This window comes from Nicotiana tomentosiformis, chromosome 8 (assembly GCF_000390325.3).
Source record: "Nicotiana tomentosiformis chromosome 8, ASM39032v3, whole genome shotgun sequence".
NCBI classification, from domain to species: Eukaryota; Viridiplantae; Streptophyta; class Magnoliopsida; order Solanales; family Solanaceae; genus Nicotiana; species Nicotiana tomentosiformis.
In genome coordinates, this window is record NC_090819.1 from 36,175,698 (window position 1) to 36,247,786 (window position 72,089).

Consider the following 72,089-nt stretch of genomic DNA (forward strand, 5'->3'; position numbering starts at 1 on the left):
GTTATGAGTTATTGTTGGCTATTGGTGTTGGACTCTGACCGTTGTCCAAGATCGTCACTGCTTTTAGCCTAAGGTTAGGTTTGTTACTTATTGAGTACATGGGGTTAGTTGTACTTATACTACACCTCTACACCTTGCGTGTAGATTTTAGATGCTGATATTGCTGTGTATGACGGGAGATGGCATTAAAGATGTACCTGCATTCTGGTCATAAATGTCTCTTGTTCTTGGTAGCTTTAGAATTATTAATTTGTCCATGTATATTTCGAACAGATGATGTATTTATTTTATACCAACTTGGTAAACTCTAAATCTTAGAAGCTCGTGATTTGTACTACCAGTCCCTAGAAATTTTTTGTATAAAAGTTCAGTTATATTATCACTATTTATGTCAAACAATCTCATTTGAATTGTTTTATTGTTAACTGGCTTACTAGCGGGATGTGTTAGATGCCATCATGACTAGTTGGAGTTTTGGGTCGTGACAAGTTGGTATCAGAGCTCTAGGTTCGTATGTTCTACGAGTTATGAGCAAGTGTCTGGTAGAGTCTTGCGTATCGGTATGATGACGTCCATACTTATATTCGAATGTCTACAGGGAATTTAGGATAAACTTTCCATCGTTCTTTCTTGTGCAACATTGATTCAACTTGAAGCGTATCTCTTTGAATTCCTTTCACTCACTCGTATGCGCATGTGAGTGCTCGGTATCAGTTGTACATTGATGGCTTGTGGATTCCATGGATGAGGTGCGAGATGTGTTTTTCATGTTTTAGTGATGGGCCAGTCTGGAGGACTTGAGGCACGGTTTGGACCGCAGCTTAGGCTCGGTAGTTTCAGTTATGTGAGCATGTGCTTAAATCTCAACACATGATATATAAATAGAAACTGTGATTTAAATAATTACAACTCTCAAAACCCGGTAGAAATAAGTCACAAGCTTTTAAGATAAAATAGTAAGTATTTCTATACATCAGAGTCTAAAGGGAATAAAGAAAACAACATAATAAGGATAGAGGAGGACTCTGAGGTCTGCGGAAGCTAGCAGATATACCTTGAAGTCTCCATGTACAGTCCAACTCACTAGTAACTGGCCTGGTAGGAAGAACCTGGATCTGCACAAAAAGATGTGCAGAAGTGTAGTATGAGCACACCACAACAGTACCCAGTAAGTGCCAAGCCTAACCTCGGTAGAGTAGTGACGAAGTCAGGTCGGGCCCTACTGGAATAAAAGGAAATGAGGCAAAAAATATAATAATACAATGAAGTGACTGAGACATGAACAACGTGAAATTTCAGTAACAGCACAGCAAAAAGAGGAAAACAACATGGACGCTCCCGAGGTATCACCTTGTAACCCCAAATGTAAATGCGCAACAGGGGGATCTCCCGAGGTACCGCCTCAAAGTCCCAAAAGTAAATATGTAACAGGGAGATCTCCCGACGTACCGCCTCATAGTCCCAAAAGTAAATATACACAACAGGGGAATCTCCCGAGGTACTGCCTCGTAGTCCCAAAAGTAAATATGCACAACAGGGGGATCTCTCGAGGTACCGCCTCGTAGTTCCAAAAGTAAATATGCACAATAGTGGGATCTCTCGAGGTATTGCCTCATAGTCCCAAAAGTAAATATGCACAACAGGGGGATCTCCCGAGGTACCTCCTTGTAGTCCCAAAAGTAAATATGCAACTCATAAATTAGGAACAAGGAATTTACGGCAAGGAATCCTACAATTTAAGACCGAATACAGTAATCAAGGAAACAGTAAATTCAGATAACCATGTTGCACGAATTTCAAGTAAAGGTTAAGACACGTAGACATACGATACTAGGCTAACATAACAGCTATACATGCTAAGGCAACTCAGTTAAGGAATTCAAAAGAAATCTACTCAACAAGAATCGAAATTTCCACAATTAGACCATGTACGCACTCGTCACCTCGCGTACACGGCACTCACATATCACAAATTATTACAGCAGTACCAAATCCTAAGGGAATTTCCCCCACACACGGTTAGATAAGTCACTTACCTCAAATCTCACTCACTCAATCGATAAGGATGCCTTTCCCTCGATTTTCCGACTCCGACCGGCCCAAATCTAGCTAAAGGCAATTACATACCATGAATACAACTACAAGAAACTAGTTTAAATAATAAATCTATGAGTTTAGCAAAGAATCAAAAAATCGCCCCAAAAGGTCGACCCGGGCCCATGTCTCGGAATCGGATAAAAGTCACACAATACGAACACCCACTCGACATCGAGTTCACCCATACCAAAATTACTCAATTCCGATACAAAATTCTCGATCAAAACCTCAAAATTTGGCATAGTGATTTTCCACTCTTTTTCACAACTTTCACAACCCAAATCCATAATTAAAGGAAGAATAAAGGAAATCTTAGTGGGAATTAATCAAAAACGAGTCAAGAATCCTTACCCAAATATTTTCTCTGAAAAACCCTCAAAATTTTGTCTCAATCCGAGTTCTCTAGGTTCAAAAATGGAGAATAAAATTAAACCATCAAAATTGGCCCATTTCTGCCCAGCGAAATCGCTTCTGCGAGCCCACAACCACATATGCGGCTCCGCACATGCGGAATTTCCATCGCAGGTGCGCTTCTAACTTAGCCCAGGCATGTCCGCATATGCGGACCCAAATTTGCATGTGCGCTTCCTCTTCTGCGGCCAAGGAACGATTCTACAAACGCGCTCCTGCGGATCATGTCCGCTTCTGCGATCAACAGGCCTCCCAGGCCTTTCTACATCTACGCTCATTCCTCCGCAGAAGCGAATCTGCTTCTGCGGTCTTCCCATCGCACCTGCGACCATCGGCCATCCTCATTATTTTGCATCTACGATCGCTCGCTCGCTTCTGCGAGCTCCAACCTGCTGTCACTCTTGCGGATGTGCGATTGCACCAGAACTGGTGCCTTTAGCCATTCTCACAAGTCAATATTTGATCTGTTAACCATCCAGAATCCACCCGAGGCCCCTGGGACCTCAACCAAACATACCAACAAGTCCTAAAATACCATACGAACTTAGTCGATCCTTTAAATCACATAAATCAACGCTAAAAATACGAATTGCGCATTGATTCAAGCCTAATGAACTTTAAAACTTTAAACTTCTACATCCGATGCCGAAACCTATCAAATCAAGTCCGATTGATCTCAAATTTTGCACACGAGTCATAATTGATATTATGGACCTACTCCAACTTCCGGAATCAGAATCTGACCCCGATATCAAAAAGTCCACTCCCGGTCAAACTTTCCAAAAATCATCCAATTTTCGAACTTTCGCCAATTGACGCTAAAATGACCTACAGACCTCCAATTCAACATCCAAACATGGTTGATTCAAACTATGGTTGATTCCTACAACTTAAACTTCCATTTTAGGGACTATGTGTCTCATTTCACTCCGAAACCAAAAACAAATCCTCTCGGCAAGTTACGTAACCACAAAATGAAGTAGAGGGAGCAATAATTAGGGGTTTGGGGCTAATGATCTCAAAAAGACCGACCGGGTCATTACAATGCGAGTTCATAAAGTTATGCACGTATGCTATGTTGTTGAATACTTTCACGACCCAAAATTCACTATTGATCACGATGGAACCTAACAACGTCGCCAGGCAAGCCAATGGTACTTAATCAACTTAATTGCTCATTTTATTATCTTTGAAATCGTGAATCCCATTAAATAAGTAGAGTGATGTCTAGTACTCGTAGAAAAACCCGTGGTCTTTATTTCCAACTTCCGTATAAAAATATGAATTACAAGGTGAAATAATGATCATTACGTAAACTACAATAATGAACCTCCAGTAGAAACCCCCAAAGCCCGGTGTCACAAGTGCTTGAGCATTTACTAAGGAGTACAATAATAATACAATATTTGTCTGGAATATAAATGCGACGGGATAAATTAAATAGTACGATGGAGACTCTATGGACTGCAATGTGTAGCCCAAAATACAGCTCACATAAAGTATCCTCAATAGTTGCGCCTATGTGCCAAGATAATCACCAAATGAACATGTCAGATCCTGCACATTTGGTACAGAAGTGCAGCATGAGTATGTAAATCAACGCGTACCCAGTAAGTATCTAGTCTAACCCCAGAGAAGTAGTGATGAGGGGTCGACATCGACACTTACTAGTGATCTAATAAATCAACATCGTAAATCATAAGCAGATAAGGGTCACAACAGTAGTAGTGAGGTAAAACTGTAACTAACACAATCTTCCAAAATTTCTTTTAACAATATCAATTTCTCAATCTTGTATTCTATCTCAACAGCATAGAAATATCAAGTGTCAATAACAAACGTATAAGAGATACCTAAAATGCAAGGCATCACTAGAAGGAAAATCTCCCGAATATTCGGATGTCTAGAGATATGACGCACGATTATGCTGAGGTAGTACGGCTAAATCTCAGAAAGAGTATGGTACTGCCGAGGCGATCGGTCTGAGGGTCGAGCAGCATGAACCATAGATGCATCTATTATATTGCCGAGGCGAACGACCCGCTCCCATGAGAGTATGGTACATAATCCTGCCGAGGCGTTTGGCCCGCTCCACAAGAAATGAAAGGAATTATCAAATGACGATACACGAGCTTACGATACTGTATATGAACACAAGGTGAGTATAACCTCTGTCGTTTCTCAAATAACTTGCCAATCACTCAAGGTAATGAGGCTCGGCTTATATATATGTGTATATTTCTAAATCAAGTTCCATTATAATTTCAATTAATCAAGCTAGTAGAATGAGTTTAAATATTTCAGATATTACATGGTAAAGTCCTAATTCTACCCGGACATGAACATGATTTAGCTACGTACGGACTCTCATCACCTCGTAAGTACATAGCACCCACAACTAATAGCACATAACAATTACATCACCTAGGGGGTAGTTTCCCCCTCACAAAGTGAGACAAGAGACTTACCTCGCTCCGAAATCCCATAACCGGCTCCAACGCCACTCTAACACTCAACTCCAAGCCAAACGTTCCGAAACTAGTCAAACAATCATGGAAGCCAATGAAAATATACTCCGACATTATAATTAATTACTTCATAACACTTCCCAACTCCGCTCAAAAAGTCAATAAAGTCAACCCTCAGGCCCACGTGCCCGAATTTCGAATTTTTTTGAACATAAACATTACCCATAATATTAAGAACTCAAATATATAATTTATTCTAAATTCCATATCCAATTTCGTGGTCAAAATCCAAAATACCAAATTCTTGGTTTCTTTCAAAATCTCTCAATTTCTATTAATTTCCATGTGTTCATGAAATATAATCAAAAGTGGTTTAGAAATACTTACCCCCAAGAGGTGGATGAAATAGCTCTCCAAAATCGCCCTAAAGTCGGCTCTAAGAGAGAAAATGAGATGAAATGAGCAAATGCTGTATTGGCTAGCATATATATTCTGCCCAGTCGATTTTCCGCACCTGCAGAACTCCTTGCGCTTCTGCGGCTTCCCCCAAGATGCCAGCTTTCCGCTTCTGCGAACATCCAATCGCAGATGCGCGTCCGCTTCTGCGGAAACCACCCGCATCTACGGACTCCCCAGCTCGTGTACCGCTCCACACCTGCGCGACCATGACCGCAGCTGCGGCTCTGCAGATGCGCTACAACACCCGCACCTGCGATATTCCAGCCCCAGACCATTTCTGCTTCTGCTCTCCTCCGCCCGCATCTACGAGCCCGCAGGTGCGGTAAATTCCCCGTACCTGCGAATCCAACCAGGCTCAATCCCAAGCGCTTTTGCGACCCTTGAACCATGTCTGCGATCTCGTACCTGCGGCCATAACCTCGCATGTGCGATCACACCAGAAGCCTTAAGCTTCAGCCATTCCTTAAGTCCAAAACTAGATCCGATTCCAATTCGATTCGCACTCGAGGCCCCCGAAACCCCATCCAGCCATACCAACAAGTCCTAAAATGCGATACGAACTTAGCTGAAGCCTCAAATCACGCCAAACAATATCAAATCTATGATTCGACGATCAAACCTTTCTATAAACTTTCAAACTTTGCCGAACGTGTCTGAATTACACTTAAACATTCCGGAATGACGCCAAACTTTACGGTCAAGTCTATAAATCACGATACGAACCGATTCCAAGGCTCGAAACTCCAAACGGACATCGATAACATCAAAATCCACTTCAAACAAAACTTATGAAATTCTAGAACTTCCAAATTGCCAACTTTCCATAATAGGCACAGAAATGCTCCCGGACCACCCGATACTCAACCCGAACATACGCCCAAGTCTGAAATCATCATACAAACCTATTGGAACCTTCAAATCCTGATTTCGAGGACGTTTACTCAAAAGTCAAATCTTAGTCAACCCTTCCAACTTAAAGCTTCCGAATTTAAAATTTTTCTTTCCAAGTCAACTCCGAACTTCCCAAAATTCAATCTCGACCACACGTACAAGTCATAATACCTGAAGTGAAACTAATCAAGGCCTCAAATCGTTGATCGACACGCTAGAGCTAAAAATGACCGATCGGGTCGTTACAAATACATTCATAATGTGATTGATATACATTCAACTAGTTAAATTAGACATACATAAAATAAAAACATGTCATCTTTCAAAAAATAAAATAGATAATTTTGTCTTTGTCTTACAATTGTATGAGCATCTTTTTGAATCATTTTATATGTAAATTGTTCTTTAATTGACACATCTTAAGTAGGAAATTGTAGTTAGACTATCATACCATTCTTTGCGAAACTTAGGTCGTGTAGTCATTCGGGTTCGGCTCACATAATTGTGTTTCGAGACCATGACTCTAAAAATGGTCTTTAACTACTCATCCAATAATAATTTATTGTTAGCACAAATATTTTTCTTGTATTGATACAATAATTGTTTATGTCATAAGTATTTTGATATAGCTTTTTCTATACCATATTCATTGATTATTCATCAAATCAATTCTTTTAGTTTATCTATTATATACTAAGATTTCGCAAACGTTGTTCTTTTTTACTTTTACCAATCATTTAAAGTAAATTTCTATTTTTATATTTTAGCTTTTCACTTAAATACTTAATCTTTGTGCATAAAGCATATTTTTCCAAAGTATATATTTAATTAATATTCAATTAGTCAATTTATGAATATTCCACTTATCCTTTATATGTTCCCTTATATCTTTATTTATTTAGAAACTTCTTATATATGTTCATTCATTTTAAAACAAATTCTTTCATACTTTATTTACTAGATTAAAAGTATAAAATATAGTGTTCGTACGTCCTTTAACCTTGTCTTGCATTGTGTCTTATCCTTCATTAAATTTTTTTACTTTAGTCAAATCATATATTGTTCCCTTCTTATCTAATCCATTCTTTTAAAAATTGCATTCTTCACATCTTGTGCACCAATTTCAAAAAATAAAAGTAATTTCATACATTTTGTTATATACCTTTTACTACACATGCACATAAATATAAACGTATTTCATTATTCATTTATCATAATTAATTATCCTTTAGTTAATTTATTTTCATAATTTTCTTGTAAATATTAATCAACTCTATTCTTACCCTATTTATTACATAAAAAAACTATTCAAAAGTAATTTCTTTTTCCACTCTTGATCAATCATTTTGTAGACACGTTTTCTTACAATAGTGGATAACTTGAACCCTTACTTATAATCTCAACGGTTTTGTAGACCATAATCAAACGTACATGTCACGACCCTAATTCTCTCCGTAGGATGTCGTGATGACACCTAGTTTATAAGACTAGGTAAGCTTAACATTCATGCAGAAATAACTGAAATAATGATTAAAGTCTCAATAACTCAATAACTAATAAAAGGAAACTCCACAGCTCTCCCCAAAATCTGGTGAATACAAGTCACAAGCTCTACAAGATGGTACTGTACATCCCTATACATCTGTGTCTATAGAAGGATAAGAAATGAAATAAACTAGATAGAGGGTGACTCCGAGGCCTACGGACGCCGGCATGTATACCTTGAATTTTCCGAAACTAAGATCTCCTCGCTAGTCCCTACACTCGTAGGAGGTACATGGATCTGCACAAAAGGATGTGCATAAGCGTAGCATGAGTACACCACAACGGTACCAGTAAGTGCCAAGCCTAACCTCGATAGAGTAGTGACGAGGTCAGGTCAAGGCTCTACTGGAATAAATAAGAATCTGAACAAGTGTATAACAGTGAAATAATGATAACAATGGAAATGAGACAATAAAAAAATACACTGAGATTAGCTACACTGAACTAAGGCAAATAATGCACAACGGAAGAAAAAAAATAAGGATTGTTATGACACGGAACAAAGCAACAAACACAAGTGAAGTAATGGGAAAGTATCAACAAGGATCACTACCGAGGTACCGCCTCATAGTCTCAAATCACAAAATATTTCACAATCTTTTCTTATATCACCACGGGGACCTTGCATTTAGTTTTAAAAATTATTTTTTCCAAAATACCTTCCCGCGTTTTAGCCCACCTTATCACACCGCGTTGCGTAGTTACCTTACTAGCAACACACGTATCAAACCCACCTTAAACCACCGCATGCGTTTTTACCCCAAAACCTTAAACCACCGCATGCGTATCAATATCACAACATATCATATATCGCATCTCAAGTGCCCAATTTTACAACAAGTAGCCCATGGCTCAACCACAATATGCACAAGAGTATCAACATTAACAACCGAAGGTGAATAACTCAACCACAATAGTATTTTACAACTTTACAACTTTGCCTCAATGTGAATCACGACTTTCATAACTCAATACCAATTTCAACAATAAGATATTCCAAGAATAACAACTTCAAGTAAAGAACTCAATAATTAAATAATGAATACGGAATAGAGGAAGTATCAACATTAACAACCGAAGGTGAATAACTCAACCACAATAGTATTTTACAACTTTACAACTTTGCCTCAATGTGAATCACGACTTTCATAACTCAATACCAATTTCAACAATAAGATATTCCAAGAATAACAACTTCAAGTAAAGAACTCAATAATTAAATAATGAATACGGAATAGAGGAAGTACTTCAACTAAACATGTAAAAACAATTTAACAAGTAAGGAATAAGACAACTAGAGCATGTGAAGATAGACTAATGATGATGAATATAATATATTAAGGTAACTCAATTAAGGCATGAAGGGAATTTACATATCTAAAACATGTCAATTTGCATATTTAGCCCGTGTACACACTTGTCGCCTTGCGTACACGGCTTCCACACATCACAATCATCACAAAACAATATCAATCCTAAGGGGTAATTCCCTCCTCCCCCTCCACAAAGTTAGGCAAGACACTTACCTCAAAACGCGCTAACTCAATTCACTAGTAGGCCTTTCTCTCGATTTTTCAACTCTGAATGGCTCAAATCTAGCCAAGACAACTTCATACCATAAATATAAACTATAGAAAACTATTTCGAATAATAAAGTTATGATCTTTACAAAGAAACAAAAATTCAACTCGGGCTCGCTGGTCACATTCCGTTCGACGTGTGGATATGGATCCATCCCCATAGGGTCGCTTTTTCATGTTTCTGTCTTGATGGCATATACACAAGTTGTAATAAATGATAAATTTCTTGTTTTTCTGATATGAGATCCGATGTGGTGAGTTTTGAGCATAAGATGGAAGCTTTGACCATATAAGTAAATCCTTTAATTTATGTCATATCTTGCATACTGTATGCTTTCTAAGTTGTCTTCTAACATGCTATTTGATGCCACTGTGATATGCTTTAGACTTGATAGACGTGATAGGACTATCCATGATGAGTTGATATCTCTTGATATATTCCTTTACAATATCATATATCTTTTCATCGTCTTGCTGTGTATAAATATGAATTGTACAAGTTTATTTGTTAGTAGGTATTACATGACTTGAACCTTGTCACTATTTCACCGAATTTAGTCTTGATATTTATCGAGTACACGTTACCGTGTACTCATACTATACTTTTACATATTTTGTGCAGATTCTGGCATTGGCTCGAGTGGACCTCAGGAGGGTGGCCCAGTAGCTGGTATAGGAGACTTTGAGGTGCATGATCGCCCACAGACTCTCCTTGCTTCCTTTATCATATTGATACTAACATTTAAGATATTTTTTGTAATATCGAGAGATTCCATTATATCTTATTTTAGAGCTCTTCTTTCTCCCTCCCCATTAGGTCATGGAAAAAAATAGTCAAAATTAAACTGCGGCTAATATGAAATGTATGGAATCTAGCAAGAGAACACCATTTGGTTGAAAAATCAAAGATGATAGGGATATCTGTTAAAGTTGAAAAAGGAAATTTAAGAATTATAGACAAGAAAATCTCATTATGTGGAAGTTTTGAAGACTTCCTTTACTTGTAGTCTTTTTAATGTTTCATAATTCATCTTGACAAGATTAAGAAGCTAAGTCGCTTCTGCAGACTGACTTTATAGAGGTTCTAGTTCTAGTTTTTCTCATTATTTTCAATTAATTGACTCTTGATAACATAGAATACTATTTAAGTTGTTATTTTGTGGTTTGAATTATTTTCTTGTATTTTTAGGAAATCCATAATCCCTATAGGTTTAGGAAAACCCATTGTCCTAATAGATGTGAAAAAGAAAAACCTATTGTCCTTGTCAAATTCGGAAACCTTTCTCTTATAGGTTTGAGACTATTTGAAATCTATATATAGGGGTTGTAGTTGGGAATTCTATAGATTGTATTGTGCTTTTGTTCTGATCCACATTGGAAAACTATCTCTGTTCCATTTTCAGTCTATGGAAGATTAGGATGAAATCGTCCCTGGAGTTACAAGGGTTATGGAAGGCAATTGATGAGAATTTTTCTGAAGAGATAAAAGAGACAGAGAAGGCAGACCTGAAGGAGAGGGCTTTGAGTGCGATCTTCATGAGTATTATAGATAGCGTTCTTCGAGTAATTGCTGAAGAAACTTCTGCAACAATGGCATGGAAGAAGCTGGAAGATTTGTATTCTAAGAAATCGCTGACAAACCGCCTCTACCTGAAAAAGAGGTTATACAATCTCCGTAGGAACAAAGGTACTCCTGTTAAAACTCATGATGAGTTTAATTCAATTATAATGGACCTGAAGAACGTGGATATAAAAATTGAGAGTGAGGATCAGGCCTTGATTGTGTTATGTTCTTTACCACCGTCTTATGACAATTTTGCCGGTACGATGCTATATGGGAAAGACAGTATTTCACTGAAAGATGTTAGTAATACACTAAAATCTAAAGAGTTGAAAAAGAGCTTTCCAAACTGCAGGATTGAGGGTGAGGGTCTTGTAAGTAGAGGAAGAACACAACAAACGGACTTTTACAGGAAACCGTTAACCTCCAGATCGAAGTCTAGAGCAAGGAAGCATAACTGTTATGAGTGCGGGGAGCAAGGTCACTACAAGAGAGAGTGTCCCGAGCTGAAAGAGAAAAGAGGAAAGCAGAAAGTAGATAATTCGCCAAATATTGTTAACACTGGAAATAATTCTGATGATATTGATTATATAGGGGAAGTCTGTGCCATGTGTTCTAGTCATGGGCAAAATTCTTGTGTTCTTGATTCTGATGCTACTTTCTACATGTGTCCACACAAGAATTAGTTTGCAACTTACAAGAAGATCAGTGGGACTGTCTACATGGGAGATGAAAATCTATTACCAGTAGAGGGGATTGGTAACATCAGATTTAGAATGTTCGATGGAATTATCAGAAACATTGAGTGTTGGCATGTTCCTCGGATAAAGAGAAATTTTATCTCTCTTTCGACATTGGATGATCAAGGGTATAAGTTTCACTCAGAGAATGGAATACTTAAAGTGTGTAAAGTCTCTATGGTGCTCATGAAGGGTAAACTGCATTCTAAATTGTATCATTTTTAGGCCATTGTAGTTAAAGGGGAAGCTGTTGTACCTTCTAGGAAAAGTGATTTGAATCAGATTCAGTTGTGGCACTTGCGACTTGGTCATATGAGTGATAAGGGATTGTCTTTGTTGAGTAAGCAGAATTTGCTGATTGGGTACAACAATCAACTTTTGAATTTTTGTGAGCATTGTGTGTTTGGTAAACAGGCAAGGGTAAATTTCAGCAAGAAGGCAGAGAACAAGACCAGAGACAAGTTAGATTATATACATTCAGACTTGTGGGGTCCAAATAGAGTTCCCTCCAAGAGTGATGCCAGCTATTTTATGACTTTGATTGATGATTACTCAAGGATAGTGTGGGTATATTTTCTGAAAATAAAAGATGAGGCATTTTCGATATTTGTTAAATGGAAGACGATGGTTGAGAGACAGGCGGAAAGAAAAGTTAAGCGTCTTCGAACTAACAATGGGTTAGAATTTTGCAATTCTGAGTTCGATAATTTCGGCAGCAGCGAGGGCATAGTGAGAACGTGTGAATAGAATGCTTTGTGATAGGGCATGGAGAATGCTTTCAAACTCATGTGCTAGCAAAGATTTTTGGACTGAAGCAATTAATACATCTTGTTATTTGGTCAACAGATCTCCATCCACATCTATTGAGTTCAAAACTCCTTTTGAGGTATGGTCCGGTTTGCCTCCTGATTATTCAAATTTAAGGATATTTGGTTATGTTGCTTATGCTCATGTGAGGGATGGAAAACTTGAGCTGAGGGCAAAGAAGTGCATATTTCTAGGGTATGCAAATGAAGTGAAAGGTTATAGGTTGTGATGTACAGAATAAAAGACTCCAGGGCTAATTATCAGTAGAGATGTGACATTTAATGAATCTGCCTCACTGAACGGTCAGAGGGAGAAGGCAATTACAGAAATAGATCAGGGTGTTAGTGACCGCATAGAGCTAGAAATTGAATCTCTAATAGCTTAGCCCTGTAGTTCTAAAGTATAGGAAGTGGAGGAGGTGCAAAATATTGATCACGATGACAACGTTGATACACATGCGCAACAACAAACATATAGCATTGCAACAGGCAGAGAGAAAAGAGTGATCAACCGACCACAAAGGTTTGCAAACGTAGTTGATGGGAATCTTCTTGGATATACTTTGGCAATTGCAGAGACCGTTGATGCGTTTGAGTGTTATAGCTATCCAGAAGTTATTCAGAGTACAAAATCAAATCGACAGATTACTGCTATGGCTAAAGAGATTGAGTCTCTTAATAAGTTTAGGCGTTCCCTAGACTTGGTTGATGTGTGTGGCAATAGGTAGAGCCCTTGCGAGGGCTGAGGGCAATGTAGGGAGATGTTGTTCCTTTTGATGAAGAGAATTCAAGCCAAGGGGAAGATTTATTATTTTGTGGCTTGAATTATTTCCTTATATTTTTAGGAAACCCATAATCCCTATAGGTTTAGGAAAACCCATTGTCCTAATAGATTTGGGAAAGGAAAATCTTTTATCCTTGTCAAATTAAGATCTATATATAGGGGTTGTAGTTGGGGATTTTATAGATTGTATTGTGTTTTTCTTCTCATTCATAGTGAAAAACTTTCTCTACTTCTGCCCCGAGAATTAGGCTTAGCCGAACCTCGTTAAATTTTTGTGTTGATTTTTTCTTCTCTATTTGCTTTACGTGTAATTGTGTGCTAGTTAACCCACGATTTTGTGCAACATAAATTATTAATTAAGTCAAGCTTATAGCATTTTAAATAAGACTTGATTCAGCAGTAGTACCTATCCCACCATCATAATATGTACAAAGACATGATGGAGAAATGTTCAAAATAAAGTTAGAAAATACATACAACTTGCTGCTGCTGATAAGCACTCACATTAAGATATTTGAACTGTTTTTTATTTTGGGGGGGGGGGGGGGGGTGATAAGTACTAGAGGAAAACAGCTAAAACGTGAATCAAATGGATGGATTGATGTATAATTTATTTTATGAGCAATTGTTTTTCAATTTCCTTTTTGTCATATTGATAATGAAGCTCAACTAGAACTCTTACCTAACACATTTTGATGTCCTTATTCTGAAAGTGCTTACAGCTTGATTTCATCATCTGCTATACTCTGTTTATTCAAGGGTCTTTTTCTAAGTTGCAGCGTCTTATCTTTTCGAAAAAAATGGATTTGATTTTTCTCTTGTTGTGGCATGTTGCCCTATTAAAAGAAACCTTTTTACCTACATGATTTTGCATACTTCCACTTTTGTTTTTAAATAGGACTCCCTCTATTTCAATTTAGGTGATGTAGTTTGATTCGGTACGGAGTTTAAGAAGAAAAAAAAATAATTAAAACTTGTGGTATTAAATATTTATGGGGTAAAAACTTTGTGGGGTCATGACATTTGTGTGGTTATAAAAGCTTCTAATTAAGGGTAAATGTGTAAAATAAAAAGTTTAAAGTTGAATTATTTCTAAATTTAGAAACATGTCCTTTATTTTGGAACAAACTAAAAAGAAAAGTACCCCATTTAATTTTAAATGAAGAGAGTACTTGTTTAGCCTGAAGATATATTCTTAGATTTATAATTTCTATATATTTACATGAAATTAATTAGCTAAAGATAATTATAAGTAATCGTTTGTAAAAGCAAAATTATTAACCTAAAACATAAGGAAGATTATCTGTTGCAATATGCGTAAACCACTATTAATTTATTTAAGTTAAATCCTCATGATTATCTGCATAGCAACTTGCCTTATTTCTCATCATCTATCTTCAACTTGCCACACTAATTTGACTTCATTTCGTTTCGAGTAGAAGAAGGTTTTGCCCATTAACAAGTTCAAAACTCAAGTGTTTCTTCTTCTTTTTGTTAGAAGAAGTCCTATATTTGGATTTAACTTATTTACATTGATATTACAATTTTTTACATAATTAGTATATTTTAATCTGTTATAAATAATAATATGTCTTAACACTTTGAGTTACTAATCTCATTTTTTAAAAGCAATTATTGGTCATTATATTATATCTTTTAATAGTAAGTGGAAAATCTTTCCTGTTGTGATATGTTGTTAGTAAATTAATCTAGTTAATTAGGATCTACTCTTTTTTATCTCTTTATATGAGAGATTTGGTTTCTCTTGTTTAAATCTTTTACTTTTGTTAAACTTTTAATTTATCGAGGTTTTTTAAAATCATCTTTTCTCTTTACTAAAGGAAAAGGAACGTCTAATACGAAAAGATGAGGAAGTTTCTACTTGGCATTTAGCAAGTTTGTGATGGTATTACTAAGCTGCCTACAGCCTACAAAGGTTGCTATCTAGTAATATATATATATATATATATATATATATATATATATATATATATAAAGTAAATAACTTAATATCCAATAATAATATAGATTTAAGTACATTACACCAAATTTAATTTTATTTAAGTGCATTACACCAAATGTTTTCTATTTGAGGAAGAACCCGCTGATATACAGACACGGTCTTAAATTTACATCAATATTTAAGTCGTTTTCCTCTCCGTTAAAAAATATTACCTTTTTTTCCCTAATAACGATTTATATATATTATATTACTGCATAAAATAGTACCTTTAAATCAAACCTAACACCAAGCCTAAACCAATCTTTCATGTTGATTAATGTGCAGATTACAAAAATATCCATTGTTTATATATGTTTTAAATGAAGAAAAAAAAACGACCAGAAGCAAAATAACACCAAAACTCAATTAGGACGAAATGGTAATTAAACCTTAAAGCGCTAAACAAAATCCTTGTCAGTCATTTCCATTTTCTACCTCTTCATTGCTTTTTCTGTTTTTTCCCCCCTTTTTATTCCACCTCTTCACTGATCCTTCTTCTTTTTGGATTTAAGTCATATGGCAGCGCACTTTCTCTATACTATCCGCTACTGTTAGTTATAGTAGATTAGTCAATATTTTTACGAGGTTAAAGTTTATGATTACAATGAGACAGACATAAATTATCTTTTAAATGACCTAAGTAAGTAGATGTTTTTTAAAACTCAAAAAAGTATTGCTACGGTCATTGGCCGTTGAAATGCATGGAATCTAACAAAAAACATCATTTGGTTGAAAAATAATATCAAAGATTTCTGCACATTAATAAGGTAAAGTTGAAAAAGGCAATGTAGACAAGAAAATCTCATCGTGGAAGTTTTATATACTTTTTTTCTTACAGTACTCTTTACAGTATTTTCATGCTTCATCTTAATTAACAAGATAGTCATTTCGCAGATTGACTTGAATAATAGCTATATACATGTTCTAGTTTCCCTCTTTAATTCTAATTAATTAAGTTAATCTCGGTAGCATAATAATGTTTAAGTAATGACCAAGTCAACCTTATAAAGACTTGATTGAACTTTGAAATCCACTGATTACCTATGCCGTCATGTTGGCCAAATAAAAAGTTTAAAATGAAATTAGAAAAATCATACAAGTTGCTGCTGATAATAATAGTTGGTGCCAGGTGATAAGCACTCAGATTAACATATTTGACTCTGCTTATTATTGATAAGTACAAGGGGGAAAAGTTGAACCGCGAATCAAGTGGATGGATTCAAAGTAAAATTATTTTATGAGGATTTGCTTTTCAATTTCCATTACCCTTTTGATAATGAAAGTCGACTAGAACATCTAACCTACCCGCTGATATTTATGTCCCTAGTCAAAAGTGACAGCTTGATTTCATCATCTTCTTTTAACTTTTTCCAAGGTTTCTTTTTCAGGTTGCAGATTCTTATCTTTATGTCCCTATTCAAGGTTTATAGATAATATATACAATTATTTTTTATGTATCATGATAATATGATGTTTGGATTAAAAGATTGGTGAATAGGAAATGAAGGGAAGAAAATAGAGTGAAAGTGAGCTCCCTTCTGCTTTGAAAAGAGCAAGTGTTTCTCATTAGTGGTGGAAAGAAAAGCGAATGTGCTTATATTGAGAAAATACTTCTCTTGGTGTTAAATGAGTTGGAAAGAAAGTAAGCCTCGCGGCGTTGTTATCGCTCGGCTCCGTCTCCGTCTCCCGTCAAAGATTGATTGATTAATTTTTTTGGACAGAATTTCTTTCAATTATTTATTTAGTTAACGAAAATTCAATCCGGAATAACCCAGAACCAGCGACGCGACCCGATCCGTTTCTTTCCCGGATTATTTTAAATCTTTTTTCCCGAAATATTTCAAACGGAAAATGTTCCCACCTGTTCCAACAACCATGGCTGTTTCTGAAAAGGTTGCAAACCTTTTCAGAAATTGTACCAGAAAATAGCTATATATATGCCTTTATCATAGAATCTTTCTTTACGAAATTTTCTGATCTTCTTCTTCTTCTTCTGCACAAAATTTTCCAGTGTATTTTACAACCATTGAGTGGTTCGAAGTTCATCAGAGTTTTTGGTACCAATACACTGGTGAGTTAAATCGTTCTATCCTAGGAGGATAATATTTCAGCACCTCGGGGTACTTGAGGGGAATAATTTTCTTAAGGACACAATGTGCATTCAGTGGGCTCGATTTATTCCGAAATTATTTTCAAATATTATTTCGACATTCTGTTGTTGCTAACTTTCTGTGTCTGTTTTCTATTTTAGAAAGTTTATTGTTTCATTATTCATTATAGTAATACAAATTGGCAAACAATCTTAAGGAAATTATTTTATATATTATAATATGTATTATGTTTTTGGAGATTAAACCTGTGTGGTTTTCTACTCCTTCTGAATTTTTCTTTTCTGATTTGAAGATATTAAAATTTCATCGGAGTATTAAAATTCAGAAGCGATTTGAAGAAATAAAAACTTCATTGTTTTCTGTGAAACAGTGTATAAAAACTATGGTTTATTTATTAAACGTAATGTTTATCATTAATTACAGTACTGTTTATTGTACTATTTTTTTCCATTAATTGAACTCTTCTGATGTTGTCAGTGAGAAATGGAAAATGATAATGGAAATCCTTCTTCGACTGTTGCGACAACGGCGATAGCCTCGTCAAGCCAAACTGTTGTGCCACCGGCCGAGAAATCGGGAAAATTTTCTGGAGCCAACTTCAAAGGATGGCAGCATAGGGTATTCCTCTGGCTTACCATATTTGGTATGCAGAAATTCACCGGCGAAGAACCTCCAGTGCATGCCACGGACATGCCAGACAATGAGAAATTTATGATTGTTGAGGCGTGAAAACAAGCAGATTTTCTTTGCAAAGGCTACATCCTAAGTGCTTTGGAGGATGACTTGTACAATGTCTACGGTGCTATGAAAACTTCAAAAGAATTATGGGACGTACTTGAGAAGAAGTACAAGACTGAAGATGTATGCTTGAAAAAATTTGTGGTTGCCAAGTTTCTAGACTATAAAATGATAGACAGCAAAACTATTGGAATCCATATTCAAGAGCTTCAACTTATTTTTCACGACTTTATTGCTGAAGGTATGGTAGTGAATGAAGTATTTCAAGTGGTTGCAATGGTTGAAAAATTGCCTCATTCTTGAAGAGATTTCAAAAACTATCTTAAGCACAAATGCAAAGAAATGAAGTTGGAAGATCTTGTGATTCGTCTCAAGATCGAGGAAGACAACAACACAGCCGAGAAGAAGTCTCGTGAAAATTTAACGATTATGGGAGATAATATCATTGAAGCGACTACTCCTAAAAGTAAGAAGAGGAAGAGGTCTTTTGGACATACTATGGAGCAGAACAAGAAGAAATTCAAGGGTAACTGCTACAATTGTGGAAAAGCTGGTCACAAAGCCCCTGATTGTCGTCTCCCGAAAAACGATAAGAAAAAAAGACAGGCTAACATAGTGGAGAAGAATGATGACATCGATGATCTGTGTGCAATGCTTTCGGAATGCAACCTAGTGGAAATCCGAAGGAGTGGCGGATTGACTCTGGAGCCACTCGACATGTTTGTGCTCTCAAAGAAGCATTTACGACTTACTCTACTGCCGGTCCCGAAGAAGAACTTTCCATGGAAAATACTGCAACAACCAAGATTGAGGGTTATGGGAACATATTCCTGAAGATGACTTCCGGCAAGGTGTTAACGCTCAACAACGATCTTCATGTTCCTACTATTAGGAAGAATTTAGTTTCAACTTCTTTACTTGTTAAGAATGGATTCAAATGTATATTTGTATCTGACAAAGTTGTTGTAAGAAAGAATGAAATGTATGTTGGAAAGGGCTACCTCACAGAGGGCCTTTTCAAACTCAATGTAATGGTTATTGACAGTATTAATAAAATTTCAGCTTCTTCTTATTTATTGGAGTCAAATGATTTATGACATATTCGTTTAGGACATGTCAATTACAAAGCCTTGTGGAAGTTAATTAATTTAGAAGTATTGCTTAAATTCGAGTGTAATAAATCAAAATATCAAATATGTGTTGAATCTAAATTTGTAAAACATCTTTATAAGTCTGTTGAAAGGAATTCAAATCCTTTAGACTTAATTCATACTGACATTTGTGATATGAAGTCGACACCATCTCAAGGTGGGAAAAAGTATTTTATAACTTTTATTGACGATTATACTCGATATTGTTATGTTTATTTGCTTAATAGTAAGGATGAAACAATTAAAGCATTTAAGCAATACAAAAATGAAGTGAAGAATCAATTGAATAAAAAGATCAACATGATTAGAAGTGATAGGGGTGGAGAATATGAATCTCTATTTGCAGAAATATGTTTGGAATATGGAATTATCCATCAAACTACTGCCCCCTACACACATCAATCCAATGGAATTGCGGAAAGGAAAAATCGGACATTAAAGGAAATGATAAATTCTTTATTAATAAGTTCTGGATTACCGCAGAGTCTTGGGGGGGGGGAAGCTATCCTTACAGCTAACTGAATACTCAACAGGGTACCCCACAACAAAACGCAATATATTCCATATGAAAAATAGAAAGGAAGAAAACCAACTTGAAATATTTCAAAGTATGGGGGGTGTGGTAAAAATCGGACAAAAAATTGTGGATTGTGTTTTCATTGGATATGCTACAAAGAGTAAAGCATGTCGGTTTTTGGTTCATAAATCTGATAATCCCGAAATTTATGTTAATACGGTAATTGAATCAGATAATGCTGAATTCTTTGAAAGCATATATCTGTATAAAACTGAATGCGAGTCGTTAAGTGAAAGACCTAAATGACCACGGGAAGAACCAAAGGAAAATACTCCAAGTGAATAAGATCCAAGGTGTAGCAAACGTCAAAGAACATCTACTTCCTTTGGACCAGATTTTGTGACATTCTTGCTTGTAAATGAGACTCAAACTTTCAAAGCAGCTATGTCCTCTTCTGATTCAGCATTTTGAAAAGAGGCAGTCAATTGTGAGATTCAATCAATTTTGGATAACCATACATGGGAATTGGTTGATCTTCCTCCAGGAAATAAGCCTTTAGGTTCGAAATGGATCTTTAAACGGAAAATAAAAGCTGATGGCACTATTGACAAATATAAGGCAAGACTTATTGTCAAAGGTTATAGACAAAAGGAAGGCCTTGATTACTTTGACACTTACTCGCCAGTAACGAGGATAACATCTATTAAGGTGTTAGTGGCACTCGCGGCCGTGTATGGTCTTTAAATCCATCAAATGGATGTTAAAACAACTTTCTTAATTGGAGAATTGGAGGAAGAGATTTACATGGAACAACCTGAGGGTTTTGTGGTTCCGGTAAAGAAAAGAAAGTGTGCAAACTGGTTAAGTCGCTTTATGGACTTACACAAGCACCTAAACAATGACATGCCAAATTTGACCAAACAATGTTGGCAAGTGGGTTTAAAATCAATGAGTGTGATAAATATGTTTACATTACAAACACTCCAGGTCATGAAGTCATTGTTTATTTATATGTTGATGACTTGTTGATAACGAGCAAAAATATGGCAGATATAAATGCTACTAAGTGCATGTTGGCTAGCAAATTCGACATAAAAGACTTAGGAGTTGCTGATGTGATCTTAGGAATCAGAATTCACAAGACTCCACAAGGTCTAGCATTATCACAGTCTCACTACATTGAAAAAGTACTTGACAAGTTCAAGTATTTGGATTTCAAGATTGCCAAGACTCCAATTGACGTGAGTTATACACTTCAAAAGAATGAAGGTGAACGTGACTCACAACTGGACTATGCAAGAGTATTGGAAAGTTTGATGTATATCATGAATTGTACGCGACTAGATATAGCATGTTCTATTAGCAAACTGGGTCGGTTTACAAGTAATCCCAATCAAATACATTAGATGGCAATGAAACGAGTTTTGGGGTATCTGAAACATACCCAAAATTATGCTTTGCATTATAACAAATATCCCTCCGTGATCGAGGGATATAGTGATGCAAATTGGATCACCGGATCATTTGAAGTTAAATCCACGAGTGGATATATTTTCATAATTGGGGGTAGAGTAGTGTCTTGGAAATCATCCAAACAAACGTGCATCGCCCGTTCTACAATGGAATCTGAATTCATAGCTTTTGATAAGGCCGGCGAAGAAGTTGAATGGCTCCGAAATTTCTTAGAAGATATTTCATTTTGGCCCAAACCTTTGGCACCTATATGTATACATTGTGATAGTCAAGCGGTAATAGGCAGGGCAGGGAGCGTTATGTATAACGGAAAATCTCGTCACATACGACGGAGACATAATACCGTTAGACAACTACTCTCTAGTGGTGTTATCACGATTGAGTACGCAAAGTCAAGAGATAACGTGTCGGATCCACTTACAAAAGGCCTATCTAGAGAGGCAGTTAAAAATCATCGAAGGGAATGGGATTAAGGCATAGGACAAGTCATCATGGTGGTAACTCTACCTAGCAGACTGGAGATCCCAAGAGCTAGGTTCAAAGAGATCAAACAAAGTTATGAATGACGGTTCAATATTATAAAATAACTCAACCCATTCTCGTGATGAAGACAATGTTCAGAAATTAGGGTAAAGCATTAAGGTTTTTTGATGAGTCAATAAAGCTTAAACTTTTTAATGATTAGCTAAGTCTGGCAGGAAGTGACCAGATAATGTGTCTATAGGATTACACGTTTAGAAATCACCTATGTGAGTGTGAAGTGTAAGCCGCTTCAAGGGGAATGAAAGTAAAGGCCCATTTTCTAAGCACTCATGAAACCACGCAGTGTTCATGGCTTAAACGAATACAACCGTGAGAACCATAGATGGTTAAGGGTTGATTGTGTGACTTATGCTGTCTAGGTATACAACAAAGCTCGATGGTTGAAAGATATCAAATCTACCGATTGACCGACTATATCCGATATAAGTTCACTACGGAAAGTTCAAAGGGAAACCTACTTATCCAGATGCAACTAATCCTTGCATGTAAATCACACACTCGTCCGTGCATTCCTTTGTCTTATAGCCATTCCCCATTCATGTGGGGGATTGTTGGGATTAAAATATTGGTGAATGGAAAATGGAGGGAAGAAAGTGGAGGGAAAGTGAGCTCCCTTTTGCTTTGGAAAGAGCAAGTGTCCCCTATTGGTGGTGGAAAGAAAAATAAATGTGCTTATATTGAGAACACACTTCTATTAGTGTTAAATGGATTGGAAAGAAAGTAAGCCTCGCGCCGTCATTGTCGTCGCTGGTTCAGTTCGGCTTCGGCTTCGGATTTGGTCAAAGATCGACTGATTGATTAATTTTTTTGGACAAAATTTATTTCAATTATTTAATTAATTAACGAAAATTCAACCCGAAATAACCCATGACCAGTGACGCGACCCGATCCATTTCTTTCCCGGATTATTTTAAATCCTTTTTTCCGGAATATTTCAAATGAGAAATGTTCCCACCTATTCCAATAACCATGGCTGTTTCTGAAAGGTTGCAAACCTTTTCAGAAACAGTGCCAGAAAATGGCTATAAATATGCCTTGATCTCAGAATCTTTGTTTACGAAATTTTCTGATCTTCTTTCTCTTCTTCTGCACAAAATTTTCTAGTGTGTTTTACAACCATTGGGTGATTCGAAGTTCATCAGAGTTTTTGGTACTAATACATTGGTGAGTTAAATTGTTCTATCCTGGGAGGATAATATTCCAGCATCTCAGGTACTTGAGGGGAATACTTTCCTTAAGGACACACTGTGCATTCAGTGTGCTCGATTTATTCCGAAATTATTTTCAAATATTATTTCGACATTTTGTTGCTTCTAACTTTCTGTGTCTATTTTCTGTTTCAGAAAGTTTACTGTTTCATTATTCATTATAGTAATACAGATACAATATTAGTTTCAAAACTTATATGGTTATGTACATAGCAACTTGGCCTTCCTCGTCATCCATCTTCAGCTAAACTCATCTATTTATACTTCAAGACTATGGTTATCTAGAGAGCAACTTGCCTTTCCTCATCATCCATCTTCAGCTTGCTACTAAAGTGACTTCATGTCGTTTTGAATAGAAGAAGGTTTTTCCCAATAAGCTCAAACGCTGGTGGATCGTTTAGTATTAGGAATAACCCCAATATTTTCGGGACAAAGATACTCATCTCTCAAAATACTTTAAGAAAGCCAACATTAAAGTTGAAAATAGTTAAAAATAAAATTCAAGTTTGTTTAGTTTCAAATCAAACACGTCTTAAATATACATATATCTCAGTTTAATTCAATGAACCAAAAGAAATACTAGTAATGTATTAAATAATCCTAAAATTACCAACTGTAATATTATAATCAATGCATTGTTATTCTAATGTATAATTTTATCCGCGAAATAGACGACATTTTAGGTTTTTCCCTTTTTTTCTATTGGAAGAAGCCCAACTTTTTGTCCTCAACTTCTGTCGGTTGTAGTTGTTGTACGTGGGGTAGGGTAGGGGGTTTTAGTTGGAGGTTCACCTGATGTAGTCTCTTTTTTTTTCTTTAGCAAAAACACAGTTGCAGACACATAAATTATAGTACTAATGAGTCCATCTCCATCATATGATGGCACTTATAATTGTAAGAGGCAATTATCTTTGTTTTTGTGATATATATGCTTTTAATAAAGTAATCTAATTAGGACCTAGTTTTTTCTTAAAAACAAAAATTTCCTCCTTTCTTTTAGTTTGTGAAACTTTATGGAGTTGTTTAATCGATTTTTATAAATACCCTGGCGACATGGGGATACATAATGAATATCGAAAATTAACTTGTGGATCGTGGTAATTGGCCACTCAGAACTTAGGTTGAGGGAAAAACCTATAGATTATGGTAATGAGACATGCAGAATTAGTTCGAGAAGAAAATTATTGGGTGTGCAAACAAAGAGTACCATATCGGTAGCTGAAAAAATTAAGAACCTACGTATAATGTGTATGAATACTTTTAACGGTGAGAGGTCTTTAAGGATCGTGCAGACTTGACTCAACGCAAACACTATCACACAATGTTTAAAATATTTTTGGAATCCACCGGACAATTTAAGAAATTACATATAAGTAAAATATAAGTTGATTTCTCCTTTTTTTTTTTTCTCTAATAATTTATTTATTACTAGAAGCAATGGACCATTGGTTTGACACACATGGACGAATCTATGTATGGAATTGGGGGCGGCACGCCACCCGGTCGCTCGGATATAATCTTTTGTATATACTAATATTTTCCTTATAATATAATACATAAGTAACGGGTCACAATATGATTGTAGGTACCATGGTTGAAGTCTTGAAGTTTTAGAGAGAAGGCACAAGATCGAGTCTCGGTATTGTGGTCCAAATGTTCCTTTGTAGCCTTTTCCCATTTTCTTTCTTTTCTTTATGCTCCTTTTGTTAATTTTTCTTATTTTTTTCATCTTTGTTATTACTTTTTTGGTACAATCCATTTTTTTTATTTATATTGTATATTTGCTTTCTTTGTCTTTTTCTATAACAACAAACCCAATGTAATCTCACAAGTGTGGTATGGGGAGGGTAGTGTGTACGCAGACCTTACTTCTACCTTGTGAGGGTAGATAGGTTGTTTTCGATAGATCCTCGACTTAAGAAACACAAACAGGAAGCAACCAACAATAACAACACAAGTAAAAGCAAAGACACTATGTGTAATAACAAAGATCTAAAAGCAAGAAGTACAAGAATACTACTAATAAAACTGGTAAGAATGACACAATATGGAATAACAAAGATCTAGGAACACGAAAATGTAAGAATAGTACTAATACTACTGGTACGATTAGGAGAAACTCTCAACTACCTATCAACCTACAATCCTAATTCTCGACCTCCACACCTTCCTATCGAGGGTTATGTCCTCGGTAAGCTGAAGCAATGACTTGTCCTTCCTAATCACCTCTCCCCAATACTTCTTTGGCCTACCTCCACCCTTCCTCAGACCCGCCATGGTCAACCTCTCACACCTCCTAACCGGGGCATCAATGTCTTCTCATCACGTGCCCGAACCATCTCATCCTCGATTCCCGCAATTTGTCTTCCACAGGGGCCACTCCCACCTTTTCCCTAATAACTTGATTCTATTCTTATCCTTCCTGGTATGCCCACACATCCATCTCAACATCCTCATTTCTGCTACTCTCATCTTCTGGACATGGGATTTCTTGACTAGCCAACACTCAGCACCATATAACATAGTCGGTCTAACTAACACTCTTTAGAACTTGCTCTTAAGTGTTGGTAGCACATTCTTATCACACAAACTACCATACGTGGCCCTGCATTTCATCCACTCCGCTACAATACGATGTGTAACATCCTCGTCAATCTCCCCCTTGCCTTGGATAATAGATCCAAGGTACTTGAAATTACCTCTCTTGGGAATGACTTGTCTTTTTCTGGATCATCAAATTTTATTTGGATGTAATTTTAATTATTTTTGTCTTTTTATCCATCTAATATTATTTTATTAATTTCAGAAATTTTTTAGAGTAATGTATCAAAGGCATAATATAATACTAATCAACTATATATAGATTAAAGGGGTGCATCACATATTCGTTTATGCATAAAAAAAATCTTTTAAATTGGATTGAATAAATTTAAGATGGATTGAATTGAACCGAATTAATCCAAAATAGATCAAATTGACTGAATATACACCCTAATTCAATCTCCTTCACTAGTGATCGGTTTACTTTAAAATAGTGGCGCCGGTAACAATCAAATCCTGAATCCGCCTCTTGTGACACAATAATAATATTTTCGGAGAGTGGATTTGGAGTTTCTACCTGGCATATAACACGTTCGAAAGAGTATTACTAGGCTGGCTACATCCTATAAGAAAGCTTGCTATCTAATGATAATAAATTAATATCTGATACTGTAAATTTGAGTATTTTACACCAAGTGTAATGTTATTTTCAAGGAAGAACCGCTAACATGCAGTCGTCTACCCTTTACATCAATCAATTGAAATCGTTTTGCTTCCCAATTTAAAATACAATAGCACCTTGTTTGACTGTTTGGTAATTGACAAATGCTGCTATCTAGTCATAATAACTTAATACCTGCTAATACATATTTAAATATTTTACACCAAGAAAGGAAGATTTGCAAATAAACAATCTTATATCAATCGATTGAAATCGTTTTCCTTTCCATTAAAAAATGTATCGACTGAGATACATGTTCCATCGATTTGGAACTCATGGAAGGGACTAAATCCTAAATATTATTTATATTTGTACTTAATGTTCACTGTATACGGTTAAAACCGGGCCCATCCGATTTTACTATTTGACTGAGACCGGGAGGTTGCATCGAAAGATGGCCTCGTAACGGAACAGACTAAATCACGAGGATAAGGTACCGAGTTCAGAATCGAGGTACCGGTCGAGATCGATGCTAGTAGCGATCGAAACCAAATGAGACCGACATCGAGCAAGATCGAAGATAGCACAATAACAGAAAGGCGAGATATCCGTGACTGGTCGAGGATCATGGCGTAACTCTCGAAACGGATCAAATCAGAAACGGTTAATTAGCTAATCATGGGATTTTCTTCTGTAATTAGAATTATATCATAAGTAGAATTCCTCTACCATTTAAAGAGAGGTTCTAATCATCTGTAACACACATTGTTCGCAGATATCAAAGCAATATAATTCTCTTTCACAATTATACTATTGTTCATCAGCTTGTTATATTTTAATTGTTCTTACATCAACCAGTTCGAGGGTATCCAAACTCGAGGGCTGAGTTCCATTCTAACACTGGTTTACTTTACTTTATAGTTCATTTCTATTATTAATCTTCATATTTATCAATTGGTATTAAGTGAAATTACATATCCTTAGAACCACATTATAAGTTTAATTGTTATCCAATTTTAAGGAAAAACAGTTTGGCACCCACCATGGGGCCAAGGATAATAGTGATTGCTTAATACTGATTTCGATAACACATACTGATTTACATTTGTTCTCATAAGAATCTCTGTTTTCAGGATAAACATGTCAAACTTACAAGTAGTGCCTACACATGGTGACAACAACCTCGGATTTTACGGGGAAAATGACAATATAGCTTCCCCAGGGATCGAGGCGCCTCAGGCTGACCTCGAGGGAGCACCACTTACATATCTCGTCGATGTCAGTTCGCCTGTCGCCCTAAATGCAAATTTGGGCGTTGATCCCGAAGGTAGTGTACGCAGGGAATTCGATTAGGTGGTCGAGGTATGCAGGGCAGAGAAGATGGTGGATTTAGCCTCTAATTGATATTCGAAATATTACAGACTTAACAAGCCGCTATAGCACAACTATAAAATCAACACCGAACACCGAGTAGGATCGAACCAGAAATTGTCCATAGGACCGAGCCTGTGCCGGAAAGGTCGAACGCTAACGAATTGGGGTCTGACCCCGCCATTATGAAAATGCTCGAGGAGCTCACTAAACGGATTGAATTGAAAGAAAAGAAAATCGAGGCAAATGATAAGAAAGCAGAGACATACAACTCCCGGGTTGACCAAATACCGGGGGTACCGCCGATTCTAAAGGGTATGGATTCAAAGAAACTCGTACATAAGTCTTTCCCTCCAAGTGCAGCTCCGAAACCCATTCTGAAGAAATTTTGAATGCCAAAAATTTCTAAGTACAATGGGACCACCGACCCTAATGAACATGTCACTTCTTATACATGCGCAATAAAAAGGAATGACTTGGAAGACGATGAGATTGAATTTGTTCTACTAAAAAAATTTGGAGAAACCTTGTCTAAATGAGCAATGATATGGTACCACAATTTTCCGCCTAATTCCATCGATTCCTTTGCCATGCTTGCAGACCCCTTCGTAAAGGCACATGCCGGAGCAATAAAGGTTGCGACTAGGAAGTCGGACCTCTTCAAGGTGAAACCAAAATACAACAAAATGTTGAGGGAATTCATATCTCAGTTCCATATGGAACGCACCACCAGGCATAGACGATTGGGCTGTTAAATCCTTTACTCAAGGTTTGAATGAACGAAGTTCGATGGCATCATGACAACTAAAGCAGAATTTAATTAAATATCCAGCGGTAACCTGGGTCGATGTACATAATTCGTACCAGTCAAAGATCAGGGTCGAGGATGATCAATTGGGGACCCTTTCCGGTTCCGTTTATCCAAATAGGCCCGTCGACAAAACTCAAAGGGATATCGACAGAGAACCCCGGTCGAACAGAGATCGGTATCAACCATACAATGCAGATCGTAGAAACAACGGCCCAGGATGCAATCCCATCCGAAATGATCAAAGGAACGATCGAGGACAGAGCTCTCGAGGGCTCATGAGCAAAAGTGGCTTCGATAAACATGCCGATCCCACAGAAGCACCACGATTATCAGAATAGAACTTCAGCATCGACATATCAGGTATTGTGTCAGCCATTGGGAGAATCAAAGATACTAAATGGCCTAGACCCCTACAAACCAATCCACCCCAAAGAAACCCCAATCAAATATGCAAATACCATGGTACACTAGGTCATAGAACCAAAGACTGCAGACAACAAAAGGAGGAGGTGCCCTGTCTATTCAACGAGGGTCACCTTCGAGAATTCTTGAGCGACTGAGATAAAAACCATTTCAGAGACAGGGATGCAAACAGGAAAAACGAGCAGGAAGAACCACATCACGTGATTCACATGATAGTTGGTGGGGGTCGATATTCCACAAGGGCCCGTGTTCAAACGCACTAAAGTATCAATCACCAGGGAAAAATGAACTCGAGACTATGCGCCAGAAGGAACTTTATCATTCAATGATGAGGAAGCAGAAGGGATCTCACAAACCCACAATGATGCTTTGGTAATCTCTATCCTTATAAATAAAATTCAGGTTAAACGTGATTTAATTGATCCAGAAAGCTAGGCCAATATTATTCGATCGAGGGTCGTGGAGCAGCTCGGCCTACAAGATCAGATCGTACCCGCAACTCGGATTCTCAATGGCTTCAACATGGCGAGTGAAACAACTAAAGGTGAAATCATCCTACCAATAAATGTAGCCAGAACTATTCAAGAAATAAAGTTCCATGTGATCGAGGGCGATATGAGATACAATGCACTGCTCGGAAGACTCAAGATTCACAACATGAGGGCAGTTCCCTTAACCCTTCACCAAATGCTGAAGTTCCCAACACTGGATGGAGTAAAAATGATGTATGGGGAACATCATGCTGCCAAAGAGATATTCGCGGTCGACGAAGTAATACCGGTATCGGCTCTTTCATCAACAAAGGGATCAGAGTCCAAAGGAAAATAGGAAGCTAAATAGCAACCACAACCACCAACCTCGACTAAGTCGGAGAAGAAGAGAACGGATGAGGACGATGACTACTGGACCCCTCGATCCTTCATAATCCCTGAGGATTCTGATGCCACCAAATAGACAGTCGAAGAGTTGTAGCAAGTCATACTGATCGAGCATCTACCCGATCGGAAGGTATACTTGGGTACGGGGTTAACCCCCAAGCTCAGGGAAAAACTTTAAATTTCTTATCAATAATATGGATTGTTTTGCTTGGTCCCACCTAGATATGATAGGGATCCCGCCGGAGATCACTACACATCGACTGAGCCTGGACCCGAGGTTTTGCCCGGCAAAACAAAAGAGAAGGCCCCAGTCCGAGGTAAAACATGCATTCATCAAGGACGAGGTAGCCAAACTTCTCAAAATAGGATCCATTCGGGAAGTAAAATATCCCGAATGGTTAGCAAACGTAGTCGTAGTCCCTAAAAAGGGAAATAAACTTAGAATGTGCGTAGACTATAAAGATTTAAACAAAGCATGTCCTAAAGACTCTTTTCCTCTACTGAATATCGATCGCATAATCGATGCCACGACCGGCCACGAGATCCTTAGTTTTCTTAATGCCTACTCCGGGTACAATCAAATACAAATGAACCCGGAGGATCTGGAAAAGACTTTGTTCATCACTAAGTACGGCACCTGTTGTTATAATGTAATGCCATTTGGACTAAAAACTTCTGGTGCCACTTATCAACGCTTAGTAAATTGAATGTTTGAAGAACAAATAGGTAAATCAATGGAGGTTTATATTGACGATATGCTAGTTAAGTCCCTGCAAACAGAGGACCATTTGACACATTTATAGGAGACCTTCGATATACTAAGGAAATACTAAATGAAACTCAACCCGGAGAAATGTACATTCGGTGTCGGCTCGGGCAAGTTCCTCGGCTTTATGGTATCAAATCGAGGGACAGAAATCAACCCCTATAAGATTAAGGCAATCGAAGACATCACAGTCGTGGACAATGTTAAGGCCGTACAAAGATTAACAAGGCGCATAGCCGCCCTAGGTCGATTCATCTCGAGGTCTTCAGATATAAGTCACAAGTTCTTCTCACTGCTCAAAAAGAAGAACAATTTTGCATGGACCCCGGAATGCCAACAAGCATTGGAAGAATTAAAGCGGTGCCTCTCAAGCCCGCCACTGCTTCATACTCCGAAAGCGGACGAGCAACTCTACTTGTACTTAGGAGTCTCAAAAATCACGGTAAGTGGGGTCCTAGTTCGAGAAGAGCAAGGTACGCAATTTTCTGTTTACTATGTTAGTCAAAATTTAGGTGAGGCTGAGACCCGTTACCCATACTTAGATAAATTAGCGCTTTCCCTAATAAGCGCCTCTAGAAAATTAAAACCATATTTTCAGTGTCACCCAATCTGTGTGGTGACTACTTATCCCCTTCGCAATATTTTTCATAACCCCAAACTTTCAGGCCGATTGGCCAAATGGGTTGTCGATATCAGTGGGTACGATATCGAGTATCGACCCCGAACGACCATCAAGTCTCAAATCTTAGCGGACTTCGTGGCCGACTTCATGCCAGCCCTTGTATGCGAGGTCGAAAAGGAAATATTATTAAAGTCGGGTACATCATCGGGGGTGTGGACCCTCTTCACAGACGGCTTTTCGAACATGAAGGGGTCCGGGCTAGGCATCGTTTTGAAGCAGCCCACGGGTAATACAATTAGACAAGCTATCAAAACTTCCAAGTTAACTTACAATGAGGCCGAGTATGAGGCCATGAATGCAGGTCTCGAGCTAGCTAAAGGTTTGGGAGTAGAGGTCATCGAGGCCAAATGTGACTCCCTGCTTGTGGTAAACCAAGTCAACAGAACCTTCAAGGTTCGAGAAGATCAAATGCAGAGGTACTTGGACAAACTACAGGTGACTCTACATCGATTTAAATAATGGACCCTACATCATGTGCCTCGAGAACAAAACAGCGAGGACGATGCCCTTGCAAATTTGGGGTCATCAGTCGAAGACAACGAGATTAGCTCGGGGACTGTCGTACAACTTTCAAGGTCAGTAATCAACACCACAAGTATGACCTGGGATTGGAGGAACAAATATATCGAGTACCTAAAGAACAGGAAGCTTCCATCGGATCCTAAGGTATCGAGGATTCTACGTACGAAGGCCTCACGATTCACATTGGCCGAAGATGGAAAACTATATAGAAGAATGTTCGATGGACCATTGGCAATATGTTTGGGACCAGGAGATACTGACTACGTCCTACGAGAAATCCATGAGGGCACCTACGGAAATCATTCTGGTGCTGAATCATTGGTTCACAAAGTCATCAGAGTAGGATACTATTGGGCCGATATAGAAAATGATACAAAAGAGTTTGTTCGAAAGTGCGATAAATGTCAAAGTTATGCGCTGATGATTCACCAACCCGAAGAGCAACTCCACTCAGTCTTATCCCCATGGATATTCATGAAATGGGGAATGGATATCGTCGGCCCTCTACCATCGGCCCCAGGTAAAGATAAATTTATTTTGTTTATGACTGACTATTTCTCTAAGTGGGTTGAAGCACAGGCTTTCGAGAAAATTAGAGAGAAAGAAGTCATAGACTTCATCTGGGACCATATTATATGCCGATTCGGGATGCCTGTCAAGATCGTATGCGACAATGGAAAGCAATTCGTCGGAAGCAAAGTGACAAAGTTTCTCAAAGATCACAAAATAAAAAGGATCTTGTCGACGCCATATCATCCTAGTGGGAACGGACAGGCCAAATCGACAAACAAGACCATCATTCAAAATCTAAAGAAGAGATTGAATGACGCTAAGGGAAAATGGAGAGAAATATTGCCCGAAGTCCTTTGGGCATATCGAACAACGTCAAAATCCAGTACGGGGGCAACACCGTTCTCTTTAGTATATTGCGCCGAAGCTCTGATCCCGGTTGAAGTCGGGGAACCTAGCGTCAGGTTTCTATATGTAACGGAAGAGTCAAATCATGAGGCTATGAATACAAGCCTCGAATTGCTAGATAAAAAATGGGAAGCCGCCTTCGTTCGAATGGCCGCACAGAAACATCGGATCGAAAGGTACTACAATCGAAGAGCTAATCTTTGAAACTTTCAAATAGCGGACTTGGTTCTGAGGAAGGTCACCCTCAATACTCGAGACCCAAACGAAGGAAAACTTGGCCCGAAGTTGGAGGGACCGTATTAGGTCCTCGATATCATCGGAAAGGGATCCTAAAAACTTGGCACAATGAACGGCGAACAATTACCAAACAATTGGAACATATCACTCTTCAAACGATATTACTGCTAAGGTACGACCTTCTCTATTTTCATTTATATTTTATACTAACCATTTGCAGGTGTTTAATCGAAGACACCAAAGGATTCTTCAAACACAAAGTATTTAGTTCTGAAAGCACGCGTTGCACTCTTTTTCCCTTACACTGGTTTTTGTGCTAAATGTGTTTTTCCGGCGAGGTTTTTAACGAGGCAACCATTGTTCGTGCTAACATAGAGAAATTCAACAGTATCCGAGGCTCTTTTACAATCAACCTCGAATACTGGGGGGCATCACCCTCAGATAGTTACAAGGAAAATACTTCGTGTCGACAAGGTCTCGATAGTTAAAGGACCAAACGGTCAAATGAACTGTGTCCATGTAGATTACTCGAAGCCCTAATGACAAAACATGTACGCATGTATAATCTATTGAAAGAAGTATTTTTCCTTTTCAGATGTTCCATGCCTTAGGGAAATTTATACTTTACAATTTCATACTTATGATCTATTGTGGAAACTGGCTTAAGGGCCGATCACAACTGAAGTTCAAACAATTTACCCGATACTCGCCGTCTAAAAACTCGACATGATCGAATTACTAAACCTCGAAATCGTAAGATCTTAAAAAGGCAATCCTCGATTTTATAGGCCACGGCCACCCCACTTGGGGACTGACATTTCGAACGAGTTCGAAGTATAGCAGGGAAACAAGCCTAAGGGGCAAATCCCAAACTAAAGGTTACGGCCAAATTAACACAGTTCAGAGACATCCAAATTCCGTTATAAAATAGGCCTTCAAATATTCTCATAAACCATTTTAAAAAGGAAACCCTCGGCTTAATTACTAAGGGTCTCGATAATATCGACCCTCGAAAAACCCTAAGGGGTAGCGAATTCTTCAAACTCCCGGACAATTTTGTGCTAAGGCATAATAAAGTAAAGGATTTCGATAACACCAATCCTCGAAAAACCTAATGGGTACAAATTTATCTCGTGCTAAGGCATGACAAATTTTTGTGATTAACTTTTCAAGCAAAAAAAAGGGAAAAGCCATTCTTTTGGGGCCATATCGGCCTAATTCAAGAGCCTAAGGACCATTTATTTTTTAGTTTGAGAAATCGTCCTTACACAACTAAAACCTAAGGGTCACTCTACTTCGAGTTCGAGCAAGTACTTACTCGATTTTAAAGACTACACTGGTTCAACTTCGGTCTAGTTGCCTAAAGTCCCAAATGTGTGAGCAAAATCTCAATAAGGCATGAAGGCATGAATGAAATAGAATTTTCACGAGGCAGGAAATAGAATAAAGATAAGTCAAAGAGAAAAAATATATTTTATATAAACGAAAATATTTACAAAGATCGATTAGGGTCCCGCATAAAAAATCAAAAAAGAAAAAGCCTAAGATCCCTAATTTTCCTCAGGGGCATCTTTTTCTCCATCGAGGTCCTCCCCATTCTCGGATTCGCTCTTGCTACCATCATCATCATCATCATCATCAGAAGAGGCTAGCGCTCTAGCATCAGCTTCATGCTCTTTAGCCTTTATCTCGTCGGTAAGATCGAAACCTTGAGCATGGATCTTTTCGAGAGTTTCCCTCCGAGATTGGCATTTGGCGAGTTCAGCAATCCAATGTGCTCGAGTATGAGTGGTCTCATCAGCCTCTCTCTCTCTTGGAATTGAGCGGCTTCAGGATTGGCCCGGTAGACGGCCACAATCGCCTCTACCTCGGCCTTTGCCTTTTCAGCTTCAGATTTGACCTTTGCAAGTTCGGAAGCCAACCGAACCTCGGGTTCCTCTATTTTCTTTCCCTGAGCTGAGCTCTTCTCCTTCATGCCTCGAATCTGACTTTCGACCAATGAAAATTGGGCTCGAGCAACCTATTTTTCAGCAGCAAAGCGGTCCATACTTTCTTTCCACCCCAAGGTCTCCGCCTTTATCATGTTGACCTTCTCGCGGAACTACTTGATCCTCTCAACCTTCTGCTACAATTGTGAGATTGAAATGTTAGCCACCGTTCCCGAATTGAGCCCATGAGCTTTTAAGATTTTTATTACCTGCTCGATCAGGTCGGCTCAGCTCTGCTCTGGACTTTCAAAACGCCTCCTGATGGACCACCAAAGCCTATACGTAAAAAAGAAAGGAAATTAGACATGAAGAGAAGAAATAAACTAAGTATGATATCGATAAAGGGAGTTGAGACTCACCCGATTCAAGGCCTATTGAGCCTCATCGAGGAGACTTGATGCTTCACTCAGTTTGGTAGCATCCTCGACCCCGATAAAGTAACCACGCAAGGGGTCCTCCCCTCCATGGGCCCCGTCTACTTCGGGAGTCCTCGTATCTTGGGCCTCCCGAATTGCCTCCTCGGAAAACGCAGGGAGAATCGGTGAGTCTCCAATATTTATTGCCCCAAGTGAGCCACTTGGGGCGTTGTCCTCGCTGCGAAGGGCCTCGGAGCCGGCCCCTTCAGACATACCCGCCTTTCGCTCATCTCGGCAGGAGGCATCTTCGATCTTCGACGACTCTGGGACTTTGCCCAAGTCCTTTTCCAAGACCCCCTCAGCTCGAGGCGGAATCTCCTCAACCACCACCGACTCAGCGGCCTTTGGGGCCTCGATGGTTTTCTTTACTCAGGACACTAGTTCCGAGCCATCATCTTCATCTTCTTCTTCTTCCTACCTTAGCCGTTGAATCACATCCGCAGGTAGGGCAACTGTGCCTTTCTTCATCTTACGAACCGGATTCTTTTTAGGCTTTGGATCCTCGTAGGTTGAGGTCCTTTTCCTCTTCTTATCCTTCACCGGCTTTAGAACCGGGGTCAAAGTCTCCTCCTCACCAGAAGAGGGCCTCATGACTTCATCCTTGCCTAGGCATGTACACAAGAAAATTGAATAAGCAGAAGAAGGGCATCTTAATCAAATCCTCAAATACACAAAAAGTGGGCTTACCATGATTCTTGGCCTCCCATCGGCCCTTTGCTAAATCGGGCCATGAGCGCTCGGCGTATGTAGAGGGCGAGGCCAGGTTCCGAACCCAGCTCTCGAGGTCGGGAATCACACGGGGCATCCAAGCGACCGCTACATCATGGAAAAAAACATCAATGAGAAAAGACAAAGGAATAAATAATACATGGAAGCTAACAGTGAGACGGTACTTATGATTCATGTTCTATTTCTCAGGAAATGGCATCTTCTCGGCTGGGATTAAGCCGGAAGTCCTCACTCGAGCGAACCAGCCCATCCAGCCTCGATCCGTGTCCTTGTATATGCTCGAGACCAGCACTTTGGTAGCCCGACGTTGGAGTTTTATTAAACCGCCTCGATAGAGGCGGGGACTATACAATCTGATAAGGTGATCAAGGGTGAAAGGGAGACCCTCAACTTTGCTCACGAAGAATCGGAGCAGAATAACAATTCGCCAAAAGAAAGGATGGATGTGGCCTAGGGTTATTTGATATTGACGGCAAAAATCAATGATGACGGGGTCGAGGGGGCCCAACGTGAAAGGGTAAGTATAAACACTTTGAAACCCTTCCACATGGGTGGTGATGTCTTCTTTGGGGGTCGGGATCACCACCTCTTTTCCCTCCCGGTTGAAGTCTTTCTTTACCTGCTTAAGGTATCCTATTGTTATCGATCATATATACCTCGACATTGGCTCGCATCGACCAGGAATCGACGAGGCTTTATCGGTCTTGAAATTGGAGTTTAGCGCGCACTCCCCAGGAATGCATTCCTCAAGACGGGGTTCCACTGGCGTTTTCCCGCCGACCGGTTGAGAAGATGAAGCAGCTTCTATTTGTGGTGCCATTTTCGATGTTTTTGCCATTTTTGTGTACGTTTGAAGAAGAGGAAAATAATAGGACTTGACGTTTGAGAAAAGATTAACAACAAAACCTAAAGATTTGTAAAAGGGAAGAACTTTAGAGATGTAAAAGCTTTGGAGATTAGAAGGAAGTGAAAGTAAAGTTTGAATCAATGAGGAAGGGGTCTATTTATTGGATTCACGGCGACGGTTCAAAGGCACTAGTGGTCGACCACCAACTGACATTCATTAATGACTTGGGGGACTGTACCGACGGGATATTTCAGTCACTCCCGTCGCTTACGTCACGAGGATGATGTCATGACAGGCCGAGGTAGAAATTCGAAGGCTTAATTCGTTTCTTGTCATTTCACTCCAAAAAAGGAGGGGACTATCTATATACGGTTAATATCGGGCCCACCCGATATTACTATTTAACCGAGACTGGGAGGTTGCATCGAAGGATGGCCTCGTAACGGTACAGACTAAATCACGAAGATAAGGTACCGAGCTCAGAATCGAGGTACCTGTCGAGATCGAGACTAGTAGTGATCATAGCCAAATGAGATAGACATCGAGCAAGATCGAAGATAGCACAATAATAGAAAGGCGAGATATCTGTGACTGGTTGAGGATCATGGCGTAAATCTTGGAAAGGATCAAATCAGAAATGGTTAATTAGCTAATTATAGGATTTCCTTCTGTAATTAAAATTATACCATAAGTGGAATTCCTCTACTATTTAAAGGGGGGTTCTAATCATCTGTAACATACATTGTTCACAGATATCAAAGCAATATAATTCTCTTTCTCGTTTATACTATTGTTCATCAACTTATTATATTTTAATTATTCTTACATCAACCAGTTCGAGGGTATCCAAACTCGAGGGCTGAGTTCCATTCTAATACTGGTTTGCTTTACTTTATAGTTCATTTCTGTTATTAATCTTCATATTTATCAATTGGTATTAAGTGAAATCACGTGTCCTTAGAACCACATTATAAGACAAATATCTTGTATTAAGGGAAAACATTTACATCAACTCAATAATTATAAGACATATATCTTGTATTAGATCAAAACTATAAGATAAAATTCATCATTTGTAATGATCTGACAGATTGTTTTGAGCTCTTGCATTCCATTCGGTGGTATGAGACACTGTGTAACTTCATATAATGTAGTATAACCTGCGTATATGGTTGGTTTTGACTTTTCGCGAGGTTCAGGTTTGATTTGGAAGAGTGATCCTCAATATGGAAGCTTTATGTTGGAAGACTTGACCAATGTTTGACTGACTAAACAACCTCAGAATCGGATTTGATGGTTCCAATAGGTTCGTACGGTGATTATGGACTTAGGGTATGTTCGGATTGAATTTAGAGGTTCCTGGAAGGTTTTGGCTCTATTTGTTGAATGGTGGAAAATTGAAAGATTTGAGAGTTCATAGGTTTGACCGCACTTTGGTTTTATCGGGGTCTGGTTGGTGTTCCAAAACTTTGGCGAGGTTAATTTAGTGAATTGGAACTTGTCTACAAAGTTAGATTGTGATCCAGAATGTCTAAGTATGATTCAGACGCGTTTGGCGAAATTGGAATGTTTGAAACTTAAAAGAATGATTTGATTTTCGATTCTTGGTTTGACATTATTTGTGGTGCTTCAAGCCTTTGGATAAGTTTGGATAATGTATGATTGGACGGGGTCCCGAGGGGCTCAGGAGTGTTTTGGGTCATTGATTGAAAGACTATCTAAGTTAAGGATTTAGAGTTTGACCACGATCAACATCGGGTCAAGATAACATCTTTTCAGTATTTTGAGTGAGCGAGTAGGTTCATAGCATTTTTTATGATTGAAATGCATATATAGTTTATATTCAAAAAATTTCGAATGAGTTTCAGGTGCTAAAACTAAGATTTTGCAACTGCTGAATTTTCTGGTGCAACAATTTCGAATACCAGTTATATCCCTGAGTTCAGCCATAAATTTCAGACTTCCTTTAAAACATCAAACATTATATTTGTAACGACCCGATAGACCATTTTAAGTACGAGCTCCCCTTTTATGATTTGAGACCTTTTCACAATGCTATTTGATACTTTACGACTTGCGTGCGTAGTCAATGTTGATTTCCGAAAAGTTTAAATGTGACTTTTTTTAAAAACTTGATTTTTAAAATTGAAATGGCTAGAGTTGACCACAATCAGTATGTTTGGTAAATGACCTCGGATCGGTGTTTTGATGATTCTAGTAGGTTTGTATAATGATTTTAGACTTGTAAACATGTTTGGTTGGGGTCCCGGGTGACCCCGAGGCCGTTTCGACACTTAATGTGAAAAGTTAAAATTTTAAAGTATGAACTCTAAATATTTTTGAGTTTTAGTGTTTCATTCTTGATTTTAGACATTATTTTGATGATTTGAGCTCATGAGCAAGTAATTATTATGTTATCATACTTGTGTGAATGTAGGGATTAGAGCCCGAGGGGATAAAGTGAGTTTCAGGCTATTTTGATAAGAACTTGGATTGCTGGTGTTGCAGACCTCGCATTTGGGATGGTCTGTTCGCAAAATGCGAGCCTCGCATTTGCGAGTACTATCTCGCATTTGCGATAATGGGGAGGTGTTGGGCAGCTATTTGCGAAGCTTAGATCGCATTTGCGAGGGGGCCTGCCTTCGCATTTGGGAGTTCATTATCGCATTTGCGACTCTGGGAGTTTCTAGCCTTCGCAATTGTAAAGCTTTATAGCATTTGCGACATCAGGGGGCTCAAGGACTGTTTACATTTGCGATCAGTTGTATGCTTTTGCGAGCATCGTAATTGCGAATAAGAGTTTGCAATTGCGATATCTGCAGTTGAGTAAAAGGTTGGGATTTCGGGATTTAGCTTATTTTATTCCATCTATGAAACCTAGACTCCACATAGAGACGATTTTGGAGAGTAATTTCTTTCCAAATTCATAGGTTAGTAACTTTAACTTGTTTTTGTTCAATTTTCATTATATTTCCATAGATTTTCACTATTAAACCTAAGATTTAATAGAGTAGAAATGAGGCTTTTGGGTAAAAATTTAGGATTTTATAATTTTGAGATTTAAACATCAAATTGGGATCAGATCTTGAAATAAATTACATATTTGGACTCGAGGTGAATGTGTAATTGGAATTTGATCTTAATTTTGGATTTCGACCACGTTGGCCCAGGTTGACTTTTTGTTGACTTTTCCAAATATGTTAAAGATCGAACCTTATTTATACTAGGGTAGTTTGAAAAGCTTGTTTTGACTTATTTGAGTAATATTTGACTAGATTTGGGTGGTTTGGAAGATTTTTCTAAAGGGAAAGCCGTGTTGGATGGTTGATCTTGTTCCGGAAAGAGGTAAGTATCGTGGTTAACTTTGATTTGAAGGAATTGGTACATGATTGATCTATTTTCTACTTGATCTATGTGTGGGAAAGGAGTATATGCAAGAAGACGAGTGTATATACGTTGTCATAGGCGTTGCACCCTATTTTGCACTGGTCAAAACAAGATTCAATTTGTGGTTTCTCTGTTGTTGATGAAAGAGAGTCGCCACCTAATATATAAAGGTATACTAGGTTATCTATTTAATTACTAAAGTTATATTCTTTATTAGTCTGCTAACAGGTGAGATTATGGGTAGGAGTTCTTGTTCTTTTAAGGGAAAGGTGTTAGGCACTCCTTAAAATCTACCTGAGGTTGCTCCATAGGACTTTGACTAGATTTAGAATTAATTATTTATATTATGCCTTAACTAATGCTCTAAGGGTACGACTTACCGTATATTAGGACATAATACTTACGAAGGGAGGGTGTAGTTTAAAAGGATATGAATTTATAGAGGAAAATAATGTTAGTGCATATATGCTTGAAAAGAGCTTTTAAACGAGTATATAGGATGTTTGTATTTCAAGAAAAAATATGTAAAAGGGAAAACTAAATTAAAACACTTTGTTCCTAAAGCATGGAAGTGCATATTATTTTAATGAGATGAAGGTGCTATGAAAGTAAGCCTAAGATATACCTTGGCTTTTAGACTTGAAGAAAATCGTTAGAAAATCTTTATTTTTTGGGCAACAACACTTTAGTTTAGAAATGATTTGATTTCCCTTTTGAAGATCAAACTTGCGATTCAGTTTGGTTTTTGTTTTTTTTGAAATAGGAGATGCCGTCTCTTGCTAAACTCTTGGGATTCAAAATATTTAAGAAAATGTTAGCGAAAACATAGCATTTTAATGATACAAATAACTTATGATTAGCGAATGGGAGATTAGTTACTAACTAACAACCTTTTTAAATCCTATGTTCTTTAAGGCTTGGCTAAGATTTATATGACTTAAGATATAAAATAAAGCATTCAATCCAATATATAATTGTTGTTTACATGTGAGATAAAACAACAACAACAAGAACGTAGCAAAATGCGACAAGGCAATAAGGCTAAGACAATTAAGCAATATATAATAAAGGAGTTTAAAGGAGAGGGTTAGATTCTGATATTTGGGCCTCAAAGAGGCAGGACCAACAGTAATAGGGATGGGCGACAGCTGGCTTCGAATTTCCAAAAAACACAGCAATGCTGGACTTGGGCCTAAGTTCCTTAATAACTCAACAGGCCCAACCAAATGTACATGTAGAAAAAAAAGGTCATTAGATACATATCTTGTATACTCAATCATGCATGAAACACATAAGTAAATGATTGGAGAAAAATATAACAAACTATAAATACTCAAATACTATGAGAACTTATACTAATGTGGCGGTTATATATGGTAAATAAATTACATTGAAAAAATTTCGTTGTCATTAAATACTAAACCCAAAGAGAATAACAAGTGTCAATGAATTAAGGGCTAAGGAGAGAGTTTCACTCAAGGGCGATGCCCCCTTTGAATCCCCCGAAACTTATACAAGGTTCTCCTACAAGTGTCAATGGTGAAGACGACGACTCATTTGTACAAGGTTCTCCTATTAGTTGAGCAGGCAGTTTGCTATATACATGGCTTCCATTGATGAAGCCAACAGTCCATTTTGTACAAGGTGCTCTGATTGTTTGAGCAGGCGGTTTGCTATGTACAGGTTTTTATCGTATCAGCAGTCTGACTCCGAGGTACCTGCAAAGGATTCAAGGATTAGCCTTAGTTGTACCAGAAAAATTCAAGTAAAGGTGAAAGAGAGATAATCTTAGGCAAGTGGCAGATCTGTAATTTGCCCAGTGTGGTCTCAATGCTTCCTTGCTTCCTGCTGACCCTGCACTCAAAGAAATAGTTGGAGTGGGGAAGTTGGTTTGTGTCGACCACAATGTTGGCTTGCCCCTGCCTTAGATATGGTCGTGCCGCGAAGTTCGGTAGGTGGAACAAATTACTGTATTTATAGAAAATATTTTTAAAATACTTTGTTTTAAGGCAAATGTCGTCGTTCCGGATTATGACATGTTATGAAAATTTCTCCACATGTGAGCGTATCTTCTTGATAACTTTATCTCGTTGATGTCGATACTTCGCGATGCTTGATGATGCGGCTGCTTGCCATTGTGACTGCGTCCTAATTCAAAATAATGCATTACAAAGGATATGACCGAACCCTTTCAGGTTTCCTATATATCCAAAACGGAATCAGGTCTGAACGTAGTTCGTGGATGATAAAAATATGATAAATATGACTGAGTCCGATTTAGGCATCCAAATGGAACCATATCAAGACGTAGTTCGATTACAATAGATGCAAAATGATGAGATTATGAATGAAATGGCATAGTCTGACTCAAATTACCTACGTATCCAAATGGAATCAGGCTAGGACGTAGTTCAATTACAAAGGATGACTGAATCCGATGAGGATTGCCTACGTATTCTTTTCTAAGGAAATCAAGTCGGCGTAGTTCCTGACCAACATACAAAGTGATATTTGTTTTTTTTTCTATTACAAAAGAAAGGGGGAGAGAAACTGAACCCTACATGGGTTTCCTACGTAATCCTCCGTGGGAAGTCAGGTTGAACATAGTTCTGTTACAACAAAAACCTAATTCTATTTATCTTCAAACATAGTATTTCTTGATGCGTCTGAGTTGATAGGCTTCGTGTTGATTCTTCCGTCCATTTCTGCCAAGATTAGAGCTCCACCCGACAATGCCCGGTGAACCACGTAAGGACCTTGCCAGTTTGGTGCGAAATTTCCTTTAGCTTCCTCTTGGTGAGGAAAGATTTTCTTCAAGATCAACTGCCCCAGTGCGAACTGGCGAGGCTTCACTCTCTTGTTAAATGCACTGGCCATCCTATTCTAATATAACTGACCATGGCATACTGCATCCATTCTTTTCTCGTCAATGAGCATGAGTTGCTCCTGTCTGACCCGTATCCACTCTGCGTCATCCAATTTTCCCTCTTGAATGACCCTTAAGGATGGTATTTCGACCTATGTCTTTATCATGGTTTCAGTGCCGTATACTAACATGTACGGCGTTTCCCCAATGGATGTTCTCATGGTTGTCCGATAACCTAGTAACGCGAAAGATAGTTTCTCGTGCCATTGCCTGTGATTGTCCACTATCTTTCGTAGAAACCTCTTGATATTCTTGTTGGCTGCCTCGACTGCCTCATTCATTTATGGTATGTAGGATGTGGAATTGTGGTGGACAATTCTGAAGTTCTCGCACATTTATCTCATCAGGTCGCCATTGATGTTAGCGGCATTGTTAGTGATGATATACTCCGGTATTCTAAATCTGCAGACGATGTTGTTCCGGACAAAGTCTGCCACTACCTTCTTTGTGACGGCCTTGTAAGTAGATGCCTCGACCCATTTGGTGAAATAGTTGATAGCTACCAAGATGAAGTGATGCCCATTTGATGCGGCGGGCTCTATAGGTCCAATCACGTACATGCCCCAAGCGGCGAACAACTAGGGTAAACCCATTACGTTTATCTCATTTGGTGGAACCCAGATGAAATCCCCGTGAATCTGACACCGGTGATACTTCTGCACATAGCGGATACTGTCACTTTCCATAGTCATCCAAAAGTATCCAGCTCTCAAGATCTTCTTGGCTAATGTGAACCCATTCATGTGAGGTTTGCACGTTCCTGCATGTATTTCTTCCAATAACTTGGTTGCCTCGATAGCGTCTACACATCTCAACAAACCTAAATCTGGGGTCCTCATGTACAGGACTTCTCCGTTGAGGAAAAAGTGGTTTTGTAACCTCTTGAGGGTTCGCTTTTGACCATTAGTAGCATTCTTTGGGTATTCTCTGGTTGCAAGGAATTTCTTGATATCGTGATACCATGGTTTACCATCTGGTTCTTCATTTATATGGAAGCAATAGGCATGTTGATCCCCGATCTCTACCTCGATAGGGTCGATGTAGTTCTTGTCTGGATGCTGAATCATAGATGATAGAGTTGCAAGGGCGTCAGCGAACTCGTTGTGAATCTTGGGGACGTGCTTGAACTCAATCTTCGTGAACTTCTGGCATAACTCCTTCATGTAGTGCAAGTACAGAAGTATCTTGACACTTTTTGTGGACCATTCCCCTTGGACTTAGTGTATCAATAAATCAGAATCACCTTTGACCAAAAGTTCTTTAATGTTCATGTCGACTACCATTCTGATCCCAAGGATGCATGCTTCGTATATTATTGGTACAAGGGAATCTTATCTTTACCGATGTTGGATAGTGCTGTCCAGATTCCGAAATCAGGACTGCCCTAATTCCGACTCCATTAAAGTTTGTTGCTCCATCGAAAAACATTCTCAATCCAGGGTACGATTCTACAATATCTTCTCCAGCAAATAATACTTCTTCATCGGGAACATACTTAGTACGTGGCTCATAATCCCCATCCACCGAATTTTCTGCCAGGTGGTCGGCTAAAGCTTACCCCTTGATAGCCTTCTGAGTTATGTACACATTGTCAAATTCGCTGAGGAGAATTTTCCATTTAGCTAGATTTCCGGTATGCATCGGCTTATAGAAGATGTAATTGAGCGGGTCGAGCCGAGATATTAGGTGTGTAGTGTATGATGACATGTAATGCCTTAGTTTCTGGGCAATCCATGTTAGAGTGCCACAAGTGCGTTCTATCAAAGTATACTTGCCCTCGCATGGCGTGAACTTCTTACTTAAGTAGTAGATGGCCTGCTCCTTTCTCCTAGTTTCGTCATGTTGTCCCAACACACAATCGAAGATGTTATCCAGGACTAACAGATATAGTAACAATGGCTTCCCGGGCTCAGGGGGAACCAATACTGGTGGATTTGACAGATATTCTTTAATTTTGTCAAAGGGTTTCTGGCACTCTTTTGTCCATTTTGTGGCAGCATCCTCTTTCAGCAACTTGAAAATGGGTTCACAAATTACCGTGGACTAGGCTATGAAGCGACTGATGTAATTCAGTCTACCTAGGAAACTCATTAAATCTTTCTTGCTCTTTGGGGGTGGAAATTACTGAATGGCCTTGATTTTTGATGGATCAAATTCTATCCCCTTCCTGCTTACAATAAAGCCCAATAGTTTTCCAGCAGGGACTCCAAACGCACATTTTGCCGGGTTCAATTTCAAACTGTACCTTCACAGGCATTCGAAAATTATCCTCAAATCGTCCAAGTGCTTCGAACTCTAGACTTGATGATGACGTCATCCACATACACTTCAATCTCCTTATGAATCATGTCGTGAAAAAGGGTTGCCATGGCCATCATATAGGTGGCGCCGGTGTTCTTGAAACTGAACAACATGACTCTATAACAATAAATTCCCCGTTCCTCGTGCATCAAGATTTGGTGATACCCAGCGAAACAATCCACAAACGACTGTATTTCATGCTTCGCTCAGTTGTCGATGAGGATGTGGATATTTGGCAAAGGGAAATCGTCCTTTGGGCTAGCTTTGTTGAGATCTCGATAATCCATGCATATTCTGATCTTTATGTCTTTCTTGGGTACTGGGATGATATTTACCAACCAGCTGGGATAATTAGTGACCCTTTCCACATTCGCCTCTATCGTCTTGGTCACTTCTTCCTTTAACCTCAGACTTAAATTAGGTTTGAACTTTCTGGGTTTCAGCATGTCATCATACAACCATACGAACACATTGATGTATTGTTTGAGGAGCTCAACCAGTTTTACCTTCTGCTCGGCATTTAAATGAATGCTGATTATGGTTTCTTTCACGTCTTCTTGACTTTCAAGGTTGATCACTTATGTTTCTTCGAGGTTGGGCTTTTTCTGACTCTCCAGTTGTTCGATATCCTACGAGAGATTGTCTGGCATCATACTCTCCTCATACTTCTCGTAATCTGGGTCATTGCGCTCGATAGTTTTGTTAAATGTCACAATTGTGGAACGCGGGTTTTTTGCATTTTGATTGCTGAAAAAAAGCTAAATATAAATGAAGCGGTAAATAAAGTTGCAATATTTTGAGAAAATCATTCTTTTTATTTCATCAAAAGAGGAACGTCTAAAGCATTCAAAAGAGGCAAATGACAAAAAGGTATAGACACGGTGCAAGCCTCAATTGACCGTGTGCTTTTAAAAAAAACTTTTATAGTTCCATACTACCAAGACTCCTGGCGAACCAAAGATGGACTGCTGGTCCAATTCCACAGCTCTTCTCCTGGTTCGACATCCCTGATAATCGGTGTCTTGATGTTAGTCCCTTTATTGAATTCTTTGATCATATTCACGAACAGCTTTCCGATCCCGTCGATGATATCATCTTCTGGTATGAACAGCTTTGAAACATGCTCTATTACAAAAACCTTTTTCACGGAACTACCGGTATGAACTTTCCCCACCGGAGGCTGATATTGTATGACGACCCTTCCTTTCTTCCCTTAGGTTCAATTGGCTCTGTGATCCCGTTCGACCTAGCTCCCAAACCTGTTCTTAGCTTGTATTCATATTTTATTATCTCCGTCATATCTATCTTTGATCTATACGGCGGCCGCATTCCCAAGTTTTGTTTAGTATCTTCCATTTCGGTAGTTTTCATGATTTCCACTGCATGGAAAGCAACTCCGTCCAACCCTTAAATAAATGGAACAACATGCTCCAAATAAGTAGAGTGGACCCACTCGTCGTGGACCATAATCTCCTGATATCCCCACTCAAATTTCATGTATTGGTGTAAAGTGGATGGGACGACCCCTGCCATGTGTATCCAGGGCCTTCCCAGCAGTAAGTTGTAGGAAGAAGAGATATCCATTACTTGAAACAATATGGGAAATTTGACCGGCCCGATCTGTAAGGCCAAATAAATTTCTCTGATGGCATCCTTCTACGAACCATCAAAGGCACTTACCCTCATGTGGCTTTTCTTGACTTCCCTCAAATGGATTCCTAACTCCCGTAAAGTAGAGAGCGGACAGATGTTGACTCCTGACCCTCCATCAACTAGCACTTGGGACACCACTTTGTCCCCACATTTGACAGTGATATGAAGAGCTTTGTTGTGACTTGCGTCTTCAACAGGAAGTTCGTCTCTTCTTAAAGTGATCATACTTGCTTCGACCATTTTACTAATTGTCACAGCCAGTGCCTCACTGATGGTGTTACTTGGTACACTTACCCCACTTAGTACTTTTAACAGGCCGTCCTTATGACTGTCGGACCTCATTAACAAGTCCATGATTCATATCTGTGCTAGAGTTTTCTTCAGCTGCTCCTCTACCGAGTACTCTTTGGTCGACATTCTCTTCCAGAACTCGGCTTCTTCTGGGTCTGTTATGTTCCTTCTTTGAATTTTCTCTCTTTCGAAGTTCCCTCGATTGGCATCTTCGGGGGCGTAGCATCTCCCAGGCCTAGTCATACCATGGGTTGCGGTAGAGTCTATCATTTTGGCCTTCCCTTTCTACTGGTACGTCCATGGGATGGTTTTGTATTCCCGACTCTCTTCGTCCCATGTAGCAATGACATATTATTACTGATAAGTTTGAACTGTCACTGTAGGTCTTACCTGTACTGTAATCATTGGAGCCCTTTGAGGAGGGATCTTGGCGGTTTTTGCATTTTTTATAGTGATAATTGTTCCCTTTAGGTCATATTCTTCGTCCAATGTGATCATATTGACCCCCTGATTTTGGTGATTCTAGCAGCGGATTGCAATTCATAATGGACGGCGTCAGAGTGCACTGAATGGATCCGCTCTTGATTAGTGTTTAAATCTCATTTTCCAGCTTAAAATAATCTTCAGTATCATGCCCATGTACATTGGAATGGTACATGCACCTTTTAGTTGCATCAAAATACTTGGAGGGATATTCAGAAACCCTTCCTTCCATCGGATGTATCAATCCTGCTCTTCTCAATCTCTTGAACAATTAGGCCAGAGGCTCAGCAATCGGGGTATAATTTCTAGGACCCCTCTCTTCAAAATTGGGATGAGGGCGTGGTGCATAAGCGGGTCAGTTTTAGTGAGTAGTGGTTTGGACATGAGCATATGGTCGTTGCAGGTTCGGTTGTTATTGACTCGAGGAGGGTTGTATTGTGGTTGAGGATGATAATATGGATGGGTGTTATAGACTGGAGCATAAGTGGGTAGTGGTGAATGATTGTTTGGGGAATAGGAAGTCTTTCATGATGTGGGCTGGGTTGATAGTAAGGGACGACTGCTGAGACCTCCTCTTTCTTCTTCTTTCGGCTACCGATTGACCCTGATTGGATGGCCTTGTTGGCCGCTTGCAGTGCTGCCATGGATTTTACTTTACCAGGTTTTATACCCTTTTCTAATAAATCTCCCATCTTGACCAGCTCGAGGAATTTCTGTCCTATCATTCCTAGCATTTTTTCAAAGTATATCCCTTCCTGGGCTCTGATGAAATACTTGGTTAATTCACTGTCATCCAACGGAGGTTGTGCCCTGGCGGCCTCTGACCTCCACCGACGTGCATATTCTTGGAATGACTCAGATGGTGTTTTCTGCAGGTTCACCAGTGCGAACCTATTGGGAGTAATCTCTGTATTGAATCGAAAACTATTCATGAAGTCCCTTGCCATATCTTGCCAAGTTCTCCAATTTTGCAGATCCTCTCAAGTATACCAGGTAAGTGCTTCTCCCGTCAGGCTCATTATAAATAACTTTATTCTCAGCTTCTCATTCCTCCCTACTCAGACTAACTTATCATAATATGCCCTCAAATACGCATGGGGATCACCCGTCCCATTGAAGATATTGAACTCTGGAGGCTTATACCTTGCTGACGGATGAATACACAGATCTTCGTAGTCCAAACTTTTACTTACTCGGGCAACATGGAGGTTCTTCATTTGTTTTCTCAAGATTTGCGGATGCTCATATACTGATTCTTCTTCCTTACGCCTGGCTTCACTCTCCATCTCGGCATATTGGTTAATCTCATAAGGCACTCTGACCATGACAGGCGCTGTAAAGGTAGGTTCAGAAATGGCATATACAGGGGGAACATATCGCTCATGAGCAGTGGTATCTGCCACATGTATGTGCTGGTTTGGGTGAGTGGTAAAAGTGACTCCGTCATGAGGAGGGGTCTGAGTTGTATTGGTGGTGATAGGTGGGTTTTGTGGTGTCTGAACATACTGTGGTACGTAGAGAGTGTGGATAGGGGGATTTGGTGGGTTTGCGGTGGTTACTGGAGGTATGACTTGAGTGGTAAGAACTAAAGTTGGGGTGTTGTTGTTTTGACGTGATGTGAAAGGAAAATGGTTAGGAATTGAATCCATAGAAGGAAAACGAGTTAGTTGAGGAAGCTTTGTCACATCTAGATGTGCTAGTTCCCTGATATGATGTACTTCCTCCCTTAGACACTTTATTTCCTGGGCCATCCTTGCCACATGTTCATCATTCCTGGTATTGTCCTTCTCCCCCGATCGCCCCGGGCTGTCAGCTATGACCAGAGCATGTTCTGTCGGGTTTTTTGTAGCTGACATCTTTCCCTTTGATCTTAGATTGTACGGTAGTTCCACCAGTTTCGGGTTAAAATAAACTAACTTTCCTTTTCTCTTGGGGGGAATAATAAAGCAAAAGAAAAATAAGAAGAAAGAAAAAAAAAGAAACAGGAGTCAGTTTCTTTATTTATACAAGCGTGAAATCACACAGAGATATTAATTCACGCATTAAGGCTAGCGTGTTTTCTAGAATTCATGGGGACCTCTCATTATCGGAGGTAGGCCTAAATCTTAGGTGTTTGACAAATATTTAGACTTGGCACATTCAGATCCGAAGCAAGTTTATTTTCATTGATAATTTGGACTGAGATAAGAGGGAACAAAGATTACATCAGTGTTTCATAGAACTGTATGAACTTGGTCAAATTTCTCTTTTGGAAAGAAAAAGAAAACCGGGGATATGGTACAAAGTGGGAAAGAAGGGGAAATCAAACAACTCTAGTAATGATCTCCGGAGTCATTTACCATCTCCTCTTCTTCTTCTTCTTCTGGTTCTTCCTCCGGATTTTCCTCCGGGTCTTCTTCAAACTCCTCCTCATCATCGTTGAACTCCGACCCCTCCTCTGGATCTTCTTCTGGCTCTCTACTATACTCTATTTGGATGCACTCCACTACCCGGTCATCATCTTCAGCAGGTGGAAACATGTGATCGATGGATCCTAGGACCACTTGATGGTGCATTGAAGTAGTCACAAGGTAATGTGGCAGGATCTCATAGTAAATTTGCAAAGCAGCTACTGCGTCCTCTAGCCAGGCTATACCCTCTCTGTTGGGCCGGACTAGCTCATCTTCCTCGTTAATCCAGACATAATACTCAGTGCACCATGAGTTTTGACCCATTGACATTGTGACCATGTTGTTCCACTCTTCTTGGAGCCTAATTATCCTTGGGATCGGAATCTGTCCATTGTACTCATCCTCGTATAGCGTTGTCCCTGTCCACATAGGCACATCATGGATCATCCTGAACTTTCTGAGAACCGGCAGGGATGAGTATGGTTAAATTCCCTCAAGTCCGATTAACTCAATGAAGTATTTTTTAGGAGTCCTTAAGATTGCTCTTCCACCTAACCATGATAGCTTCCAGTTGATCCAGTCACCACTCAGATTGGTCAGCATTTCCCTTCACTCTTCTTGCCCATGTGGGGAGACCCAATGTCACATCCTCTCGTTGTGGTTGCGGATCATGTTGCTAACGACCACAAAGTAGTAAATGGTGGCCTCTCGCTGGAAGAAATGTTTGGTAGCCCAGATCTGAAGTAGCAAGTTACAACCTTTATAGAAATCATACCCTCGTGCACATATGGACAAAGTAGCTTGAAGGTTGCCACAGAAAGTCGCCAGAAGCACGGGTAATAAGTTGATGTTGATCCGACCCCTTCTTTGCGGGAAGACTAATAATCCCAACAGTGCCAATGAGAAGGTGATAGGCCTGAGACTCTCCCACATTTCTTGGTCAGATTGAAACTCTCCCAAATACCACTCATAGCTTTCACGGTGTCCAAACTTGTCGAACAGCTAGTCGAGGCTCACCCATCCGTCCTCGATATTTCTCAAACCCCAACTGTTGGCCAGGCCTAAAGTTTCCTAGAGCAGATAACTGGGCATAGTAACTGGTAGTATTAGCTTCCTTCCATTGAACGGCAGCTCCGTGAAACTAGTAACTTCTTCCAATGTCGGTACTAACTCACAGTCGGCAAACTTGAACACCACCTTAGCCAGATCCCAAAACTCTATCAACATGCGAGTGAGCACTCTGTCTTCTCGGATGTTCAGCAAATCGATTAGTGCCCCCAAATGTGTCCGAATATCATCTCCGTGTTCCCTGCAAATGTTCTTCCACCACTGCTTCAACTTGTGTGGCGCTCCCATCACCATGTTAATCTCAGGGATGTTTTGGTTGATTTTCATTTTCTGAGGAAGGTAAAAGAAAGGTGTTTGGTAAGTGTTTCTTCGGATCTTTAAGTGCCTTATTAGGTTTTGTTTGTCTTTCCACAGAAGTCATGTCGTTGGGTGCATGACCCGTTGACATTATAGTCGCTTTCCTAATTGTGTGTCGATGCCAAGGACCGACTCGCTTAAGGTTTATGCAGTATGACCTATTCTTGCAAGAGTAGAGTGTTTCCTACTTTTGAATTGGATTGAAGGCTGCTAGAAGTTATGTCAGTTGACCTGACAAAACCATTCTCTGAAACTAGAGAGTTTTGAAAAGAAGGTTCGGAGGGGTGTAAAAGACAACCCTCGCGTGCCATTGTGTGTGATAGTGTACGACCAAGACTCGATAGGAATAAATGTGATGACAATGATATTAAAGCAATAACAGATAACAGTGTGGCAACAATAAGTATGATAATAAGCATAAGGAGCAAATAAAGCAGGTAACCACGTAATTGTAATTTTATCTACAATTAAGGCAACATACAAATAAATCTAAATACCAAATTTAGTCTTAGTCTGCTAAGGCCAGAACATAAGTGTGAAGTCCTCAGCAGAGTCCCCATATTGTTGCACCCTACTTTGCACTGGTCAAAATAAGATTCAACTTGTGGATCCTCTTTGTTGATGAAAGAGAGTTGCCACCTAATATTTAAAGGTATACTAGGGTACCTATTTAATTACTAAAGTCATATTCTTTATTAGTCTGCTAACGGGTGAGATTACGGGTAAGGGTTCTTGTTCTTCTAAGGAAAAGGTGTTAGGCACCCCTTAAAATCTACCTGAGGTAGCTCCATAGGACTTAGACTAGATTTAGAATTAATTATTTATATTATGCCTTAACTAATCCTCTAAGGGTACGACTTACCGTATATTAGGTCAAAATACTTACGAAGGGAGGGTGTAGTTTAAAAAGGTATGAATTTATAGAGAAAAATAATGTTAGTGCATATATGCTTGAAAAGAGCTTTTAATAGAGTGTATAGGATGTTTGTATTCCAGGAAAAAATATATAAAAGTGAAAACTAAAATAAAACACTTTGTTCCTAAAGCATGGAAGTGTATATTATTCTAATGAGATGAAGGTGCTCTGAAAATAAGCCTAAGATATACCTTGGCTTTTACACTTGATGAAAACCGTTTGAAAATCTTTATTTTTGGGTGACAACACCTTATTTTCGAAATGATTTGATTTCCCTTTTGAAGATCAAACTTGCGATTCAGTTTGGTCTTCCTTTTTTTGAAAGAGGAGCTATCGTCTCTTGCTAAGCTTTTGGGCTTCAAAATGTTTAAGAAAAAGTTAGCGAAAACATAGCAGTTTAATGATACAAACAACTTATGATTAGCAAATAGGAGATTAGTTACTAACTAATACCCTTTTTAAATCCTATGTTCTTTAAGGCTTGCCTAAGTTTTATATGACTTAAGATATAAAGTGAAGCATTTAATCCAAAATATAATTGTTGTATACCTGTGAGATAAAACAACAACTAGAATGTAGCAAAATGCGACAAGATAGTAAGGCTAAAGCAATGAAGCAGTAAATAATGAAGAAGTTTAAAGGAGAGGATTGGATTCTGATATTTGGGCCTCAAAAAGGTAGGACCAACAGTAATAGGGACGGGCGACAGCTGGCTTCGAATTTCCAAAAAACACAGCAATGTTGGACTTGGGCCTAAGTTCCTTAAGAACTCAACATGCCCAAACAAATGTACATGTAGAAAAAAAAGGTCATTAGATACATATCTTGTATACTCAATCATGCATGAAACACATAAGTAAATGATTGGAGCAAAATATAACAAACTATAAATACTCAAATACTATGAGAACTTATACTAATGTGGCGGTTATATATGGTAAATAAATTACATTGAAAATATTTCGTTGTCATTAAACACTAAACCCAAAGAGAATAACAAGTCTTAATGAATTAAGGGCTAAGGTGAGAGTTTCACTCAAGGTCGATGCCCCTTTTGAATCCCCCGACACTTCAAAGTTCCCAAGGGTCTCAAGGCCCAGGTCAATATTTGTGCGGGGCAGAGCAGTCCAACCTAGAGTTAAACTCTACTTCCAAATACCCCTAACCACTACGACTCATTTTTCCCCATATGTTTAAATGCCAATGATGCTCTTTCAATGTAAACCAACTACCATAATACTCCCTATCACATAGGTATACTTCTTTCTTGACAGAATAATATAAGGACATAGAAATAGTTTCACTTTTTATAACTATATTTTCAATACTAAGTGAATGAAACACACATTAGTCAAGTGTGAAGGTTAGGAGCACCATAATGTTACTACTAAAGAACCAAACAGTTGGGATCACTTCTTAAGGATAGATAAAGAGCACACAGTTCACATATGCAGCAACCCAGACATAAAGATGCCTCTGTCCTAGCAGACTGATCACAGATTGGTTAGCTCAGGTCTTGCCACTACCACATACATAGGTTAGCAATACTACTTGGAACTCTTTAAAGCATCGACAAAGGTTCAGAAAAATAGTCATAGTTAGCAACCTCTACATGTGCTTTTAAAGATACCGGAATATAATTAGAACTCTTAGCATGACTACAGGTTTATAGATTCAAACATGGAATTCCTAAAGGTGCTTAATAGGATCACAAATTACCAATCTTACTTTATTTTGGAATTGATGGCAGAACCATATCTTCATAAGAGAATTAACCTTATGTTGAAATAGGTAAACTATTATGTCCAAGCAGTAGCAATAAGAAATTTCTCTTAGGATTTACAGACCAGGTTCAGTTCAGATAACAGGGAAAGAGGGGACTGAGTGTAGTTTCAAAACAATGTACAGGAATATGAAATCATGTAGACAAACAGAGGTACACGTAGAATTTTCATTCACCTACACGTAGATACTCCAAATAAGCTTAGTATCTTACAATAAACAGGGAGAGTTTCACTTATTATGAGACCAAGTCAATAATGTCATAAAGGGAGTTAAAGACAAGGAAGATATTGTACCAAACAGGTTTAACTCAGCCGTACAGACTAAGATTAACATATAAACATAATGTATTTATCCTCAGCTTGTAAAACGGTTATCATTCAACTATAGCAAACATGGCTATAACCTATTTTATGAAAGATAAGTTGATCATAATAGAAAAATATGCAGAAGGGTTACTGATGTGCATAAAGGTTCACCTTAATGAGACTATTTCATATAGAGAGTCGTAGAGATGCATCTAACAATTATACACACACATAAGACTGTCGTAGTAATGACTCAGAATCTGCTCTTAGAGTTAGCAAACAATTATATAAAGAAGGAGATCATTTAAATACTTAAACTTTACATGCTTCAGCTAAATGATGAGGGGTTGAACTATGAGCTTTCAGGTTTGTTCTAGTTGGAATTATCAAACAAAAATCTCGACTACAGAACAATAGAATGCAGAAAATGGTGTGATAGGGATAGAGATCACAGCAGAATCATTAAATGAAAATCTGAAGTCTAGGCAAACACGAGAAGTCATTGAGGCATATTAAGAAAACTTAATCATGTAAACTATCTGGATTCAGAATAGAAGTCAGTAAGGTCACATAATAACTTAATCAATACCAATTAGAGATACTCAAAAGTATGACAAATGACCACAAATTAAAAGCACATCATCATGAACTGAAAATAACATCTATACACTAATAAAAGAGAGAAACATGTCCATCATATTCGAGTAAGACAGTCAAAAGAGAAAGGGTAGAGGTGCACTGACCTTTTCTAGGGCAGCAGACCAAACATGGATTCTTTCTTAGCCATATAGGATCAAGAGCTCAAACTTCGACCAGTGTAAGCCTCGGAATCAAAAAGAAATTAGAAGCGAGTTAGAAAAAACCCTAGCTTGATTTTTTTACTACTCAAAACTAAAATTGATATTTTTTCTATGTTTTTAAGTGATTTTGTGGTGTGTCTCTTGTTCTAGGTGAGAGCATTGAAGGCTCCTTTATAGTGGCATTAAATGCCTCTAGGGTTTAAAAAAATTCAAATATGATAGTGGAAGATGACGATGAGCTAAAGATGTGAGCAAACTGAGTGAAATCAGAGAAGAGTAGAGGTGAAAACAATGAGGATTTTTTACCTGAGAAGAGAGAGATTGATCGTTGAAGGCAGAAGACCATCGGTCAAGACTTAGAACCTAGAGCTCACTGCATTTTATCTCTGGGTAAATAATCCTCATAATGAATCCTCTGAAAAACTCCATGCATGCTCCGATTTGATGGAGCAAGAGAGGATTTAAGCGATATGAAGTTACATCTTCAAGCTAGGGCTTCAGATTTGAGGGGCTTTGAATTTAATGACGGGAATAGAGAAGATCGGCTAGATTCGTGGATGTAGGGGCAAAGGGGATGATTTGAAGACCAAATTTGTGATCTTTCACGAATTAGTGCAAGGACTGTGATTGATTAGGGTTGATGGGGTTTGAGAGACGGAAGAGAGAAAAGGGAAACTAGGGAGGTTGTTTTGGGAAAGAATGAGCTAAGGTTGGGGTGTCTCCAGGTTAAGAATGGGAGATGGAACGGGAGCCATTGGATCATTGTGATCAACGACTCTGATATTGTCATGCCCCAAACCTGGGGAGGCGAGACCGGTACCCGTTGCCTCACTTAATCGAGCGTACCAACCTGAGACAGAGGGACTTTCAACATACAATGTCATACTTTGGCCATAGGGCCACATTGCAAGATAATTTGCAAAACAAAATATAAAACTGAATGCAAACTAGCTCTGACTGAACATCAATATAAAGATGGGTCGACAAGGCCTTCATAACTACTACAACTGACAAACCAAAAAAATATACATACGAGGCCTACAAGCCCAATTCACTGCACTGACTGGCAGGATATGTCTAGAAGCCTCTACTGATGGATGTATTGTGGTCGGAACAGGGCCCCGACCCACCTATAATATATATATATATATATATAAATATACATACATATATTTACAATATGTACTCAAAACCCTAGACCGGGCAACTCCGAAGGACGTGGAGCTACCGATCAAGCTGAACTAGAATAACACCTACTAAGGAGGTCTACCCATCTGTCTATCTGAACCTGAATGCATGAAATGCAGTGTTCCCGAAAAAGGGATGTCAGTACGAAATAATATACCGAGTATGTAAGGTAATATAACATAAAGCTGAAACTGAACTGACAATATAATGACTGAAAGTAACTGGGAGTCAAAGATTATCTGGAGATATACTTACCTGTTGATACTGACTCAACTCTCTCAATATAGTAAGTAAAAAAGTTGTTCGGCCCTATAAGGCTCGGTACGAGTAACTGCTCGGCCGTAGTAGGCTCGCTCATAGGCGCTCAGCCATATTAGGCTCAGTATCTCGGCCATTCTGGGCTTGCTCATAGGCGCTCATCCATAGTAGGCTCGGTATATAACTTACCATTTGATCTGAGGTTGCCCAATAGGGGCCTGGCCACCGATTATAGCTTAATGGTAGTGAAAATACTGTAATGCTGTATATATATAGATTCTCTGCTATCTTGGCTAAAAAAAAGACAATACTAAACTGAATATAAAGTCACAATAAGGGAGAATACTATAACTTATGACACTAGGATAATGTACATAAGTTCAGGAATACGACTTCTCTTTATGTCTCGTTATCAAAGCATGTAGTTACGGAATCATACCAAAATGAAGAAAATATTTAGCCTTAACATACATTATCACAATCATTCCAATAACCACGTTGAACTCGTCTCTTCACACCTTAATCTACAACAACGATAATAATATTGTCATTAATTTACGAAAGGTACAACTATAGCACAACGAACAACAAGCTTATATTATATTAAAACGGGCAGCATCTCCCTTATAATCCTTACTTCCTTCCAATTCGAGACAACACCAAAAATACAAGAACACAACAATAAAAACATATATATATTATTTTATAACCTTATATCCATTACAAAATACCACAAAACAGCCCAACATACCCCTATCACTTCATACACAAAATGACAATCATAGTAGTGTCAAACAATCCAAAAATGTTAGGACGAATGACCAGCCCACCACCCCGAATTTGTGTGGTGTTTCTCCACACACTTTCCCCTCCAAAACTCCATAAAATAGTAGAAAAATACATAATCCAACAACAACACAAAACAGCCCACAAAACAGTCCACTACATGTTGAATAACTCAAACTCACGGCATCCGATCACCTTTCCGTTAGTTCTTGCAATTATAGAACGAGTTTCTATACTTTTCCAGAAGAAAAAATGGATGAAAGAGAGTAGTTTACTTACCTTATTTGGTGAATATCTAAACTCCTATCTTGGTATTTCAACTCTTAGGTTTTCCTCCAACTAGAACTTGAAAAGAAGAGAAAATCAATTAGGGCTTGTGTTGAATATTTGGGAGCCTTTTGCAGGGGATTATCTCTGGTTTTGATGCTCTATAATGAGTGTAAAATATGAAGAAAATAATCCCCTAAAAGGTCTCTTTGTACGACCTGAAATAGCCCATTTTTGGACATATTTAGTCCTCTCATTTAAGCAAGTAGGTGATACACCTACTTGTCACCTATGCAGTCTGCACAGTCTCGCCAAAATACATAAAGTCTTAATGATTTAGAAACTAGATTCATAGATATTCAATTTTATGCGTGGATCACCCCGTAACTCTAAGTATATTGGGAGAAAAGCTCAGTGACATTTGACCCAAAACTCTAACTTGTGATGACTTTCATCGACTTTTGTTCCACAACTCGCTTAACTTCAAAACTTAACACATGACTATCATACGACTAAAATAACTCATAACATAATCCTCTTATCATTTCAATAACCCTAGTCTCACCCCAAAGGTACGGGTTATAACATTCCCAACTTGTCGACTTTCGACGAAACATTATTTTCTTCAATTCCTTTAGCTTCTGAACCTTCCAACCCTCTTTGTACTTATTGTTCATGATCTTAAATATTTGTAACCTCCAAGGTAACATTATTAACTTACTTTATATACTTTTAAAAATGATCTCATTTTTGGCCTTATATCAGTTTGCTTACGACGTAGTTTTACGTACGAAAATATGAGGTGTAACAGATATTTCGGAGATAAAAATGATTATTGGGAAAAAGGACGACCGCTGGATCTCTTGTAATCCAATGGTAGAGATAAATCACTGATGGATATTGAAATAAAAGGAAAAAATTAGTTTAATTGTGGATCGTTGATCATTTGGATCAACGGTCCAAACGAAGTATGTTTCTTGTGTGAGTGCTTGAGAGCGATGATGTGCCACTTTGTTATTGGCTTAAACGAGATGGCCTGGATCGCCAAGGTCGATGGGAGGGGTAATTTTCGGACAGGGTTAGGTGAGATTGGGCTTATGTTTTGGGCTGAAATTGATTTAAAAGATAGCCACTTTGTCTTTCATAGAGAATTGCAATTATAGCCTTTAGCCTCTTTTGATCCCTTTTATACTTAAATTAAATAGGCTTAATAATTTTTAATAAAATACAGTAAAATTATAATTATTATATCCATTACTAAATATTTTAATTAATTTTTTTATAAATACTTCATTTTTCGAATTATAGCATTAATTTTCAAATTATTAACATAGTAGTCTAATTAACTAGAAATTAGGGAGTAATTCATTAATTATAATGCCTATGTGATGTATATAAAAGTTATTTTAATAATTTTAAAATAGTAAATATATTTGTAATTACATAGTACTAATACTAAGTGATTAATTTCAAAACTAATACTTAATTAATTTGCATAAATATTTATTGATAGAAAATACATTCAAAATATTTATTGTAAATTATTAAGTGCAAATAAATTAATTTTAAAAGGGAGGGTCAAAATTAGCCATCAACAATGGGTATAAGCATGCAAGGTGTTCAAGCTTACGTCATGCTTTAAATTATACTATATCTTTTCCTATTTTATGGTTTTCTTTATTATGTGCCCTTACCTGATTCATATTTTTCTTGACACATGTATGCCTTCACTTGTTAACTGTCTTCCTTTGTCACATGCTTCTATTTGCTTTATGCTTTGATTCAATGTATGACTTTACTTGTTACATGCCCTTTCTTGTTATTAGATAGATACTTTTACCTGCTTTATGTCCTTATTTTCCTTATTATCTTTACATGTTCCTTGTTTTACTCTATTGTGTTATAGTGTATTGTGTGACCTTAGATTTTTCTCGTATTACGACTTATTTAAGTCTTGTTGGTATACGTTGTGAGGCTAGTTCTTGGATATTGTATTGTTTGACCTTCCTTTTTCATGCTTGTACTTCCTTAGTAAATTTATGCATTCTAGCACTCTTTAATATTATGGTGTGAGACTTGCCTTATTGATTATTACTAGGCATTTTCAAATGAGTTGATATATTGGGATCAGGTTGCACATTGAAATAGTATTGTTACTGATATCGGGATTGAGTTACGCACCACAACGTTATTGTTGATGATATTGGGATCAGGTTGTGCGCCACAACGGTATTGACACTTGTTGCTATTGATATTGGGATCGTGTTGCATGCCGTAATAAAAAGGATGTCTTGCAGTTATTCTTGGATGTTATGCTCCGCTACAGTGTTGTGTTATGAGGCTGTGATGTGATGATATTTTGGGGCCCTTTGTTATCTATTCTCTTATTTCGTTCACTATATGTTACTCGTTTCTCTATATTGCTATTGCTTATATGCTAATTACTCGTACAGGATTACAGTGAGTATCTTGTCATAGCCTCATCACTACCTCATTGAGGTTAGACTCGACACTTACTGAGTACATGGGGTGGGTTATACTCAAACTACACTTCTGCACTTCTTGTGCAGATCTCAGTATTGGTCCCAGTGGCGTTCAGAGATGATTTGCTCATGCCCTTTTCCAAAAGACTTAAGGTAGTGTTGCTTGGCGTTTGCAGACCATGGAGTTCCCTTCCTACCTCTACTTACTGTTTATTATACCGGACAATATTGTACGTTTCTTTGCAGATTTGTGTTTAGTACTTCTAGTGGCTCGTGTACTTGTGACACCCAATTCGGGGAATAGTTTTTTACAGCATTGGTTGTAGCATTATTATACATTTTATGAGATTTCACTCTTATTCCTTATTATGATATTTTTAGTTGTTACATTGCGCCATCACCACCCCATGGTTGAGATTTTGGGTCGTGACAAGCCGGTATCAGAGCCCTGGTTTGCATAGGTCTCACGAGTCATGAGCAAGCTTGGTAGAGTCTTGAGGATCGGTACAGAGACGTCTGTACTTATCTTTAGAGGCTATAAGGATTTAGGAAACTTCACTTTCTTTTTTCTCTATCATGCAACTTTGTTCTATAATGAAGTTTGAATCTTTCTTCTCTTATTCTTTCATAGATGGTAAGGACATGTGCTTCGTCTGCAACTGATCAGGAGCTGGAGGCCCAAATTGTATCCACTACCAGGGGTAGAGGCTGGGGCAAGAGCAAAGGCAGAGGTAGAGCTAGAGCTCAGCCTAAAGCACGCGTAGTGGCACACATAGTCGAGCCTTAGTTTTCTCCAGAGGACGAGATGCTGGATCAGGTTGAGCCGGTAAGACTAGCTCATGCCCTAGAGGGGTTTATTGCTACCCTAGTGCTTCAGAACGCCTTAGTCTGTATGGTTGGCTTTATGGAGAGTATGGCTCAGGCCGATGTGTTTCCTATGGAACTGACTTCTTCTTAGGTCGGGTGAGGAGTTCAGACTCCCGCTACTCATACCCCAAAGAAGATGGCTCGTGGTTATCAGACACCGGGAGTTCTACCAGTTGGGGTGGTTCGGCTTGTTATTTCTATACAACATGCGGACAGGCCCGCAATGTCAGCTAATGAGCTAAAGAGGTTGGACAGTTTCACCAACTTGTTTCCTTAGTGTTGCACCTTCAGAGGATACCCAAGACTTCTTCGACCGTTGTCATGAGATTTTATGCAACTTGAGACTATTGGAGTCCAATGGAGTTGATTTCACTATCTTTCAGATAATGGGTTAACCAAGAGGCGGTGGAATGTTTTTGAGCTGAGCAGGCGAGCGGGATCACCTCCTCTCATATTGGCTCAGGTTTCGCAATTATTCTTGGTGAAGTTCATCCCACTCACTCAGAGAGATGAGCTAAATATCCAGTTCGAGCGCCTTCAGCAGGGTAGTATGACTGCTACTCAGTATGAGACTAGATTTGTTGATTTGTTTGAGACAAACAACTATCATGATCCCTACTGAGAGGGAGAACGTGCAGAGGTTTATAGAGGGCCTTACATATGGCATCATACTTCAGATGGCCAGGGAGACCGAGAGTGAGAATATTATTACTCGGGTAGTAGAGATCGCTAGGAGGATTGAGCGCATTAGAGGCCAAGCGTGAGAGACGACCTCTAATAAGTGGCCCTGTTATTTTGGAAAATTCAGTGGTGCCTCATCTGGAGGCAGGGGTTCCTTCGGTAGAGCTTATTTTATCAGGCCGGCACAGCCAACACTATATGTTACACAGGGTACATCAGGTTGCCGTAGTGCTTATAGACCTCGTTCCTAGCAGCTAGCATTCAGTGCACCCCTAGCTCCCATTAGTGCATCACTGATTTAGAGTTACTACGCGTGGTTATTTGGGTCGTCAGGGACAGCCTTAGATTCAGCAACCACGCCAGCCGAGAAGCTATTTTGAGTGCAGAGATGTGGGTCATATCAGGAGGTATTTCCCAGATTGCAGATCAGTATGGCATAATATGGTACTCATGCCATGATTTTGGCACCGGTTGCTTTACTACCATCTCAACCAGCTAGAGGCGGGAGTCAAGTAGCTAGAGGTGGAGGCTATCCAGTTAGAGGTAGAGCAAGTTAGTGAATGATCATCCTAGAGGTGGAGGACAGGTTAGTGGGGCTCAACCTCGTTGTTATGCATTTTCGGGTAGGCCCGAGGCGAAGTCGTCCTATGCAGTTATCATAAGTGTTATCTCAATCTGTCATAAAGATTCTTCTGTGTTATTTGATCCGGGTTCTACATATTCCTATGTATCTTCATATTTTGCATCGCACTTGAGTATGTCTCGTGATTTAATAGTAGTTGATCGGGTGTACTGCCTTGGGTTGTTACTATTAATTGGTTTGATACTATATTTCCTCTTTTGTTATTGGATATGGAGGTTATTCTTGGTATGGATTAGTTATCCCCGTGTCATGCTATCTAGGCTCCATGCTAAGACTGTGGCCTTAGCCATGCTGAGGTTACCTAGATTAGAGTGAAGAGTGATCCTCGGTCATTCATCTACTAGTGTGGTTTCATTTTTAAGACTCGGCGTATGGTTGAGAAGGGGTGTTTAGCATATCCGACTTACATTCGGGATTCTAGTGTAGAGGTTCCTCCTATGAATTCAGTACGGATTGTGAAGAAGTTCCCAAAGGTACTTCCTACAGATTTGCTAGTTATGCTACTTGACAAGGATATTGAATTTTGCATTGATTTGGTGACAAGGATATTGAATTTTGTATTGATTTGGTTCTGGGCACTCAGCTTATTTCTATTCTACCATACTGTATGGCTCCAGTAGAGTTGAAGGAATTAAAGGATCAGATGAAGGATTTGTTTGACAAAGGATTCATTAGACCGAGTGTTTTACCTTGAGGTGTGCCAGTGTTATTTGTTAAGAAGAAGGACGGATTGATGATGATGTGTATTGACTATCGTCAGTCAGGTGAATATTAGGGCATAAGATGTCCCTAAGATAGCTTTTAAGACTCGTTATGGTCATTAATATTTCTTGGTGATGTCATTTGTCTTGACTAATACTCCAGCAGCCTCCATGGATTTGATGAACCGAGTGTTCAATCCTTATTTGGTTTCCTTTGCGGTTGTCTTCACTGATCATATTCTGGTTTACTCTCATATTAGGGAGGAGCACGAGCAGCACCTACAGATTGTACTTCAGACATTGAAGGATTGTCATTTTTATGCCAAGTTTTTGAAGTATTAGTTTTGGTTGGACTCAGTTGCCTTCTTGGGTCATGTTATGTCTTCTGGGGATATCAAGGTGGATCCCAATAAGATTGAGGCAATTCAGAATTGGCTTAGATCTACTTCAGCTACGAAGATTCGGAGCTTCTTGGGTTTGGCGGGCTACTATCACCGTTTCGTGGAGAGATTTTCATCTATCTCAACCACATTGACCAAATTCACCCAGAAGGGCACTCTTTTCAGATGGTATGATGAGTGTGAGGAGAGTTTCTAGAATCTCAAGACCGTCTTGACTACAACTCCAGTATTGGTGTTACCCATAGGTTCAAAGTTTTACACTGTGTATTGTGATGCATCGCGTATTGGACCTGGTGCGGTATTGATGCAGGATGGTAGAGAGATTACCTATATGTCTCACCAGTTGAATATACATGAGAATAACTACTTCATGCATGATTTGGAGTTAGTAGCCATTGTGCACACTCTTAAGATTTGGAGGCATTACTTATATGGCATTCCATGTGAGGTCTACACCGATTATCAGAGTCTCCAACAACTAAATTTGAGGCAACGAAGATGGTTGGAGTTATATAAAGACTATGATATCACCATATTATATCATTCGGAGAAGGCTAATTTGGTGGCCGATGCCTTGAGTCGGAAGGCGGAGAGCATGGGCATCTTAGCATTTATACCGGCAGTGGAGAGGCTATTGGCTATGGATGCTCATGACTTTGCTAATAGGTTCGTGAGGTCGGATATTTTGGAGCCTACTAGGGTTCTTGCTTATGTTGTGGCGCAGTCATCTTTGTTGGAGCGCGTCAAGGCTCACCCGTTTGATGATCCTCACTTAATATTGGTGTTGAAAGATACAGTACACTAGGTGGTACTAAGAAGGTTGTGATTGGGGATGATGGTTTTATGAAGCTTCAGGGCCGAATTTGTGTTCGAACGTTGATGGGTAAAGAGAGTTGATCCTTGAGGAGGCTCATTGCTCACGGTATTCTATTCACCCAGGTCTCATAAATATGTATTGTGACTTGAAGAAGCATGATTGGTAGCGAAAGATGAAGAAAGACATTATTGGACATGTCTCTCGTTGCTTGAATTGTCAGCAGGTGAAGTATGCACATCAAAAACGGATGGTTTGACTCAGAAGTTAGTGATACATGAGTGGAAGTTGGAGTGCATCACTATGAACTTTGTGTTAGGCTTACCACAAAATTTGAGGAAGTATGATATTGTTCGGGTCATTGTGGACCAAGTCCGCATAATTTATTCTAGTGATGACTTCCGACACTGTAGAGCGGTTAGCGCAGATCTACATCAGTAAGACTATTTGCCTCCACGGTATGCCTATTTCTATCATTTTAGACTGTGGTACGCAGTTCACTTCACACTTTTAGAGACCTGTACAGCGTGAGTTGGGCACACAGGTTGAGTTGAATACTGCATTTCACCCTTAGACGGACGAGCAGTCCAAGCGAACCATTCAAATTTTGGAGGATATTATAAGGGCTTGTGCCATTGATTTCGGAGACTAGTTGGATCAATTTCTCCCATTAGTGTAGTTTGCATACAACAACAACTACCAGTCGAGCATCCAAATAACTCCATATGAGGCCTTATATGGGAGGCGATGCCGTTCTCCAGTTGGTTGATTTGAGACTGGTGAGGCTATATTGTTGGGAACATATTTAGTTCATGATGCACTGGAGAAGGTGAAATCGATTCAGGAGCGGCTCCATACAACACAGTCCAGGAAAACATGTTATGCTGATAGGATGGTTCGTGATGTGGCTTACATGGAGGGTGAGAAGGTTCTTCTCCAAGCTGCACCTATAAAGGGCATGCGATTTGGGAAGAAGGGCAAGTACAACCCGAGGTTCATTGGTCTATTTGAGATGTTTGAGAGAGTTGGGGAGGTTGTTTATTAGCTTGGGTTGCCTCCCAGCCTAGAAGGGTTACATCTGGTATTTCATGTTTCTATGCTTCGGAAGTACCATGAAGATAAGTCTCATGTTTTGGACTTCAGCACGGTGCAGCTTGATGAGGATTTGACTTATGTGGAAGAGCCGGTGGCTATTCTAGATCGGCAGGTTCGAAAGTTGAGATCTAAGGATATTCCTTCTGTGAAAGGGTAATGGAGAGATCATCCAAATAAGGAGGCTACTTGAGAGTCTGAGTCCGACATGAGCAGTAGATATCCACATCTTTTTACTAGTCCAGGTACAATTCTATGTCGATTCAAAAATGAACGTTTATTTTAGAGATGGAGAATATAATGACCTGATAGGTCGTTTTGAGTACTAGCACTTCTTTTATAACTTGAGGCCTTTCATAGAGCTATTTAATGATTTATAACTTGCGTGCGTGGTCCGTGTTGATTTCCAAAAAGTTCAAATATGAATTTTAAAAAACAAACTTGATTTTTGAATTTGAAATGGCTAGAGTTGACCATGGTCAATATTTTTGGTAAACGACCTCCGATCGGTGTTTTGATGATTTCGGTAGTTTTGTATGATGATTTTTGACTTGTACACATTTTTGGTTGAGGTCCAGGGTGACCAAGTCCGTTTCGGCGCTTAATGTGAAAAGTTGCAATTTTGAAGTATGAACTATAAAATTCCTTATATTTTGATGTTTGATTCTTGATTTTATATGTTATTTTGATTATTTGAGATTCCGAGCGAGTCCGTATGATATTATTATTCTTGTGTGAATGTTCGGATTGGAGTCCGAGGAGCTCGGGTGAGTTTCGGATAAGTTTCGGGCAGTTTTGATAAGAATTTGGAATGCATGTGCTGCAAACCTCGCATTTGCGATGGTCTGTTCGCAAATGTGAGCCGTGCATTTGCAAGTGCTAGCTCGCATTTGCGATATTAGGTAGGTGTTTGGAAGCTTCATATTTTTGAAGCTTAGATCGCATTAGCGAGGGAGCCTGCCTTCACATTTGCGAGTTCATTGTCGCATTTGCGACTCTGGGCATAGTAGACTTTGCTTTTGCGAAGCTTTATTTGCATTTGCGGAGGTTCTTGCCTTCACAATTGTAAAGGTTTTATCGCATTTGAGACATTGGGGGGCTTAAGGATTGTTCGCATTTACGATCAGTTGTTCGCATTTATGAACATTGCAATTGTGAACAAGACTTCGCAATTGCAACACCTGCAACAGGGTAAAAGATTGGAAATTCGGGATTTAGCTCATTTAAATCCATCTTTGAGACCTAGACTCCACATAGAGGCGATTTTGGAGAGCAATTTCTTCCGCACTTTATAGGTTGGTAACTTTAACTTATTTTTGTTTAATTTCCATTACTTTTACATAAATTTTCAGTATTAAACCTAAGATTTCATATAGCATAAATATGACTTTTGGATAGAAATTTAGGATTTTGTAATTTTGAGGTCTAGACCTCGAATTGTGGTCGGATCTCGAAATAAATCACATATTTGGACTGGGAGATGACTGGGTAATTGATATTTGGTCTTAACTTCGGATTTCGACCATGTAGCCTGAGTTGACGTTTTCAAATATGTTAAAGATTGAACCTTTTTTAAACTAGTATAGTTTCTAAAGCTTGTTTTGACTTATTTGAGTAATATTTGACTAGATTTGGATGGTTTGGAGGCTTGTTATAAATGTAAAGCCATGTTGGATGATTGATCTTGTTCTGGAAAGAGGTACGTATCGTGGTTAAACTTGATTTACGGGAATTAGGACATGATCAGTCAATTTGCTATGTGATCTATATGTAGGGACGACATATATGCAAAATGATGAGTGTATATACATTGTTATTGGTATTAGAATGCGGGGTGGTCTAGCTTATTACATGCTTTATATTATACTATGTATTTTTCCTATTTCGTGCTTTTCTTTATTATGTGCCATACTGATACATGTTTTTCTTGACACATATATGCTTCACTTGTTAACTGTCTTCCATTTTTACATTCTTCCATTTACTTTATGCTTTGATTCAATGTATGTCTTTACTTGGTACATACTCTTCCTTCTTATTAAATAGATGTTTTTACCTGCTTCATGTCTTTATTTGCCTTATTATTTTTACTTGTTCCTTGTTTTACTCTATTGTGTTATGTTATATTGTGTAACCTTATATTGTTTTCATGTTACAACTTGTTTAAGTCTTGTTGGTATATGTTGTGAGGCTAGTTCTTGGATATTGCACTGTTTGACCTTCCTTGTTCGTGCTCGTACTTCCTTGGTAAATTTATGCATTCTAGCTCTATTTAATATTATATTGTGAGACTTGCCGTGTTGATTGTTACTGGGCATTTTAAAATGAACTGACATATTGGGATCGGGTTGCATGCCGCAACAGTACTATTATTGATATCGGGATCGGGTTGCGCGTTGTTATGATATTGTTATTAATATTGGGATTGTGTTTTACGCCATAACGGTAATGACACTTGTTGGTAATGATATTCGGACCAGGTTGCACGTCGCAACGGTAATGACACTTGTTGGTAATGATATTCGGACCAGGTTGCATGTCGCAACGGAAAGGATGTCTTGCAATTATTCTTGGTCGCTATGCTCCGCTGCAGTATAGGGTTATGAGGCTGTGATATGATGATATTCTGGGGCCTTATGTTATCTATTATCTTATTCCTTTCTTTATGTTTTTACTCGTTTCTCTATATTTCTTTTTCTTTTCTGCTTATTACTTGTACATGTTTACAGTGAGTGTCTTGTCATAGTATCGTCACTACCTCATCGAGGTTAGGCTCAAAATTTTTGAGTACATGTGACCGGTTGTACTCATACTATACTTCTGCTCTTCTTGTGCAAATTTCGGTGTTGGTCCCGGTGATATTTAGAGGTGATTTGCTCGGACCCTTTTTCAGGAGACTTGAGGTAGTGCTGCTTGGTGATCGTAGACCCTGGAGCCCCCTTTTTCAGGAGACTTACTGTTTATTGTACCAAATAGTATTTGTAATGACCCGATCGGTCGTTTTGAGCGTTTGCATTTTGCTCGGTAGTTTGAGAGCATTAGTAGCTCCGTATAATGTATTACGACTTGTGCAAATCTTTGGTTTTGGTTTTTCAGGTTATTCGGAATCGATTTGGAAGAATGAAATTCATGATTGAAGCTTTAAATTGGAAGAGTTGACCAAGTTTGACTTTTTAATATTTCACCTCGGATTAGAGTTTTGATGGTTCTGTTAGGTCCAGATGGTGATTTTGGACTCGGGCGTGTGCCCGTATTTGCATTTAGATATTTCTACAAGGTTTCAGTACTAATTGGCGAAAGTTGGAAATTTGAAGGTTTGGAATGTTCATAAGTTTGACCGGAAGTTGACTTTGATGAAATTGGGTTCGGATTGTGGTTTCGATAACTGAAATAGTTTCGTTATGTCATTTGGGACTTGTGTGCAAAATTTGAGTTCATTCCGGGTTGATTTGATATGTTTCGGCACGCGTTTTGGAAGTTGAAAGATTCAAAGTTCATTAAGTTTGATTTGGGGTACGATTCATGATTTTGATAATGTTATGCGTGATTTGAGGCCTTGAGTAGGTTCGTGTTATATTATGGGACTTGTTGGTATGTTCGGACGGGCTCCCGAGGGGCTCGGGTGAGTTTCAGATAGGTTTGGGTTGTGTTGCGCTCGTTTTTTATGTTGCGACGTCGTTTTTTCAAACATAAATGGTACTACATTAAGCAAATGAGCTCCAATTTATGTTTTGATTAAAGCATTAGATGCGTACCATAATTACGGAGCCATAGCAAAAAGAATCATCGAATTCGAACATCGTATGAGTGAGTTATGACCATTTTAGTGTAGGAGAAGAAAGGTGGTGCTGGTGCTTCGCAGATGCGAAGTTGGTTCCGCATCTGTGACCCCGTAAGTGCGAAAGATGGATCGCAGATGCGAAAATTACAGCTGGCAGACCGCAGGTGTGGAATTTTAGCGCAGAAGCGAATTTCTCTGTGTATTAAAAAAATCAGGCTGCGTTTATTTAGTATTTTGAGTATATCTTGAATTCTAGAGCTCCGATTGAGGTGATTTTCACGGCGTTCTTCTCGTGTTTTCATGGCGGTCAGTAACTAACCTCAGATTTTGTATTTTAACATCATTATTCTAGTTCATTTATGAATTAACCCATGTTTTGATCGGAAAATTATGGGTTTTATCCTTAAAACTTAAGGGGATGAAATTTGTAGATTTAGAGGTCGATTTGAAGTCGGATTTGAATTGAGATAGGTATTTTTGACTCAGTTTTGATTATTTTACACGATTTCATCTTTGATTTTGGTATTTAAATGGTGAATCTAAAAGAGAAATTGGGGGTTTTGTTTAAACATTCCTAAAGTGAATTTTTGAGTTTTGAACATCGATTCGGAGTCGGATTTGAGTAAAATTAGCATGGTTGGACTCGTATTCAAATGGGTTGTCGGAATTTATGAGTTGGGTCAGTTTTCAAGGTGCGGGCCCGAATTTGACATTTTAGTTGACTTTGGACTTTTGATTAAAGATTTGACCTTTATCATTTGGAATTGTTTCCTTAGGCATTATTTGATGTATTTGAGTTTCTTTTGGCTAGTTTTGAGCCGTTTGGGGGTCAGTACGCACGGGATGGCATTTTTTGGGGCATCGTTTGGCTTGCTCGGTATTGCATTTGACTTGTTCGAGGTAATTAACACTTCTAAATTTGGTGCTGAGGGTATGAACCCCTGAATATACGTGTTATGTATTGGTGTTTTGGTGACGCACATTCTAGATGACGGGTGTGTTGGCGTGCACCATGTGAATTTTGACTTGGTTGTTTCTGTGGTACGGTGTAGTTACTTGATCTTGGTTTTATCCATGAGGCCTCTACATGCTAGAGTGATTGAGCTGTGATCCATGTTAGAAATCATGTTTAAGCTATATGCTTATTCTGTTGGGACCCATTGAGGTCATATATGTTGTTGAGTTATTTGCTTAAATTGTAATTACATACTCAGCCATACTCATTCATTTGCATATCATATCTCAGTCTCTGTTGCCATATATTGATATATTATATCATCATTTTTTGGCTGATTTTCATGACATTGTGAGCCCGAGAGACTGGAGAGATTGATGACTGAGTGAGGCTGGGGGCCTGTTTGTGAGTGATATTGATGGGATCGGGCTGCACGCCGCAGAAACTACTACTGATTCATGATGGGATCGGGCTGCACGCCGCAGCAGGTATTATTGATTCATGCCATGATTGGCTTATTATAGAACTTGGGCTGGATCTGCCTCTCCGGAGTCTGCACATCCACAGTGAGTGCAATTTCTATTGATTCTTTGGGCTGGATCTTCCCTGTACAGTATTGAGTGACTGAGTGTGAGGATTTATTTATATTTTGATTGGATCTGCCCTATACAGTAGTGAATGACTGAGTGTGAGGATTTATTTATGTTTGGAATGGATCTGCCCTGGGCTGGATCTGCCATGTACAATGCTGAGTGACTGAGTGTGCTGATTATTGAGCGTGATCAGTGAGAGTGCGCGACAGTGAGATTGAGTACTCTTAGAGTGGAAGTACATGAGTTCAACACTGAGATGCATTGGATTTGACATGCATACTTGAGATACAGGCATAGAGATGCATTTTCTCGTGCCGCCCGATTTTGGTGACATTTATGATTTCACTTGCATATTAACTGTAGGCATAGGGATGTACTTTCTTCATGCTATCTGAAAATGAAACATCTTATTTATTATTGAAAGGTTTTTGAAAAAAATCACAGTTTTCAGACTTACTCATATTTTTGGCGATTTGGTGAAAGGAATTTGAGTTTTACTAACATCTTGGAAAAACATGCATATTTCCCATAATTGTGAACGAGAGGAGTATCATACCTCTGAGTTATTTCTTGTACCATTTTTATTATGTTATTATAAACTTTTGCCGGTTATTGGATTTGGACTCTAACCCTTGTCCCAGCTCGTCACTACCTTCAACGTAAGGTTAGGTTTGTTGCTTATTGAGTACATGAGGTCGGTTGTACTCATACTACACTTCTGCACCTTACGTGTAGATGTTGGATGTTGATGTTGCTGTGTATGACAGGAACTGGATTTGGAGATGTGCCTGCGTTCTGGTCATAGTTGCCTCTTGATCTTGGTAGCTTTAGAATTTTTAGTCCATTCAAGCATATTTCAAACAGATGATATATTTTATTTCGTAGCAGCTTTGTAAATTCTAAATCTTAAAAGCTCATGATTTGTACTACCAATCCTTGGGAAATGTATAAAGATTCAGTTATTTTATAATTCATTTGTCTCAATAAATCTCATTAAATTGGATAGTTGTTAATTGGCTTACCTAGCGGGTTGAGTTAGGTG

General features: G+C 38.7%; 1 protein-coding gene across 1 annotated transcript; it reads right to left on the bottom strand.

Moving 5' to 3' along the window:
- Nucleotides 1-43,766: 43,766 nt before the first annotated feature.
- On the bottom strand, nucleotides 43,767-44,351 carry LOC138897324 (uncharacterized). Its single transcript, XM_070183289.1, has one exon. The coding sequence runs from the start codon at nucleotides 44,349-44,351 to the stop codon at nucleotides 43,767-43,769; it is 585 nt and encodes a 194-aa protein (XP_070039390.1).
- Between the last annotated feature and the right edge of the window lie 27,738 nt (nucleotides 44,352-72,089).

Coding starts and splice junctions, on each gene's coding strand:
- LOC138897324 (XM_070183289.1), bottom strand. CDS start 44,351: ATGAAGGAGTTATGCCAGAAGTTCACGAAGATTGAGTTCAAGCACGTC.